We start from the raw sequence: 63,336 nt of genomic DNA on the forward strand, positions 1-63,336 counted from the left end.
AACATGGTGAAACTCCATCTCTACTAAAAATACAAAAATTAGCTGGGGGTGATGGCACCTGCCTGTAATCCCAGCTACCTGGGAGGCTGAGACAGGAAAATCTCTTGAACCTGGGAGACAGAGATTGCAATGAGCCAAGATTGTGCCACTGCACTCCAGCCTGGAGGACAAAGTGAGACTGTCTTAAAAAAAAAAAAAAATGTTTTTTGTAGACACTGAATCTCACTATATATGTTCCCCAGGATGAACTTGAACTCCTGGGCTCAAGTGATCCTCCCATCTCAGCCTCCCAAAGTGCTGGGATTACAGGTGTGAGCCACCGTGCCCGACCCATAGATGCTTGTTAAGAGAAAATCCCAGCACTTTGGGAGGCCAAGGAGGGTGGATCACCTGAGGTCAGGAGTTCGAGACCAGCCTGGCCAATATGGTGAAACCCCATCTCTACAAAAAATACAAAAATTAGCTGGGTTTTTGGCTGGTGCTTGCAATCCTTGAGAAGCTGAGGCAGGAGAATCACTTGCCTGTAGTCTCAGCTACTTGGGAGGCTGAGGTGGGAGGATTTGCTTGAGCCCAGGAGTTCAAGGCTGCAGTCAGCTATGATAGCGCCACTGTACTTCAGCCTGAGCAACAGAGGGAGATCTGATCCCTTAAAAAAAAAAAAAGACATTTCTCAAGAGGGCCTTCTACTTTCCTTCCTTCCCTTTGAAAAACCTAGGAGGGAGTTACAGATGTTATTGTTCACCAGCTGTATCCTAAGGAATTCAGATTCATCCTAAAGGAAAATGCCTTTTCCCCTTTCCTCACCTCATTTTAGATACTCTCTGGAGGATTTTCCTTAGATTCTCGCTGAAACCTGACTCTCTCCTGACAATGCAAACATTCCTGGGCTCTCTATGGGGAAGCTGCGGCCCTGTGCCTGACCCCAAGGCACTGGGAGAGAAAGCCTTTCCTGACCCCAAGGTGTTACAGGAAAGGGGCCCCAATCCAAACCCCAAGAGAGGGCTCTTGAATCTCAGGCAAGTCCGTAGAGTGAAAGCAAGTTTTTAGGAAAGTAAAGGAATAAAAGTATGGCTACTCCATAGACAGAGCAGCCCCGAGGCCTGCTGGTTGCCCATTTTTATGGTTATTTCTTGATGATATGCTAAACAAGGGGAGGATTGTTCATGCCTCACCTTTTTAGAGCGTCTGGGGTAACTTCCTGATGTCGCCATGGCATCTGTAATCTGTCATGGTGTTACCGGTAGAAGGTGTCCAGGTTCTTGGCATCTCAAACAAAGAATTGGACAAAACACACCAACAAAGCAAAAGCAAGGAAGGCAGAAGCAGGGTTTTTTTTTTTTTTTTTTTTTTTCCGAGACGGAGTCTTCCTGTGTCATCCAGGCTGGAGTGCAATGGCGCCATCTTGGCTCACCGCAACCTCCGCCTCCCAGGTTGAAGTGATTCTCCTTTTTAGTAGAGTCGGGGTTTCTCCATGTTGGTTAGGCTGGTCTCGAACTCCCGACCTCAGGTGAACTCCCGACCTCAGGTGATCCGCCCTCCTCGGCCTCCCAAAGTGCTGGGATTACAGCTGTGAGTCACCGCGCCCCGGCCAGAGGCAGGGCTTTATTGAGAATGAAAGTACACTCCACAGTGTGGGAGTGGGCCGGAGCATAGGGGCTCAAAGTCCCCATTACAGAATTTTTCGGAGTTTAAATACCCTCTACTTGGGGTACACCCTATGTAAATGGAGAGGATGAAGTAAGGTTACAAAGTCATTGACTTGGCTTCCGCCCTTCCTGTCATAGCTGAAGTGTGAATCGGCCTTATGTTCTTGGCCTCCAGACCCTATTTTCCTGCCTCGATGACACTGATGGAGTGTGGCAGTGAGGACTACCAGTGGTCACTATTGGGGCCATCTTGGTTTTGGTGGGTTTTGACCAGCTTCTTTTTGCAACCTGTTTTATCAGCAAGGTCTTTATGACCTGTAACTTGTGCTGACCTCCTATCTCATCCTGTGACTTAGAATGCCTTAATCGTCTGGGAACACAGCCCAGCAGGTCTTGGCCTTATTTTACCCAGCCCCTATTCAAGATGGAGTCGCTCTGGTTTAAATATCTCTGACAAAGGCATTCGGAGAGAAAGTCTGTCCATGTGAACACTGTCTCCTAAGCTTGCCGGGTGCTCCAATCACAGCCATGGGCAGGACGTGTGACAGCTGGTCTCCCCCTCCAAGACTCCCAGACTAGCAGGCAAATCTGACATTCCAGAAATCCTTAAATAGTTCACGAATGACACCTGAAACCTGCATTCTGCTGGGGGAGGTGAGGACGTGTCTTGGTCCTGTCTGGGAAGCAAGATTTTTAAAGCTCAGGCCTGAGCTGGAAGAAAAGACTGGAGGAAGAGGGGAGGGGGGCAGGATTCCAACTCCCCGGGGGGTGGGGGGGGAGTTCCAAGCTGGGGCAGCACCGGTTTCACTTTCCGAAGCGGAGGGAGGTCTTTGTCCATCTCCTGCTGACACCCTCCCCACCCGGGCCTGGCTGCTACCCGAGGGTAACATCTGCACCCAGCCACGCACCACACCGCCGTTCCCACTGCCCATGACTCACTCGGCACCCCCATGCGTTCTTTGTTCTTCCCCTCCTTCCCCCACCTCCCTGCAAGCTTCACGCTTTGCAGGCCTGGGTCTTAGTCATCTCTGGGAACGGCTCCAATTTTCTTACAATGATAAGCAAATGGATCATTCTTTAGCTCGGCTAGAATGTCCCCATCTTTATTCTCAGAGCAATTCCTTGCACATAGCCGCATGCCCTCATCATAGGGATATTGCCCTGGCTGCCACCTTGCCCTGCTTCTGGTTCCCTGTTTCATTTTCGAAGGTCTTTCTTCTTTGAGATAGGGTCTTGCTCTGTCCCCCAGGTGAAGGGCAGTGATGCGATCATAGTTTACTGTAGCCTCCAACTCCTGGGCTCAATCGATCCTCCAACCTTGGCCTCCTGAGTAGCTGGGACTGTTGGCACCCAGCTAATTTTTAAAAATTATTTTCAGAGACAGGGTCTTGGCTGGGCACGGTGGCTCATGCCTGTAATCTCTGTACTTTAGGAGGCCGAGGTGGGTGGATCACCTGAGGTCAGGAGTTCCAGACCAGCCTGGCCAAAATGGTGAAATCCCGTCTGTATTAAAAATACAAAAAAATTAGCCAGGCGTAGTGGTGCACGCTTGTAGTTTCAGCTACTCAGGAGACTGACACAGGAGAATCACTTGAACCCAGGAGGTGGAGGTTGCAGTGAGCCAAAATTATGCCATTGCACTCCAGCCTGGGCGACAAGAACAAAACTCCATCTCAAAAACAAAACAAACAAAAAAAACCTCAAAAAAGACAGGTTCTTGCTGTGTTGCCCAGGCTGGTCCCGAACTCCTGACCTCAAGTGATCCTCCTGCATTGGCCTCCCAAAGTGCTGAGATTACAGTTGTGAGCCACCACACCTGGCCTCGTTTTGAAGGTCTTGAATCAAATATTACCTTTTCCTTGAGGCCTCCCTAAACCTCCCTATTTAAAAGTGTAATCTTATCTGCACAAAAAAACACACAAATGGCCAGGCGCGGTGGTTCACGCCTGTAATCCCAGCACTTCGGGAGGCCGAGGTGGGCGGATCACGAGGTCAGGAGATCGAGACCATCCTGGCTAACAGGGTGAAACCCCGTCTTTACTAAAAATACAAAAAATTAGCCAGCCGTGGTGGCGGGCGCCTGTAGTCCCAGCTACTCAGGAGGCTGAGGCAAGAGAATGGCGTGAACTTGGGAGGCAGAGCTTGCAGTGAGCCAAGATCATGCCACTTTGTAGCCCAGCCCAGCCTGGGCTACAAAGAGAGACTCTGTCTCAACAAACAAACAAACAAACACAAATGTTCATAGGGGCATTATTTATAACAGCCAAGAAGTAGAGGCCTGGCACGGTGGCTCATGCCTGTAATCCCAGCATTTTGGGAGGCCGAGGCGGGTGGAGCATGAGGTCAGGAGTTAGAGACTAGTCTGGCCAACATGGTGAAACCCCGTCTCTACTAAAAGTACAAAAATTAGCCAGGCACGGTGGCTCGCGCCTGTAGTCCCAGCTACTCGGGAGGCTGAGGAAGGAGAATCACTTGATCCTGGGAGGTGGAGGCTGCAGTGAGCCAAGATTGCACCATTGTACTCCAGCCTGGGCAACAGAGCAAGACTCTGTCTCAAAAAAAAAAAAAAAGAAAGAAAGAAAACAGGCCAAGTGCCATGGCTCATGCCTGTAATCTCAGAACTTTGGGAGACTGAAGTGGGAGGATCACTTAAGCCCAGGAGTTTGAGACCAGCCTGGGCAACATAATAAGACCTCATCTCTACTGAAAAAAAAAAAAAAATCCTAACAGGGCTTAATGGCGTGTGCCTGTGGCCCCAGCTACCGAAGAGACTGAGGCAGGAGGGTAGCTTGAGTCCAGAAGTCGAGGCTGTAGTGAGTTACTGTAGCAGGACAAGCCACAGACAAAACCCCTCAGACACCAAGTTAAAGAAAAGGGCTTTATTCGGCCGGGAGCTTCAGCAAGATTGACGTCTCCAATAACAGAGCTCCCCGAGTGAGCAATTCCTGTCCCTTTTAAGGGCTCACAACTCTAAGGGGGTCCGCGTGAGAGGGTCGTGATCAATTGAGCAAGCAGTGGGTACATGACTGGGGGCTGAATGCACCGGTAATCAGAACAGAACAGAACAGGACAGGGATTTTCACAATGCTTTTCCATATAATGTCTGGAATATATAGATAACATAACCAGTTAGGTCAGGGGTCGATCTTTAACCAGGCCCAGGGTGCGGAGCTGGGCTATCTGCCTGTGGATTTCATTTCTGCCTTTTAGTTTTTACTTCTTCTTTCTTTGGAGGCAGAAATTGGGCATAAGACAATATGAGGGGTGATCTCCTACCTTACTATGATTGTGCCCCTGCACTCCAGCCTGGTCAACACAGCAAGACCCTGTCTCAAAAAGAAAAGGGATCTAACATCTTTTTAAATGTACTTATTTGTTATACCTTTAGACTCTTAACACTAGAATGTCAGGGATTTTTGCGTGTTGGTTCATTCACTGATCCGTTGTATTCTCAGACCTGGGACTTGTCAAGCACGCAGGCACTGAAAGAACATCTGTTAAGGAAATGCTGAGTGAGCCAAGCATGGAATTTGTAAGGCTCTTGCATCGGTTCGAACCCCGAGAGCAAGCCAACAAACAACATAAGCTGGTGTGGAGCAACACACTGTTTTAATGTGCACCTGGGTGCAGATGGCTGAGGCCTAAAATGGCGTCAGCCCCAAGTGAGGACGGGGCAGGGGTTTTATAGTCTCCTCTAAACAGCAAGTGTCCCAGTCTGACGTAACTGCTACGTGGTACCTGGATGGCCTGTCTCTTGATCTTCAGGGGTACGTGTCTTCCGGCCAGGGTACGTGTCTTCCGGCCAGGGTAGGTGTCTTCCAGCCAGGGTACGTGTCTTCCGGCCAGGGTAGGTGTCTTCCGGCCAGGGTAGGTGTCTTCCGGCCAGGGTACGTGTCTTCTGGCCATCTCTCTTCCTGCTTCTGCTATCTTGCTGGCGCACGCTGCTGGGGCAAGTAGCGTTGTACCTTGGGACTGGGCCTGAGAAGGGAGTGGTTATTCATCCCCCCAAGTTTACCCCCCAAGTTTTCAGGCCTCAGGGAGAAATTATTCTGTCAATATTGTTTCTTCCCGCTTACCCTGGCTCTCTTCTCCCAATCCTGCCGTGGTCCCCACTCTGCAGATGAGTAGACACTGTGTCCCACCTTGTCCTGTGGGTTCCTGAGAATTGACTCTATCAGTGCTTGTGGCTGCTGTAGTTTTATTTATTTTCGAGACAGAGTCTCACTCTGTCACCCAGGCTGGAGTGCAGTGGCACTATCTCGGCTTACCGCAATCTCTGCCTCCCGGGTTCAAGCGATTCTTCTGCCTCAACCTCCTGAGTAGCTGGGATTATATAGGCGTGCACCACCACGCCCAGCTATTGTATTTTTAGTAGAGACAGGGTTTCACCATGTTGGCCAGGCTGGTATCAAACTCCTGACCTCAGGAGATCCCTCACCTCGGCTAACCAAAGTGCTGGGATTACAGGTGCAAGCCACTGCGCCAGCTTGTAGTTTAATTTTTAATTTTTTTGTTTTTGTTTTTGTTTGAGACAGAGTCTTGCTCTATCATCCAGTCTGGAGTGCAGTGGCACAATCTCGGCTCACTGCAACCCCTACCTCTCAGGTTCAAGCTATTCCCCTGCCTCAGCCTCCTGAGTAGCTGGGATTACAGGCATGCACCATCATGCCTGGTTAATTTTTAGTGGAGATGGGGTATTTTTAGTAGAGATGGGGTTTCGCCATTTTGGCCAAGCTGGTCTTGAACTCCTGACCTTAAGTGACCTGCCTGCCTCGGACTCCCAAACTGCTGGGATTACAGGCGTGAACCACCGCACCAGGCCAATTAACTTCTCCTAATCTATAACTAAGGTCTGAGTCCTGAAGACCTTCCTCTGGAGCCTCAGTAAATTTACTTAATCTAGATGGGTCCAAGTGCTGGGGTGGTTACCCTTATCTTGTCTCCTGCTAAATCTTAGAGTTTGGGGAGTTTCTTCAGACTCCCAATAAAACTTGTTTAATCCTAAACAGGTCCATTAAGAATTCCTTCATTATCTTGTCATGCTTCAAGGCCCAGGAAAGCCCTGGGCAAAACTCTTGGTGTGCTTTTGTTACGTTCCAGCCTTTGTCTAAGGGCACTGGCTCTATCATCTTTAAATATTTAACTTAACCACGTAGTCAGTGCTGAAACAGTTGTTACAGAGGCCTGTGTTAGTGAGACCTGGCCTGCCACAGCATCTCTCTGTCTCTCTTTCCCTCCCTCTTTCTTTTACTTGCATAACTGCAGTATCTCTCTGTCTCTCTGTGTGTCTCCCTTTCCCCCTCTCTCTCTTTTTCTTGCATAACTGCAGTATCTCTCTCTCTCTCTCTGTCGCACTCTCTCTGTCTCTCTCTCTCTTTCATTTTTCTTTTATTTATTTATTTTTTTTTTTTTTTTTGAGACGGAGTTTTGCTCTTGTCGCCCAGGCTGGAGTGCAATGGTGTGATCTTGGCTCACTACAATCTCCATCTCCCGGGTTCAAGCAATTCTCCTGCCTCAGCCTCCCAAATAGCTGGCATTACAGTCACACACCACCATACCTGGCTAATTTTTTTTTTTTTTTGAGATGGAGTCTCGCTCTGTCGCCCAGGCTGGAGTGCAGTGGCACAATCTTGGCTCACTGCAACCTCCGCCTCCCAGGTTCAAGTGATTCTCCTGCCTCAGCCTGCCGAGTAGCTGGGATTACAGGCATGCACCACCATGCCTGGCTAATTTTTGTATTTTTAGTAGGGACAGGGTTTCACCATGTTGGTCAGGCTGGTCTCAAACTCCTGACCTCGTGAACTGCCCGCCTTGGCCTCCCAAAGTGCTGGGATTACAGGTGTGAGCCACTGCGCCTGGACTAATTTTTGTATTTTTAGTAGACATGGGGTTTCGTCATGTTGGCCAGGCTGGTCTTGAACGCCTGACTTCAGATGATCCACCCTCCTCGGACTCCCAAAGTGCTGGGATTACAGGCGTGAACCACCGGGTCCAGTCTTCTCTCTCTCTTTTTCTTGCATAACTTCAATATCTCTCTGTGGACAACAGAAACCAGATGGCCCCAGTCCTAGGTTAGGAAGAGATTCACCGAGCCCAGGGGCTGGGGTGGGAAATTTGGAAAATGTTAAGGCCACTTTCAACCCTTTCCCAGTGTGCCTTAACTTGGGAAGCCCCTGGGCTATAGGCTTCTGGCTCCCCAGTGGCAAAGGCACTGAGGTCAGGTGGGGAAAGGGACCAGGATTAAGCAAAATGTCTGTACTTAGGTGGGAGATGCTGTCTGTGAAAAGTGCCTGAGGGACTGGAGCACTTGAGACGTCCTCGCTGCGTGTTTCTTCTGCCCTCGTGTGTCTCCATTGGGAACTGCAGTAACCCAAGTCTAGATTTTCATTGTTTTTTGAGATGGAGTCTCTGTCGCCCAGGCTGGAGTGCAATGGCGTGATCTTGGCTCATTGCAACCTCCACCCCCTGGGTTCAAGCGATTCGCCTGCCTCAGCCTCCCGAGTAGCTGGGATTACAGGCGCCCGCCACCATGCCCGGCGAACTTTTGTATTTTTAGTAGAGATGGGGTTTTGCCATGTTGGCCAGGCTGGTCCCAAACTGCTGATCTCAGGTGATCTGCCCGCCTCGGCCTCCCAAAGTGCTGGGATTACATATGTGAGCCACCGCACCCGGCCTTAAGTTTATTATTATTATTTTTTTAGACAGCGTCTTGCTCTGTCACCCGGGCTGGAGTACAGTGGTGCAATTATGGCTCATTGCAGCCTGGACCTCCTGGCCTCTGCTGATCCTCTTTCCTCAGCCTCCCAGGTAGTTGAGACTACAGGTGTGCACCACCAGGCCTGGCTACTTTTTTTTTCTTTTTTGATAGAGATGGGGTCTCACTATGTTGCCTAGGCTGGCAACAAGTAATCCTGGGCTCAAGCAATCTACCCACCTCTGCTGGGCACGGTGGCTCGTACCTGTAGAGCCAGCACTTTAGGAAACCTTTATTTCTTAACACAGAGCAAGTTGGAGATCTTTTTGTTTGGCTGACAGAATCTTAAGAGATTTATTGGTGCCTGCGGCATTTCTCATTTCACAGGGGAGGGTGGGGTCTAAATAAATGCTTCAGCTCAAGCTGGATACAGAGGGAAGGATTTTCCCAAATTTCTAGCAGCCCCCAGGTTGTAATAACTTCCCAAGTCTCTGGCAGTTCCAGCCTTCTGCCAATCAGCACTGTAATCACCTGCGTGCCTATGGCAGGAGAGTGTAGGGAACTTGGAAGGAGAGAGAGCTGTAGTTTCACTTTCCCATGGTTTCTGGTTACTCCAAAAAGGCCCTGACCAGAATCATGGACTCTCCATGGCAAATTCTCATCTTATTTTATTTTATTTTTATTTATTGATTTTTTTTTTTTTTTGAGATGGACTTTTGCTCTTGTTGCCTGGGCTGGAGTGCAATGGCATGATCTCGGCTCATCGCAACCTCCGCCTCCTGGATTCAAGCAGTTTTCCTGCCTCAGCCTCCTGAGTAGCTGGGACTATAAGCATGCACCACCATGCCCCACTAATTTTGTATTTTTAGTAGAGATGGGGTTTCCCCATGTTGGTCATGGCTGGTCTCGAACTCCCAACCTCAGGTGATCCACCTGCCTCGGCCTCCCAGACTGCTGGGATTACAGGTGTGAGCCACTGCACCTGGTCTATTTTATTTTTTATGTATTTTATTTTTTGAGATGGAGTCTCGCTCTGTTGCCCAGGCTGGAGTGCAGTGACGTGATCTTGGCTCACCACAACCTCTGCCTCCTAGGTTCAAGCGATTCTCCTGCCTCAGCCTCCCGAGTAGCTGGGACTACAGGTGTGCGCCACCATGTCTGGCTAATTTTTTTGTATTTTTAGTAGAGACGGGGTTTCACCGTCTTGGCCAGGCTGGTCTTGAACTCCTGACCTCGTGATCCAGCCGCCTCAGCCTCCCAAAGTGCTGGAATTACAGGCATGAGCCATCATGCCCAGGCTTACTTTTTTTTTTAGTTTAATTTTTTTTTGAGACAAGGGTCTTGCTATGTTGCCCAGCCTGGAGCACAGTGTTTATTCACAAGCACAATCATTGCACACTACAGCCTTGAACTTGGGCTCAAGCAATCCTCCCACCTTCTAATTATCTTAAATTCTGGTTTTTTTTGTTTTTGAAATGGAGTCTCTGTAGCCCAGGCTGGAGTGCAGTGGTGGGATCTTGGCTCCCTGCAACCTCTGCCTCCCGGGTTCAAGCGATTCTCCTGCCTCAGCCTCCCAAGTAAGTGGGATTATAGGTGCATGCCACCTTGCCTGGCTAATTTTTGTATTTTTAGTAGAGACCGGGTTTCGCCATGTTGGCCAGGCTGGTCTGAAACTCCTGTCTCAGGTAATCCGCCTGCCTCTGCCTCCCAAAGTGCTGGGATTACAGGTGTTAGCCACCGTGCCACCTGGCCATTCTTTTTTTGTTTTTGCCAGAGTCCTGCTCTGTCACCCAAGCTGGAGTGCGGTGGCACCATCTCAGCTCACTGCAACCTTCGACTCCCGGGTTCAAGTGATTCTCTTGCCTCAGCCTCCCAAGTAACTGGGATTACAGATGCCCACCACCACACCCAGTTAATTTTTGTATTTTAATAGAGATGCAGTTTTACCATGTTGGCCAGTCTGGTCTCGAACTCCTGACCTCAAATGATCCACCTGCCTTGGCCTCCCAAAGTTCTGGGATTGCAGGCATGAGCCACCATCCCTGGCCAAATTCTGTGTTTCATTCACCAGAATAGTCACCAGAAAGTAGATTTTCTTCGTCTTTCCAACCTATGTACTTACAGAAATCTGCAGCAGGGCCACATCTGGAGGTCTGTTTGTTCACCTGAGAAATTCAAATTTAATTCTCTTGGAAGAAAAGTAACACAAATAAATCAGAGGTTTGATTATTCAAAGCCATTCTGCTGAATGTCATGTCAGCTCGAGGCCGGGCACTGTGGCTCACGACTGCTTTTGCTTTTGCTTTGTTGGTGTGTTTTGTCCAATTCTTTGTTTGAGATGCCAAGAACCTGGACACCTTCTACCGGTAACACCATGACAGATTACAGATGCCATGGTGACATCAGGAAGTTACCCCAGACGCTCTAAAAAGGTGAGGCATGAATAATTCTCCCCTTGTTTAGCATATCATCAAGAAATAACCATAAAAATGGGCAACCAGCAGGCCTCGGGGCTGCTCTGTCTGTGGAGTAGCCATACTTTTATTCCTTTACTTTCCTAAAAACTTGCTTTCACTTTATGGACTTGCCTGAGATTCAAGAGCCTTCTCTTGGGGTTTGGATTGGGACCCCTTTCCTATAACACCTTGGGGTCAGGAAAGGCTTTCTCTCCCAGTGCCTTGGGGTCAGGCACGGGGCCGCAGCTTCCCCATAGAGAGCCCAGGAATGTTTGCATTGTCAGGGATAAGAGATGGTCTTGCTCCCGGTTTGAAGGCTCACCAGCATCTTGGGGATGGTGTTGGTGGCCAGACAGAAATCAGCCAGGGACAGGTTGGCCAGGAAGAAGTACATGGGGGTGTGGAGGTGGGAGTCTACGCTGATGGCCAGGATGATGAGCAGGTTCCCCACGACCGTGACCAGGTACATGCAGAGGAACAGAGAAAAGAGAAGCGTCTCCTGCTCCGGCTTTTCTGAGAGTCCCAGAAGGATGAATTGAGATGCACTGGTTTGGTTTCTTGGTACCATGGGTGTGAGTCCTCTGGAAGTACGGAAAGGGGAGGTTATAGGAATGCCAGGGAGATGGTTTTGGAAGGTTAGATGAGCTCTAACCTTTAATTTTAACCTTTAACTTTAGAGACCCTGTCTCTGAAATATAAATATTATATATGCTATAATAGAGACTGGATGTCTAAAAAATAATATGTATATTATTTTTCAGAGACAAGATCTTGCTCTGTCACCCAGGATGGAGTGCAGTGGTGCAAAATCATAGCTCATTGCAACCTTGAAATCCTGGGCTCAAGCCATCCTCCTGCCACTGCCTCTCTAGTAGCGGGGTCTACAGTCACACATCACCATGCCTGGCTTATCTTCTTTTTTTGGGGATGGAGACAGGGTTTTGCTATGTTGTCCAGGCTGGCCTTGAACTCCTGGGCTCAAGTGATCTTCCCATCTAGGACTTCCAAAGCACTGCAATTGCAGGTGTGAGCCACCGCACTTGGCCTGACAACAGCTTATATATAGGTTGCACCTTGAACCATGGATGAAATGTTTACAGCAACTCATCTTCTTCTTTTTTTATTAATTAAAAAAGTTTAGGCTGGACGTGGTGGCTCACGGCTATAATTCCAGCACTTTGGGAGGCCAAGGTGGGTGGATCACTTGAGGTCAGGAGTTTGAGACCAGCCTGGCCAACATGGCGAAACCCCATCTCTACTGAAAATACAAAAATTAGCTGGGCGTGGTGGCGGGTGCCTGTAATTCCAGCTACTTGGGAGGCAGAGACAGGAGGATCACTTGAACTCGGGAGGTGGAGGTTGCAGTGAGTTGAGATCGCGCCATTGCACTCTGGCTTGGGCAACAAGAGCGAAACTCTGTCTCAAAAAAAAAAAAAAGTGAGAACATGTGGTATTTGACTTTCTGTTTTTATTTCACTTAGGAGAATGGCCTGCAGTTCCATCCACATTGCTGCAAAAGACATGATTTCATTCTTTTTTTTTTTTTTTGAGACGGAGTCTCGCTCTGTCGCCCAGGCTGGAGTGCAGTGGCAGGATCTTGGCTCACTGCAAGCACTGCCTCCCGGGTTCACGCCATTCGCCTGCCTCAACCTCCCGAGTAGCTGGGACTACAGGCGCCTGCCACCACACCCGGCTAATTTTTTGTATTTTTAGTAGAGATGGGGTTTCACCATGTTAGCCAGGATGGTCTTGATCTCCCGACCTCGTGATCTGCCTGCCTCAGCCTCCCAAAGTGCTGGGATTACAGGCGTGAGCTACCACACCTGGCCCAAAAAGCTCTTTTTGAAAGCATAACCACAACACCATTATTATTATTATTATTATTATTATTATTATTATTATTATTATTATTTTGAGATGAAGTCTTGTTCTGTTGCCCAGGCTGGAGTGTAGTATTTGTGATCTCGGCTCACTGCAACCTCTGCCTCCCAGGTTCAAGTGATTCTCCTGCCTCAGCCTCCCAAGTAGCTGGGATTACAAGTGCCCGCCACCATTCCCAACTAAATTTTGTATTTTTAGTAGAGATAGGGTTTCACCATGTTGCTAGGCTAGTCTTAAATTCCTGACCTCAAGCAATCCACCTGCTTTGGCCTCCTAAAGTGCTGGGATTACAGGTATGAACCACCATGCCTGGCAATTATTTTGATTCAAAACATTAATAATAATTATATAACATTTTCAAATATCCAATTATTATTCAATTACCCAAATTGTCTCATACATTTTTAGTTTTTTACATCAGAATCCAAATAATGTCCATTGATTGCAATTGGTTGATTACTGTCTTAAGTCCTTTCTAATCTATAGGTTTTTCGGTTTTTTATCTTTTTTCTTTTTTTTTGAATAGGATCTTATTCTGTCACCCAAGTTGGAGTACAGGGGTCTGATCACAGCTCACTGTAGCCTCCAATTCCTGGGCTTAACTAATCCTCCTGCCTCAGCCTCCTAAGTAGCTGGGACTGCAGGTATGTGCCATCACTCCCAGCTAATTTTTTAAAAAGTTTGTAATGTTTTGTAGAGATGGGGTTTCACTATGTTCCCTAGGCTGGTCTGAAACATCTGGCCTCAAGGGATTCTCCTGCCTCAGCCTCCCAAATTTTTAGAAATTTGGTTTTATGAGACCATGCCCAGATTATTGGGTAATGTGTCCGTCCATTCAATAAACACTCATGAAATAAAAACTTTTCTTGATAAAAATCCGAAAGTGCTGGGATTACAGATGTGAGCACCACACCCAGCCAAAAGTTTTTATTTTACTTTCACTTATTTCTTCTTTTATGTTCTTCCTTTATTTATGTAGACCTGAGTTTTTGACCTATATTTTTTTCTTCTTTTCTTTTTTTTGGTTTGTTTTTTGTTTTTGTGTTTTTTCTCTTTCTTTTTGAGATGAAGCCTTGCTCTGTTGCCCAGGCTGGAGTGCAGTAGTACGATCTCAGCTCTCTGCAACCTCTGCTTCTGGGTTCTAGTGATTCTCCTGCCTCAGCCTCCCGAGTAGCTGGGATTACAAGAGCCCGCCACCAGGCCTGGTTAATTTTTGTATATTTAGTAGAGACAGTGTTTCACCATGTTGGCAGGCTGGTCTCAAATTCCTAACCTCAAGTGATCCACCTGCCTCGACCTCCCAAAGTGTTGGGATTACAGGCATGAGCCACTGCACCCGGCCTCTTCTCTATAAATAACTTCTTTTAACATTTCTTGCAAGGAAGGTCTACTGGCAACAAATTCCCTAAATTTTTGTTTGTCTGAGAAAGTTTTTATTTGTACTTCATGTTTGAAGGATAATTTCTCAAGGTACAGAATTCTAGGTTGGTAGGTACCTTTTCTCTTCATGCTTTAAATATTTCATTCCACTCTCTTCTTGTTTGCATTGTTTCTGAAGAGAAGTTGAATGTAATTCATATATTTGCTCCTGTATGGTTAAGGTGTTTTATTTCCCTGCTTCTTTTGAGATTATTTTATCTTTGATTCTTTTGTAGTTTGAAAATCATATGCTTAGGTCTCTAAGCTTCTTGGATCTGTGGTTTGGCGTCTGACATTAATTTGGGGAAATTATTAGTCATTACTATTTCATTCTGTTCCTTTCTCTCTTTCTTTTCCTTCCAGTATTGCCATCATGACCATCATATTTTCATGCTGCTGATAAAGATACCCAAGACTGGGAGGAAAAAGAGGTTTAATTGGACTTACAATTCCATATAACTAGGGAGGCCTCAGAATCATGGTGGGAGGCAAAAGGCACTTCCTACATGGCGACAGCAAGAGAAAATGAGGAAGATGCAAAAGCAGAAGTCCCTGATAAAACCATCAGATCTTGTGAGACTTACTCACTACCATGACAACAGTATGGGGGAAACTGCCCCCATCATTCAAATTCTCTCCCACTGAGTTCCTCCCACAACACATGGGAATTATGGGAGTAAATTCAAGATGAGATTTGGGTGGGGACACAAAGCCAAACCGTATCACCTATTGACATGTTTTACAGTGGTCCAACTGTTCTTGGATATTCTGTTCTATTTTTCTCAATCTTCTTTGTCTTTGTTTTTCAGTTTGCGAAGTTTATGTTGATATATCCTCAAGTTCAGAGATCCTTTCCTTAGTCATGTCCAGCAATATAGTTTGGATGTGTGTCCCCTCCAAATATTAAGTGCTTTTTTTTTTTTTTTGAGATGGAGTTTCACTCTTGTTGCTCAGGTTGGAGTGCAATGGTGTGATCTCAGCTTACTGCAACCTCCATCTCCTGGGTTCAAACTATTCTCCTGCCTCAACCTCCAGAGTAGCTGGGATTACAGGTGCCTGCCACCAAGCCCAGCTAATTTTTGTATTTTTAGTAGAGATAGGGTTTCGCCATGTTGACCAGACTGGTCTTGAACTCCTGACCTCAGGTGATCTGCCTGCCTCAGCCTCCCAAAGTGCTGGGACTACAGGTGTGAGCCACTGCATCTGGCCCCAAATATTATGTTGAGATGTTAATCCAAGTGTTGGAGGTGGGCCTGGTGGGAGGTGTTTGGATCATGCAGGTGAAACTCTCATAAACGGCTTAGTGCTGTCCTCAGGCTAGTAAGTGAATCCTCACTCTGAGTTCCTGTGTGATCTGGTTGTTTAAAAGAGTGTGGCACCTCCCCCATCCTTCTCTTGCTCACGCTCTCACCATGTGGCGTTCTGGCTTCCCTTCCCCTTCTGCCATGATTGCAAGGTTCCTGAGGCCCGCACCAGAAGCAGATAATGGAGCCATGCTGGTATAGTTTGCAGAACTGTGAGCCAATAAAACCTCTTTTCTTTATAGATTAACCAGGATTGCAAAAGAGACTAACACATTTAATCTTCTAATAGGCCCATCAAAGGCATTCTCTATTTCTGTTACAGTATTTTTATCTTTAGCATTTCCTTTTGGTTCTTTCTTGGAATTTCCATCTCTGCTTACATTGCCCATCTGTTCTTGCATGCTATTTTATCCATTAGAGCCCTTAGCATATTAATTATAGTTGTTTTAAATTCCCTGCCTGATAATTCCAACATTTCTGCTATGTCTGGTTCAGATGCTTGCTCTTTCTCTTCAAACTGTGTTTTTGCTTTGTAATATGTCCTGTAACTTTTTCTTGATAACCAAGCCTGATTTACTTGGTGAAAGAAACTGTTGTAAATAAGCCTTTAGTAATGTATTACAGGGTGTGTGTGTGTGTGTGTGTGTGTGTGTGTATGTGTGAGGGTGAAAAGCATTATATAGTCCTACGATTAGATCTCAATCTTTTAGTGAGTCTGTGCCTCTGGACTGTGAATTTCTCAAGTATTTATTTAGTTATTTATTTACTTATTTTTTTTTGAGATGGAATTTCACTCTTTTTGCCCAGGCTGGAGTGCAATGGCATGATCTCAGCTCACCACAACCTCTGCCTTCCAGGTTCAAGCAATTCTCCTGCCTTAGCCTCCCGAGTAGCTGGGATTACAGGCATGTGCCACCACACTCGGCTAATTTTGTATTTTTAGTAGAGACAGGGTTTCTCCATGTTGGTCAGGCTGGTCTTGAACTCCCGACCTCAGGTGATTTGCCCACTTCAGCCTCCCAAAGTGCTGGGATTGCAGGTGTGAGCCACCATGCCCAGCCTACAAGTATTTATTAATTACTTTCTCCTCCCGTTAGTTGGGATGGTACAGCTGGAGTGTGCTGAAGTTAGGTATTTCCCTTCCTCCTGGTCATTTAGACACTGATAAAACTCCAACATGTTAGGCTCTGATTAACTAATTTCTCCAGAGGGCAGACCTTGTTAAGAACAGAATGCTCTGGCATATTTCAAAATGGTTCCTTTTTCTCCCCTTGCTGGAAGGATGAAGGGATGTTTCTCCAGTATTTACTTGAGAACCTGGCTGAGTTCCTAGAGGAGGTAAAGCTCATAAAAGCATGGAAGCCCTACTATAATTGATCTCCTCCCTGGATCCCTGGAATTCTTGTTTTTTTTTTTTTTTTTGACAGACTCTTGCTCTGTCGCACAGGCTGGAGTGCAGTGGTACAATCTTGGCTCACTGCAACCTCTGCCTCCTGGGTTGTAACAAGTCTCATGCCTCAGCCTCCTGAATAGCTAGGATTATAGGTGTTTGCCACCACGCCTAGCTAATTTTTTGTATTGTTAGTAGAGTCGGGGTTTCACCATGTTGGCCAGGCTGGTCTTGAACTCCTGGCCTCAAGTGATCTGCCTGCTTCATTCTCCCAAAGTGCTGGGATTTCAGACATGAACCACTGTGCCCAGCCTTCCCTGGAATTTTTAACTCTCAAATTTATCCACACCTAGTGTTAGAAACAAATGCTTGTTCCTTGGTGCTGAAAAGAAGAACTAGCGCTCAGACAAATAATTTTCTCAGCAAGGCAATTTTACTTTCTGCAGAAAGGATGCTTCTCAGAAGTCTGATTGCCACGAGAGCACTCTGAGCAAAGAAAAGCAGAGGTTTTTATCCCTGATGCATTTGGTCCTTACTGCTCTGTCCTATCTCCATTGGCTGGAGCTGGACCACAATCTAGACTGATCCTGATTGGCTAAAAACTTAAAACTTTCCTAAAGAAGTAAACACGTGATGGAGAACAAAGAAAGGAAGGGGGTTGTTTACTGGAAACTAGGAGAATAATAACATTTCCAAATAAAGAAGGGGCGTAGGCTGTAAGCCAGGAAATGCCTGGGCATGTTCAGACATGTCTGAGCAGGTTATAGGCCAGAACAAATAACTTGGTTAAAGTACAAGGACACAGAATGTATTTATTCTCTTACAATATTTAACAGCTACATAGGGCTTAACAAAGAGTTATTAGCAAAAAGCAAGGAAGCTTGAAGGTGTTGGGGTGATCAGACCCAACACCAGGTCATGGGGGCGATGAAGTCCGGTGGATTAAAAAGAATGAGAAAAGACAGTTTGAGAGAGAAAGTGGGTCCAGGGGCCCAACACAAGTGTACAGGCTGTGAAGTCCCTGAGCTCTGGAAGCCCAGACTATTTATTGGTGATCAAACAAAGAAACAGGTGGTGAGAATGTGGGGTTGAAAGGAAATGTTGCATTAAGCACATAATTTACAGCTGTGATGGTTTAGCATGTGCTCTGCTACTTGAGATAATGGAGAGCAGGTTCTTTTAACTCAAGTTACAATTGATCCTGGGAGAGCAAGGAGCCAGCAAGTCTAGACACATTCTAGAGGCCATGAGCCCTGGTTTCTATCCGAGCCATGAGGGGTTTTGTGCCCTGGGCTTAGATTATGGTGCATCAGGGTAGCCTTCCACCCTTTAGCACAGAGCTTGGTGTTCCAAAGGCCACAAGGGGTTTTAGACCCTGGACCCTGAACATATTCCAAGACTCTTTTACATTATGTCAGACATGCGAGCCCTGCCTCAGCTTCTCCCAACACTCAGCTTTTCTCCCAACAGAAGGAAGTTAGTTTTTAAAAGAAACTATTATTTCTAACACTTATTGTTAGAAATATCAAAATTTTTAGAAATAGATAATCAGTACCATGAAGAAAAGTCAGCACAGAGACAAAAGATCTCTCAGCAAGGCCATCTTTACTTTCTGCAGAAAGAGTGCTCAACTGCAGATGGAACAATGGTGAGAGCACGCTTGAACAAAGGAAAAGCAGACATGTTGATCCCTTACACATTTGGGTTGTCCTTACTGCTGTGTCCTGCATCCATTGGCTGGAGTGCGACCTCACAATCTTAAACTGATACCTGATTTGCTAATAGCTGAAAACTTTGCTAATAGGTAAGTGCGAGGAAGAACAAAGAAGTTGCTTACAAAAGGTTTAAGGAAGCAATAACATTTCCAAATAAGGAAGGGGCATAGGCTGTGAGGTGGAACATGTCTGTCAGCATGTCCAACAGTTACATAGGATACGGCTTAACAAAGAGTTACTAGCACAAAGCAAGCAGGCTTGAAGAAAGTTAGTGTTTAAAAGAAACTATTATTTCTAACACTTATGATTTATTCTTTAACAAGAATGGGAACTTTGAAGAGGAAACTTTTTACTTTCTACACTTATTATTTATTCTTTAACAAAAAGGGAAACTTTGAAGAGGAGCTTTTTACTTTTCACACTACGTTGTTCAGGCTGATCTCAAACTCCTGGGCTAAAGCGATTCTCCTGCTTTGGCCTCCCAAAGGGCTGGGATTACAGGTGTGAACCACTGTGCCTGGCCCAATTTAGGTTTATTAAGCCAGAGCTTTAGAGTGCATCTGAAAAAAACACAAGCCACAGACACATCTGCTTTTCTGAAGAGGCTTTCAGAATGCTTAGTATTTACATACTTCCTTAAATGGCACGGGGAGGGAGACTAGTTAGTGCCCAGTAAATCTACATTTTATGTAAGATAAGGTGAATGTTTGAAGAGAAAAAAGGAAGAATCAGTTATGCAGATGTCTGTGGGTAGGTGGAGGAGTGACTACTCTGTATCTGGTCTTTGTTCTTGATCTTGAAAGATAAGCTTGTAATCAGCATTATCACTGTTGGAATCAAACAGACTAGTTTTAGAAGCTAGACTTGGGCCAGGCGCGGTGGCTCACGCCTGTAATCTCAGCACTTTAGGAGGCCAAGGTGGGTGGATCACCTGAGGTCAAAAATTCAAGACCAGCCTGATCAATATGGTGAAACCCCATCTCTACTAAAAATACAAAAACTTAGCTGAGCATGGTGGTGGGTGCCTGTAATCCCAGCCTGAGAGACCGGGAAAAACAGAACAGAATATCAGCCTCAGCCTCCCAAAGTGCTATGATTACAGGTGTGAGCCACTATGCCTTGCAGAATTTACTTTTGAATGAGGTATGGGGGCTGTGCTTCCTAAATGCCTGAGGCTTTTTACTTTTACATGGGGATTTGGCTAGTGCGTAATGCTACAAACAGCTATTCATGTTGGAAGAGGGTGTTACATGACAACCTCCAGGCTGAACCTTCCCTTTTGTGTAGTGAGTTTGAGGTCCTGAGATTTTTTAGCTTTACTTTACAATTGGTAAGAAATCTCACTGAGGCCGGGCATAGTGGGTCATGCCTGTAATCCCAGCACTTTGGGAGACGGAGGTGGGTGGATCACCTGAGGTCAGGAGTTCAAGACCAGCCTGGCCAACATGGTGAAACGCCGTCTCTACTAAAAATACAAAAAATTAGCTAGCATGGTTGTGGGCACCTGTAATCCCAGCTTCTCTGGAGGCTTAGACAGAAGAGTTACTTTAACTCGGGAGGCGGAGGTTGCAATTAGCCGAGGTCGCACCTTTGCACTCCAGCCTTGGCAACAAGAGCGAAACCCCGTCTCAAAAAAAAAAAAAAAAAAAGAAAGAAAGAAATCTCATTGAGCCACATGGACTTCAAAAGTGTAATATAACCAGTCCAGGTGAGGTGGCTTATGCCTGTAATCCCAGCACTTTGAGAGGCCAAGGAGGGCAGATCACCTGAGGTCAGGAGTTTGAGACCAGCCTGACTAACATGGAGAAACCCCGTCTCTACCAAAAATACAAAATTAGCTGGGTGTGGTGGCGCATGCCTGTTATCCCAGCTACTCAGGAGGCTGAGGCAGGAGAATCGCTTGAACCTAGGAGGCAGAGGTTGCAGTGAGCCAAGATTGCACCATTGCACTCAAGCCTGGGCAACAAGAGTGAAACTCTGTCTGAAAAAATAAAAAGGCGTAATATAACCATTAATATTGATGCTACTGGCTGGGCGCAGTGGCTCACGCCTGTAATCCCAGCACTTTGGGAGGCCAAGGCGGGTGGATCACCTAAGGTCAGGAGTTTGAGACCAGCCTGGCCAACATGATGAAATCCCGTCTCTACTGAAAATACAAAAAACTAGCTGGGCGTGGTGGTGGGCACCTGTAATCCCAGCTACTCTGGAGGCTGAAGCAGGAGACTCTCTTGAACCCAGGAGGCAGAGGTTGCACTGAGCTGAGATCATGCCATTGCACTCCAGCCTGGGCAACAAGAGTGAAACTCCATCTCAAAAAAAAAAAAAGTAATATAACCATTAATATTGATGCTACTGTCAACTATTGACTCTCCAAACAAACCCAGCAAGTGCTTGTAAGCCAAAAATAACCACCCCCATCCATCTGAATGGACCCCTCCTCTTGGCCGAAGGCATTCTAAAGTTAACCTGAAAAACTGCTTCAGGGCTGTGTGTGGTGGCTCATGCCTGTAAACCCAGCACTATGGTAGATGGGCGAATCACTAGAGGCCAGGAGTTCAAGACCAGACTCTCCAACATAGTGAAATCCTGTCTCTACTAAAAATACAAAAAAGTTAGCTGTGTGTGGTGGCATACACAGGTAATCCTAGCTACCTAGGAGGCTGAGGCACGTGAATTGCTTGAACCCAGGAGGCAGAGGTTCAGAGGTTGCAGTGAGCCAAGATTGTGCCATTGCACTCCAGCCTGGGCAACAAGAGTGAAACTCCATCTCAAAGAAAAAAAAATGTTAAAAGAAGTAATTTATAGAGAAAAAATATAATATAGGTCAGAAACTCAGATCTACATAAATAAAGGAAAAGCATTAAAGAAGTTATAGGTAAAAGAGAAACAAGAGCTTTTGGCTGGGTGTCGTGGCTGACACCTGTAATTCCAGCACTTCAGAATTTTTATCATGAAAGGTTTTTATTTCATGAGTGTTTATTGAGTGAGCACATTACCCAATAATCTGGGCATGGCCTCATAAAACCAAATTTCTAAAAATTTAGGAGGCTGAGGCAGGAGAATCCCTTGAGGCCAAGAGTTTGAGACCAGCCTAGGAAACATAGCAAGACCCCATCTCTATAAAACATTAAAAATTTTAAAAAAATTAGCCAGGATTGATGGCACACACCTGTAGTCTCAGTTACTCAGGAGGCTGAAGCAGGAGGATTACATAAGCCCAGGAATTGGAGGCTGTAGTGGGTTATGACTAGACCACTGCACTCCAACCTGGGTGACAGAATGAGATCCTATTCAAAAATAAGAACAGAAAACAGAAAAACCTATAGATGAAAAGGACTTAAAACAATAATCAACCAATCGTAATCTAAGGACATTATATTAATTCTGATGTAAAAAACTAAAAATGTATGAAGCAATTTGGGTAATTTGAATAATAATTGGGTATTTGAAAATGTTATATAATTATTATTAATATTTTGAATCAAAATAATTGCTAGGCACAGTGGCTCACATCTGTAATCTCAGCACTTTGGGAGGCTGAGGTGGGTGGATCGCTTGAGGTCAGAAGTCCAAGACTAGCCTGGCCAACACGGTGAAATCCTGTCTCCACTAAAAATACAACTTGGGAGCCTCCCTACTCGGGGGGCTGAGGCAGTAGAATCGCTTGAACCTGGGAGGCAGAGGTTGTGGTGAGCCAAGATTGCACCACTCCACTCCAGCCTGGATCACAGAGCGAGACTCCATCTCAAACTAATAATAATAATGGTATCGTGGTTATGCTTTCAAAAAGAGCTTTTTGTTTTTAAAGACATACCAAAATCATTATATATATGGAATTTGCTCTGAAATTATCACTGGGAAGAGAGAGGTCAAAATAGGAAGGACACAGATTCAACAGAGGCTTGACTTGATAGTTGTGGAAGCTGAGTGATTGGGCACACAGGATTTCATTATCTGAAGCTGAGGCATACCAAAAAAAAATGCCAGTTTTGTTGATCAAAAATGGTAGAATATTGACAATTGCATAAGGCTCAACCTAGTACTATGCTCTTTACTTTTTCTGTATTTGGGTATTTACATAGCTAAAGGCTTTGAAAAACTGAGCCTTCATGTATCCATCAGTTTCATGAGTGTTTACTGAGTAGACACAACCCAATAATCTGGGCATGATCTTATAAAACCAAATTCCTGAAAATTCCCAGTCATGCCACCATGGTCCCAATACTCAGAATCTGGCTGCAGACTTAGCCAACCATTCTCTCCGTGTACACCCATTAGGGTAGATTCTAGTTTCTCCTTTTGCAGAACTGAACGAAAGCCATGATGTCTTTACAGAGGGCTGCCCTGTTGAGGTTAAGTGATGAAAGCAGACAGCCCTGGGTCTTGGTGACAGATCACTGGGTAGATGTAGGAAAATGTTTGGAGTGTTTCTTAGTTCTTCTTCTTTTTTTTTTTTTTGAGATGGAGTTTCGCTCTTGTTGCCCAGGCTGGAGTACAATGGTGCAATCTCAGCTCACCAAAACCCCTGCCTCCTGGCTTCAAGCAATTCTCCTGCTTCAGCCTCCCAAGTAGCTGGGACTATGGGTGTGCGCCACCACACCCAGCTAATTTTTGTATTTTTAGTAGAGACAGGGTTTCACTATGTTGGCCAGGATGGTCTCGATCTCTTGACCTCGTGATCTGCCCACCTCAGCCTCCCAAAGTGCTGGGATTACAGGCATGAGCCACCGCACCCGGCCATTTCTTAGTTCTTTAAGTGATGAGGAACACTGGCTTCCAATAAGAATGGAACCTTCTGATATAAGAAGCCCTGGGCATTGGAAAGACTGAGTTTAGAAGACAAGGAGAGTTTGTTCCTGGAAGAGAGAGTGCAGAGAAAGTTAGGAATCATGCAACTTACCCCTAATTTGCCTCATGAAGACATAAAATGGTTCTTACTGCCATGTCCCAGCCCCCATAGGAAACAGAACTATTCAGGGACTAGAGACGAAATTGGACAATTTGTGTAACAAGGAGCTTGGGGAATTGACTTCTTATTGGCCCAGAAATTGTAAATATCCCCTCGGTTCCTACAACTTATCCCCCACCCTAGCTTTTCTTCTTTAGATGAGGAGGACAACTTCCCAGTGCTTCTATGTAGCATCTGCTGGCCCAAACGTCTAACTTCATCATCTAGTACCTGCTGGGAGGACACTGAGCCAGTTTAACTTATGCCTGGGTGATGGTGTCAAGAAGAGGAAAGATAGCCCAGTGAGTGAGCTGAGAGAGAGAGAGAGACTGAACGAATGTTGGTAAAATTAATGAAGGCCAAGCTAAATGATCTCAGATACACTGGAAGATTCTTTTTTATTATTTATTGATTTACTGATTTATCTATTTTAGAGACAGAACCTTGCTCTGTCATCCAGGCTGGAGTGCAGTGGCACAATCACGGCTCACTGCAGCTTCTACCTCCTGGGCTTAAGCAATCTTCCTGCCTCAGCCTCTAGAGTAGTTGGGACTATAGGCATGTGCCACCACACCCGGCTGATTTTTTGAACATTTTTCCCCCCAAGATGGAGTTTTGCTCTTGTTGCCCAGGCTGGAGTGCAATGGCGCGATCTCGGACTCCCAGGTTCAAGCAATTCTCCTACCTCAGCCTCCTGAGTAGCTAGGATTACAGGCATGCACCACCATGTCTTGCAAATTTTGTATTTTTAGTAGAGACGGGGTTTTGCCGTGTTGGTCAGGCTGGTCTCGAACTCCTGACCTCAGGTGATCACCCACCTCAGCCTCCCAAAGTACTGGGATTCACTGTGCTTGGCCGACACTGGAAGATTCTGTCTGGTCAGTCAGCATGCACTTCTCAGCCCAGGATCCAATGGCTCTTCTTATCAAACTAGCTCAGCCTGGTTTAGTTGTGATGCTACCAGTTCTTTACCTAAAAATCATGATTATTTGTAGCACTGTTTTTCTTCGTAACTAGACTTTTTTTTTTTTTTTTTTTTGAGATGGAGTCTCACTCTGTCACCCAGGCTGGAGTGCAGTGGCACGCTCTCGGCTCACTGCAACCTTCGCCTCCGGGGTTCAAGCAATTCTTCTGCCTTAGCCTCCCAAGTAGCTGGAATTACAGACGCCCGCCACCACACCCACCTAATTTTTGTATTTTTAGTAGAGCTGGGGTTTCACCATAATGGCCACGCTGGTCTCCAACTCTTGACCTCAGGTGATCCACCCGCCTCAGCCTCCCAAAGTTCTGGTATTACAAGTGTGAGCCACTGCGCCCAGCCTGGACTTTCTTTTCCAAGCCCACTTGAGTGCCTGAAGGAACAGATGGCTTCCCCCTCAGTACTCCTGTAGGCGGAAGTTTGTGTTATTCCCCATGTTGGGTCTTGGAAGCCCTTGGAGATTCGCAAATATTCCAGGCTGAGAGACCTTGGACACAGAGTGCAGAGGTCCAGATGGGATAGGACTGGTGCTTCCTTGGAGAGAGGCTCATTAAGAAGCTTAAGGGATGACTCTTCGGGTTTCTGATACTTAAATTTTTCCCAAGAGCTGTGGAAGAATGAGGAGTGACATAGTAATTCAGTGAAAGCTTAGGTGTCAGGGCAGGAGGATGTCTAAGATCAGTTCCTTGATTCCATTAGTAATTTAATCACAGAGCATTCACTCGCTTCTCTTGAGATAGAAAAATACTCTGACTCAGCCGGGCGCGGTGGTTCACACCTGTAATCCCAGCACTTTGGAAGGCCAAGGCGGGCAGATCACCTGTGGTCAGGAGTTCGAGACCAGCCTGGCCAGCATGGTGAAACCCCATCTCTAGTAAACATAGAAAAAAATTAGCCAGGTGTGGTGGCGGGTGCCTGTAATCCCAGGTACTCAGGAGGCTGAGGCTGGAGAATCACTTATATCCGGGAGGCGGAGGTTGCAATGAGCTGAGATTGTGCCATTGCACTCCTGCCTGAGCAACAAGAGTGAAACTCTGTCTCAAAAAAAAAAAAAAATACTCTGACTCTTTTTAAAATGTTTTAATTGTATATATTTATGAGGTATATAGTAATGTTTCCATATATGTAATGTACAGTGATCAGATCTGGGTAATTAGCACATCTATTATCTCAAACATTTATCATTTCTCTGTGTTGGGAACATTCAATATCCTCCTTCTAGCTGTTTAGCTATATAGCACATTATTGTTAACTGTATTCATCCTACAGGGATATAGAACACTAGAACTTATTCTTCCAATCTGCCTGTAGTTCTGTATGCTGTGACAAATCTCTTCCTATCTGCCCCCTCCCTCTGCCCTTCCCAGACTCTAGTATCCTCTGTTCTTTTTACTTCTATGAAATCATTTTTTTTCTTTTAGCTTTCACATATGAGTGAGAACATGCAGTGTTTAACTTTCTGTTCCTGGCTTATTTCATTTATAATATGCTCCAGTTCTTTCCCTGTTGCTGTAAATGACAAGATCTCCTTCATTTTTATGGCTGAATAGTTTTCCATTGTGTATTTATACCACATTTTTTTTTTTTTTGAGACAGAGTTTCACTCTTGTCACCCCGGCTGGAGTGCAATGGTGCAATCTCAGCTCACTGCAACCTCCGCCTCCTGGGTTCAAGCGATTCTCCTGCCTCAGCCTTCCAAGTAGCCGGGATTACAGGGGCCCACCACTACGCCCAGCTAGTTTTTTGTATTTTTAGTAGAGATGGGGTTTCGCCATGTCGGCCAGGCTGGTCTCGAACGCCTGACCTCAGGTGATCCGCCTGCCTCAGCCTCCCAAAGTGCTGGGATTACAGGTGTGAGCCACTGTGCCCTGCCTAAAGCCAACACATTTTCCAAAAATGCCTGGCTGCCTCAACAGTTTTCGGAGTGCTCTTACAATCCTCAGGGGTGGTGTGTGTGTGGGGTGTGATTCTCTATTAATGCAAGCTCCTCATAATCTGATAAATGCCACCAGGAGTTCATCTCCCTCACTAAACTGTGAATTCATGAATCCATGCGTGCTTCATGGATTACAGAGATTAAGAGTACATGCTCTAGATTTAGAATGCTTGGGCTAATCCTGCCACCTGCTCTCAGTGAAACCCCATTTGATTTTGTTAATCTTCTGTGCTTCCATTTCCTCCTGCATGAAACAGCACTAACATCATTTTGTTGTCATGAGTAGCAAATTAGCAGAGACCTCAGATCAGTGCCTGACAATACAGGATAATCATCACTGATTCATGCATATATGGAACAATTATGTTTATGCCTTCTGTATCCCAGATAAGATGCTGGTCACAAAAATGAACAAAGACAAACAATTCCTGATTTCAAATGTCTTGAGGACAGGGTCTGTGTATTTTCATGTATTTGTCCCCACAACTCAGCCCGGATCCTGTCACTGTATATTGCAATTACCAATAATTTTTTACAGAATGAATGAACGAATGCGTAAGTGAATAAAAGTGACCTGTGCAAGGTGTTCATTAGAAATCACAAAAATAAAAAATAAAAATATAAAAGTGACACGATCAGAACCGTAATGCAGGAAGATTCATTTAGTGACTTCAGGATTGTTCCTTTTTTTGAGATGGAGTTTTGCTCTTGTTGCCCAGGTGGGAGTGCAATGGCGCAATCTGGGCTCACTACAACCTCTGCCTCCCGGGTTCAAGCAATTCTCCTGCCTCAGCCTCCCGAGTAGCTGGGAGTACAGGCATGCGCCACCACGCCCAGCTAATTTTGTATTTTTAGTAGAGACAGGGTTTCTCCATGTTGGTCAGGCTGGACTTGAACTCCCAGCCTCAGGTGATCCACTTGCCTCAGCCTCCCAAAGTGCTAGGATGACAGGCGTGAGCCACCGCACCTGGCTGACTTCAGGATTGTTTCAAAGGAAGATAACTGGATGCATGAGGCTAGCTAAAGATTAGTGAACTTGGCAACTCAGAAGTAATAAGAGCCTTTCATTTAGGGTGTCTGGAAGAAGAGATGACTGGAAATTACTACAAAAATAAAAAGTTCAGGCTGGGCGAGGTGGCTCACGCCTGTAATCCCAGCACTTTGGGAGGCCAAGGTGGGCAGATCACGAGGTCAGAAGATTGAGACCATCCTGGCTAACATGGTGAAACCCCGTCTCTACTAAAAAGTACAAAAAATTAGCTGGGCGTGGTGGCGGGCACCTGTAGTCCCAGCTACTCGGGAGGCTGAGGCAGGAGAATGGGGTGAACCTGGGAGGCAGGGCTTGCAGTGAGCCAAGATCATGCCACTGCACTCCAGCCTGGGTGACAGAGCAAGACTCTGTCTCAAAAAAAAAAAACAAATAAATAAAATAAAAAATAGAAAGTTCAGGCTGGGAGCAATGGCTTACACCCGTAATCCCGGCACTTTGGGAGGCCAAGTGTCAGGCGTTTGAGACCGGCCTGGCAAACAAGGTTAAACCCCATTTCTTTTTTTTTCTTTTTTTTTTTTTTGTATTTGCACCACAGGTGCTATTGTTTATTTTAATTCCAATTAATCAAGAATTGCCACACATGCTAAGGATAAAGGTGTTGGATGTGAACTAAGGAGCATGTTGCTATTTTATTTTAGTGTCCAGATACTCAGCTGGGTTAAACCCCATTTCTACTAAAAATACAAAAGTGAGCTGGGCATGGTGGCATGCTCCTGTAATCCCAGCTACTCGGGAGGGTGAGGCAGAATTGCTTGAGCCTGGGAAGCAGAGATTATAGTGAGCCAAGATCATGCCACTGCACTCCAGCCTAGGCAACAGAGCAAGACCCCGTCTCAAAAGGAAAAAAAACACAAAGGAAGGAAGTTCGACTTGTAGAGGATGTAACACTCATTGATGGACTGGCTTTGGTGGTGGAGGTAGAAAGGGAGGAAGACTGAAAATTTCAAACACAGGTATCTGGAAGGATGGTGATTCCATTCATGGACATAGTGGCTCTGGGAGAAAATAGACTTTATTTTTTTATATGTTGAGTTTGCCATGTCAGGAAGAAAGAAAAGAGGGAAAGAATGCTTTGTATAACCCTATTATTATTATTGTTGTTGTTGTTGTTATTGAGACGGAGTCTTGCTCTGTCACCAGGCTGGAGTACCGTGGCGTGATCTTGGCTCACTGCAACCTCTGCTCCAAGGGTCAAGCAATCTTCCCACCTCAGCCTCCTGAGTACTTGGGACTATAGGAGTCCACCATCAGGCCTGGCTATTTTTTTTTTTTTGGTAGAGGTGGGGTTTTGCCATGTTGCTCAGGCTGCTCTTGAACACCTGCATTCAAGCTATCTGCCCGCCTCAGCCTCCCAAAGTGCTGGCATTACAGATGGGACCCATCGTGCCCGGCCCTAACATTTTTTAATTAATAAAAATGAAGAAGAGTTGCTATAAATACTTCATCCATGGTTTAAGGTGCAACCTATATATAAGCTGTTGTCAGGCCAAGTGCGGTAGCTCACACCTGCAATCACAGTGCTTTGGAAAGCCTAGATGGGAGGATCACTTGAGCTCAGGAGTTCAAGACTAGCCTGGACAACATAGCAAGACCCTGTCTCCACTAAACACAAAAAAAGATAAATAAGCCAGGCTTGGTGCTGTGTGCCTGTAGACCCCGCTCCTAGAGAGGCTGTGGCAGGAGGATGGCTTTAGCCTAGGAGTTCAAGGTTGCAATGAGCTATGATTTCACCACTGCACTCCCTCCTGGGTGACACAGCAAGACCCTGTCTCTAAAAAATAATATCTTTAGCCTGGTGCGGTGGCTCACGCCTGTAATCCCAGCACTTTGGGAGGCCAAGGTGGGTGGATCACAGGGTCAGGAGTTCGAGACCAGCCTAGCCAATATGGTGAAACCCTGTTTCTACTAAAAGTACAAAAAATTAGCCAGGCGTGATGGTGGGCACCTGTAGTCCCAGCTACTCAGGAGGCTGAGGCAGGAGAATCACTTGAACCCGGGAGGCAGAGGTTGCAGTGAGCAGAGATTGCACCACTGCACTCCAACCTGGGTGACAAAGCAAGACTCTGTCTCAAAAAATATACATATATGTATATATATGTATATATACATAATATGTAATAATATATATAATATTTCTATTTTAGAGACAGGGTCTCTAAAGTTACAACACCATACATGTGTGGAATATATTTACATATATTCTCTCTCTCTCTCTCTCTATATATATATATATATATATACACACACACACATATATATTCTATATATATACACACACACAACACCATACACGTGTGGAATATATTTACATATATTCTCTCTCTGTCTCTCTCTATATATATACATACACACACATATATATATTCTATACACACACACACATATATATATGTATATGTGGTGTCATAATTAGCCCAGATGAGAACTGGGATGTGAGCTCATCTAACCTTCCAAAACCATCTCCCCGGCATTCCTATAACCTCCCCTTTCCATACTTCCAGAGGACTCACACCCATGGAACCAAGAAACCAAACCAGTGCATCTCAATTCATCCTCCTGGGACTCTCAGAAAAGCCGGAGCAGGAGACGCTTCTCTTTTCTCTGTTCCTCTGCATGTGCCTGGTCACGGTCGTGGGGAACCTGCTCATCATCCTGGCCATCAGCGTAGACTCCCACCTCCACACCCCCATGTACTTCTTCCTGGCCAACCTGTCCCTGGTTGATTTCTGTCTGGCCACCAACACCATCCCCAAGATGCTGGTGAGCCTTCAAACTGGGAGCAAGACCATCTCTTATCCCTGCTGCCTGATCCAGATGTACTTCTTCCATTTCTTCGGCATCGTGGACAGCGTCTTAATCGCCGTGATGGCTTATGACCGGTTCGTGGCCATCTGCCACCCGTTGCACTACGCCAAGATCATGAGCCCACGCCTCTGTGGCCTGCTGGTCGGCGTCCCCTGGGCGTTTTCCTGCTTCATCTCACTCACTCACATCCTCCTGATGGCCCGTCTCGTTTTCTGTGGCAGCCACGAGGTGCCTCACTACTTCTGCGACCTCACTCCCATCCTCCGACTTTCGTGCACGGACGTCTCTGTGAACAAGATCTTCATCCTCATTGTGGCAGGGATAGTGATAGCCACGCCCTTTGTCTGCATCCTGGCCTCCTATGCTCGAATCCTTGTGGCCATCATGAAGGTCCCCTCTGCAGGCGGCAGGAAGAAAGCTTTCTCCACCTGCAGCTCCCACCTGTCTGTGGTTGCTCTCTTCTATGGGACCACCATTGGTGTCTATCTGTGTCCCTCCTCTGTCCACACCACTGTGAAGGAGAAAGCTTCTGCGGTGATGTACACAGCAGTCACCCCCATGCTGAACCCCTTCATCTACAGCTTGAGGAACAGAGACCTGAAAGGGGCTCTCAGGAAGCTGGTCAACAGAAAGATCGCTTCATCTTCCTGACCACCAGGACTTGGGAACTTCTGGGGGGTAGAATATATACATCTGGGGGTCTTGGGCTAACATCTGGAATTGCATGAGTTGAAGAATAGGCACTTTGCATTTTATTATTATTATTGTTTAGAAATGGGGTCTCACTATGTTGCCTGTGCTGGAGTGCAGTGGCATGATCATAGCTCACTGCAGCTTCAAACTTCTCTCTGTTTGTGCGTTGTTTTACTAGAGATGGGGGTCTCACTAATTTGGCCAGGCTTGTCTGGAACTCCTGGGCTCAAGCAATACCGGAGCCTTCTAACGTCCTAGGATTACAGGTGTGAGCTACCATGCTGAGCCTCACTTTGAATTTTTTGTTCGTTTTTGGTTTTTTGAGACAGAGTCTCGCTCTGTTGCCCAGGCTGGAGTGCAGTGGCATGATCACGGCTTGTTGCAGCCTTGACCTCCCTGGCTCAAGCGGTCCTCCCACCTCAGCCTTCCAAGTAGCTAGGATCATAGGCACGTACCACCATGCTCAGCTAATTTTTGTATTTTTTGTACAGACAGGGTTTTGCCGTACTACCCAGCCTGCAGAAGTTTCACGGGAAATCTCAGGTTGGTCTGGTAACTGTTTTTCTTTTTGTTTTCTTTTTTGTTTTTGAGACAGAGTCTCATTCTGTCACCCAGGCTGGAGTGCAATGGCATGATCTCTGCTCACTGCAACCTCCGCCTCTGGGTTCAAGCGATTCTCCTGCCTCACCCTCCAGAGTAGCTGGGACTACAGGTACCCATCACCATACCCAGCTAATTTTTGTATTTTTAGTGGAGACAGGGTTTTACCATGTGGGCCAGGCTGGTCTCAAACTCCTGACCTCAAATGATCTACCCACCTGGGCCTCCCAAAGTGCTGGGATTACAGGCGTGAGCCACCAAGCCTGGCTGGAAATGCCATTTGAGGACACAGCGAAAGGGGGTCTATCTGCCACGGAAGAACGACTTCACCAAAAACCAATCCCAACAGCACATCGATCTTGGGCTTCTGACCTTCAAAACCATGAGACAATCCACTTTGCTTATTTAGCCACCCAGTCTGCAGTGTTTTGTTATAACCAGCCCCAGCCGAATAACACAGTGACCACTGGGGAGGAGTCTTAGGAAGATGTCAACACGTGAAGGAGTGAAATGCCGCCCCTGTGGTTCTGTGGCTGGACCAACTCTATCTCTGAACTCTGTTAGGAAAGATAATCATTTTGGGGCTCTGTTGCCCAGGCAGGAGTGCAGCAGCATGATTATAGCTCACTGCAGTTTTGACCTCCTGGGCTCAAGCAATCCTTCCACCTCAGCCTCCCAAGTAGTTGGAACCAGAGGCATGCAGCACCATGCCCGGCTAATTTATTTTTATTTTAATTTTTTTTTAGTAGAGATGGGGTCTCACTATGTTGTCCAGGCTGCTCTCAAACTCCTGGGCTCAAGCCATCCTCCCACCTCAACCTCTCAAAATGCTGGGATTACAGGTGTGAGCCACTACACCTGGCTGATTTATTTATTTATTTTTTGATACAGAGTCTCACTCTGTTGCCCAGGCTGGAGTGTAGTGGCATGATCTCAGCTCACTGCAACCTCCACCTCCTGGGCTCATGCAATCCTCCGCCTCAGCCTCCCCAGTATCTGGGACTACAGGTGCGCACCAACACGCCCAGCTAGTTTTTTTGTATTTTTAGTAAAGACGGGGTTTCACCATGTTGGCCAGGCTGGTCTTGAACTTCTGACCTCAGGTGATCCACCTGCCTTGGCCTCCCAAAATGTTGCGATTACAGACGTCAGCCACCACACCTGGCCCAATCATTGTTCTTACCCCTTGTCTTTATATGAGTCACTATTAAAGTAGAAGTGTCCCAGGTGCTGTGGCTTACACCCGTAATCCCAGCACTTTGGGAGGCCAAGGCAGGCAGATCACCTGAGGTCAGGAGTTCAAGACCAGCCTGGCCAACATGGCAAAACCCCATCTCTACTAACAATACAAAAATTAGTCAGGCATGGTGGTGCGTGCCTGTAATCCCAGCTACTCGGGAGGCTGAGGCAGGAGAATCACGCGAACCCGGGAGGTGGAGGTTGCAGTGAGCCGAGATGGCACCACTGCACTTCAGCCTGGGGGATGCAGCGAGACTGTCTCAAAATAAATAAGTAAACAAACAAACAAACAAACAAATAAGTAAATAAATAAATAAAGTTGAAGTGTCTCAAGTTGATATAATTTGGATGTTTGTCTTCTCCAGATCTTATGTTGCAATGTGATCCCCAGTGTTGGAGGTGAGGTCTAGGCAGAGGTGTTTGGTTATGGGGGCAGATTCATCATGAAGACTTTAGTGCCCTCCCCATAGTAATGAGGAAGTTCTTGTTCTACTACTTCACAAAGACCCTGGCACTCCTCCCCTCTCTCTCTTCCTCTCTCACCATTTGACACACCAGCTCCCCTTCCCCTTCCACTGTCATTGGAAGCTTCCTGAGGTCTGCACCAGAAGTAGATGATGGCACCACCCTTCTTGTACAGTCTGCCAAACTGTGAGTGAAATAAGCCTCTTTTCTTTATAAATTACCCAGACTCTAGGCCGGGCTCAGTGGCTCACGCCCGTAATCCCAGCACTTTGGGAGGCTGAGGCAGGCAGATCACTTGAGGTCAGGAGCTCGAAAGCAGTCTGGCCAACATGGTGAAACCCTGTCTCTACCAAAAATACAAAAATTAGCCGGGCGTGGTGGCACACTCCTGTAATCCCAGCTTCTGGAGACGCTGAGGCAGGAGAATCGCTTGAACCCAGGAGGCAGAGGTTGCAGTGAGCTGAGACTGCGCCACTGCACTCCAGCCTGGGCAACAAGAGTGACACTCTGTCTCAAAATAAATAAATAAATAAATAACCCAGACTCAGGTATTCCTTGTAGCAACACAAACACTGATATAGAAGTCTTCCTAAATATGTAAACAAATACAATAACGCTAACTTAAAAAAATTTTTTTTTGAGAAGGTGTTTCACTGTGTCACCCAGGCTGGAGTGCAATGGTGCCATCTCAGCTCATTGCAACCTCCACCTCCCCGGTTCAAGTGATTCTCCTGCCTCAGCCTCCCGAGTAGCTGGGATTACAGGTGTGTGCCACCACGCCCGGCTACTTTTTTGTACTTTTAGTAGAGACTGCATTTCACCATGTTGCCCAGGCTGGTCTTGAACTCCTGATCTCAGGTGATCCACCCGCCTCGGCCTCCCAAAGTACTGGGCTTACAGGTGTGAGCCACTGCACCTGGCCAATAATGCTAACTTTATAGAGGAGCAAATAGAGCTTGGAGCAGTGAAATAAAGTGTCAACAATCATACGGTTATTTACAAAGCACAGGTGGAATTCAAAGCCAGTTGGTCTGATTCCAAATTCTCACCCTTAACCATGATGATCTTCTCTTGTATTCGAATACCTTAATCAGGTTTTCCGGATCATTCATTATGAATTTCTCTTTTGTATATTTCACAGCTTAAAGTCCAAAGTAGCTGGCATATTAGTGGAATGATGACACTCTAGAAATGGGTTTCTGAGAGGTGAGACCCACAGGGAGAAAAGGCCGGGTGCAGTGGCTCATGCCTGTAATCCTGGCACTTTGGAAGCTGAGGCAGGTGGATTGCACGAGCCCGGGAGTTTGAGACTACTCTGTGCAACATAGTGAAACCCCTTCTCTACAAAAAATAAAAAATTAGCCAGACATGGTGGTGTGAACCTGTAGTCTCAGCTACTCCAGAGGCTGAGGTGAGAGGATGCATCACCTGAGCCTGGGGTGGTTGAGGCTGCAGTGAGCCATGATCACACCACTGCACTCCAGCCTGGGCAACAGAGTGAGATTCTGCTAAAAAACAAACAAACAAACAAACAAACAAACAAACAAATTGCCTAGTAGGAAACTCTCACCCTTATTTATTTTATTTTATTTTTTGTTGGTTTATTTATTTATGTATTTATTTATTTTGAGACGAAGTTTTGCTCTTGTCGTCCAGGCTGGAGTGCAGTGGCAAGATCTCAGCTCACTGCAACCTCCGCCTCGCGGGTTCAAGCAATTCTCCTGCCTCAGCCTCCAGAGTAGCTGGGACTACAGGCATGCGCCACCACGCCCAGCTAATTTTTATACTTTTTAGTAGAGACGGGGTTTCACCATGTTGGCCAGGCAGGTCTTGAACTCCTGACCTCAGGTGATCCACCCGCCTTGGCCTCCCAAAGTGCTGGGATTTCAGGCATGAGCCACAGCGCCCAGCCCCTTCTTCCTTCTGTACTGGATTCAACACCTCTTTCTCTACATACCTTTAAAGGTGCCCTCATTTTAACAAACAATATCAGAAAGACTAATACAACATTTCAGCTTAAAAATAAAATTAATTCATCAGGATATGTGTGTGTGTTTTTAAAAATTTTATATTCCTGCATAAGAATATGTGGTATTACTTTCTCTTACATTCAAATGGTCTCCTTCATTCTGAGAATGCCACCAGATGATGAAAAGTATGACACCTTTTTTTTTTTTTAGATGGAGTCTTGCTGTGTCACCCAGGCTGGAGTGCAGTGGTATGATCTTAGCTCATTGCAACCTCCGTCTCCCGGGTTCAAATGATTCTTCTGCCTCAGCCTCCCAAGTAGCTGAGACAAAGTCCAGCTGATTTTTGACATTTCTAATAGTGGTGTGTACCTATGGTCCCATCTACTTGGAAGGCTGAGGCAGGAGGAGCACTTGAGCCCAGGAGGTTGAGGCTGAAGTGAGCTATATGATCATACTCCTGCCCTCCAGCCTGGGTGAGAGTAAGACCCTTCTCAAAAAAAAAAAAAAAAAAAACAGGAAACAACAATCAGGACACAAAATTCGTTCATGAAGTTTCAACTTTAACAATGTCAAAAAGAATAAAATTTGTTTAATAAATTGTATAGGGCTATAAACAACATGCATATTAAAAGGACAGATTTGTAGGGCAAAAATGTACAAGACTGTCAATCAAATACTAACAGCATCAATAAAATTCCTGTCTCCATGGTTACATTACTTCTTCCTTTTCTTTGTGTTTTCTCCACTTCTGTCTTTTTTTTTTTCTTTCTTTTTTCTTTTTTTATTTGAGACTGAGTCTCACTCTGTTGCCCAGGCTGGAGTGCAATGGTGCAATCATAGCTCACTGCAGTCTCCAACTCCTGGGCTCAAGAGATCTCCCATTTCAGCCTCCCGAGTAATTGGGACTACAGGTACACACCACCATGCCAAGCTAATTTTTTGAATTTTTTTGTAACAGGGTCTGACTTTGTTGTCCAGCTGGTTTCAAACTCCTGGCCTCAAGCAATTCTCTTGTCTCAGCCTCCCAAAGTGTTGGAATTACAAGGATGAACCACTGCTCCTGGCCTCCACCTCTGCCTATCTTATAAGAAAACATGTGGTTACATTTAGAGCCTGCCCAGGTAATCTAGGGTAAGCTGCTTCTCTGCAAAGACCCTTTTCCCAAATAAGTCACATTCACCCTTTTGTCATATGATTCAAGGCCAGGTGCGGTGGCTCACATCTGTAATCCCAGCACTTTGGGAGGCTGAGGCAGGTGTATCACTTGAGTCCGGAAGTTCAAGACCAGCCTGGCCAACATGGCAAAAACCCATCTCTTTTTATTAGAGTTTGTATTTTTATTAAAAATACAAAAATTAGCAGACTGTGGTGGCCGGCACCTGTAATCCCAACTTCTCAGGAGGCAGAGGAAGGAGGATCTCTTGAACCCAGGAAGCGGAGGTTGCAGTGAGCCAAGATCACACCACTGCACTCCAGCCTGGGCGACAGGGCAAGACTCCATCTCACATAAATAAATAAATAAATAAATAAATAAATGCTCAGATTCACAAGCGAGAGGATTAGAATGTGGATATAGTCTTCCGAGGGCCATGAGCCAACTCATGACAGACATGTCTTCTGGTTGACTCCATGAAAGTTATCTATTATCAATGGACCCAGGGAAGGGTTCTCCGTTTTCTGTCTCTGGGAATCAGGTCTAGATATGTCTCCTGCACTGACTGCAACTCTACCTGTTGCAGTCAAAGGAAAACCAGTGCTAGGGGGAGGGCACCTCGTGAAGGACTGAATGAAGCCCTCTCCTATTCCTGCACATTCCCTAATTCTGAGATCCTTGTAACGAAAGAGAACTGTCTTTATTGTCTGAGCATATTAGAGTTAGGGTTGCTATTTATTTATTTATTTATTTGTTTGTTTGTTTGTTTGTTTATTTATTGAGTCTTGCTCTGTCTCCCAGGCTGGAGTGCAGCGGTGCAATCTCGGCTAACTGCAACCTCCGCCTCCTGGGCTCAAGCAATTCTCCTGCCTCAGCCTCCTGAGTAGCTGGGATTACAGGCTCCAGCCACCACACCTGGCTAATTTTTGTGTTTTCAGTAGAGATGGGGTTTCACCATGTTGGCCAGGCCAGTTTTGAACTCCTGACCTCAAGTGATCCACCCACCTTGGCCTCCCAAAGTGCTGGGATTATAGGCATGAGCCACCGTGCCTGGCCAGGGCTCCTATTTTTTTTTTTTTCGAGACGGAGTCTCGCTCTGTCACCCAGGCTGGAGTGCAGTGGCCTGATCTTGGCTCACTGCAAGCTCTGCCTCCTGGGTTCACACCATTCTCCTGCCTCAGCCTCCCGAGTAGCTGGGAATACAGGTGCCCGCCACCACGCCCGGCTAATTTTTTGTATTTTTTAGTAGAGACGAGGTTTCACCGTGTTAGCCAGGATGGTCTCGATCTCCTGAGCTCGTGATCCACCTGCCTCAGCCTCCCAAAGTGCTAGGATTACAGGTGTGAGCCACTGTGCCTGGCCCAGGGCTCCTATTTTTTAAATTGGAACCTAAGGTGTCCTCACTTATGAAGTTCAAATATCTCACAATAATCTCAAATCACTAAGATAATCTAATTATGCTAATTTTTTGATGATAAAACTGAGCATAATAGATGCTAATGTTGTCTAGGGAGAATATAGTTTACCAGTGACTGGTCCCACTAGTTACTAAATTGGATGAAAACTTAGCTCCCTTGACCCACTATAGGTCTACACTGCAATTGACAAGACCCTAAATATGCAATAAGGTGGAAGCTTGTCTCCAGATATAACAACAACCTCGCTTAAATCCTTTTCCCGGCGGGGCACAGTGACTTCACCTCTAATCTCAGATCTTTGGGAGGCCATGGCAGGAGGATCACTTGAACCTAGGTTTTGAGACCTACCTGGGCAACATAGCCAGAGTCCATCTGTACACCACACCCCACACTGGGTGTGGTGGTGTATGCCTGGAGTCCTAGCTTCCTAGGAGGCTGAGGTAGGAGGGTCCCTGGAGTTTGAGCCCTGGAGTCCTGGAGTTTGAGGCTGCAGGGAGCTATGATCGTGTCATTGCATTCCAGCCTAGGTGACAAAGCAAGACCCTGTCTGTGAAAAAACAAAAAAACAAAAAAACAAAAAAACAAAACTACCCAGCTACTTGGGAGCCTGAGGCAGGAGAATCGCTTGAATCCGGAAGGCGGAGGTTGCAGTGAGCCGAGATCATGCTATTGCACTCCAGCCTAGGGGACAGAGCAAGACTCCGTCTCAGAAAAAAAAAAAAAACTAAACTAAACAAAAAACCAAAAACACATTTTTCTGACCTATCCCCCTGACCTATCTACCTTCCACAACTTTTCTTCTTCTGAGACTAATCTATTAAAAAAAAATCACTCAGCCAGGTGCGGTGGCTCACGCCTGTAATCCCAGTAATCCCAGAACTTTGGGAGGCCAAGGTGAATGGATCACAACGTCAGGAGATCGAGACCACCCTGGCCAGCATGGTGAAACCTCATCTCTACTAAAAATACAAAAATTAGCCGGGTGTGGTGTTGTGTGCCTGTAGTCCCAGCTACTCAGTAGGCAGAGGCGGGAGAATCGCTTGAACCCGGGAGGTGGAGATTATAGCGAGCCGAGATCACACCACTTCACTTCAGCCTGGCCGACAGAGTGAGACTCCATCTCTAAATAAATAAATAAATAACTTGGGCTCAGCCTCTGAGTCTATGGCCTGAGCAAAGAAATTGAGTCTAGAGAATTAAAATAACATGTCCATCATCGCAGATCCAGACAAAAAAAGCAAAGTCAGATTTCAAGCCTGAGTGGAAATGTAGTTGGCCTTTATGCCATCTAGACATTTTGGAAGAACTTGGTGATGAAAGAGTCAGGCAGGCTGGGCGCGGTGTCTCACGCCTGTAATCCCAGCACTTTGGGAGGCCAAGGCGGGTGGATCACTTGACATCAGGAGTTCGAGCCCAGCCTGGCCAACATGGTGAAACTCCATCTCTACTAAAAATACAAAAATTAGCTGGGTGTGGTGGCAGGTGCCTGTAATCTCTGCTACTCAGGAGGCTGAGGCAGGAGAATGGCTTGAACCCGGAGGTGGAAGTTGCAGTGAGCCGCCAAGTTCGTGCCATTGCACTCCAGCCTGGGAGACAGAGCAAGACTCCATCTCAGAGAAAAAAAAAAAAAAAAAGAGGCATTCTAGCTCACCAGGAATCCTGTCACTTTGACTTACTCTAGAAACCTGAATCCAAAGCAAATGGCACACCACAGAAGAGAAGGTATCCTCCCTATGAACTTCCTCAAGGTTCCCTTCATGTCCTTATTTCTCAGACTATAGATAAAGGGGTTCACCATTTGAGGGACCACAGAATACATCACTGAAGCCACTGCAGTCTTCCTAGGTGAGTCAGTAACTGCAGAACTAATGTACACCTCCAAACCTGCCCCATAGAACACGAGCACAACGGAGAGGTGAGACCCACAGGTGGAAAAGGCTTTGTGCTTTCCACTTGCTGATGGCATTCTCAAAACAGAGGAGGCGATCTGAGTGTAAGAGAAAATGATTCCAGACAGAGGAACACCACCAAATATGCAAGCTGCAAACTATATCAGGATGCTATTGATGAGGGTGTCCAAACAGGCGAGTTGGATGACCTGAGCCAGTTCACAGAAGAAGAGCGGGATTTCCAGGTCTGTGCAGAAGGACAGCCTCAACACCATCAGGCTGAGAAGAAGGGCATTCACAATGCTAGTCAACAGAGAGAGAAGAATCAGCAGGCCACAGAGGCGGGGGTTCATGATGACCGTGTATCTAAGGGGGTGACAAATGGCCACATAGCGGTCATAGGCCATTGCTGCAAGGAGACAATTTTCCAAGCCAGCAAAAACCAAGACAAAGCAGATCTGGGTGAGGCAGCCTGTGTACGTGTTGCTCGATTCTGAGCTTGGATGTTCACCAGCATCTTTGGGATCGTGGTTGTGCTTAAACAAATGTCCGAAAAAGAGAGATTGGAGAGGAAGAAGTACATGGGGGTGTGGAGGTGGGAGTCAGAGATGACAGCAAGGAGGATGAGCAGGTTCCCCAGGATGGTGACCAGGTATATGGACAGGAACAGGCTGAAGAGGACAGGCTGCAGTTCTGGATCCTGTATCAGTCCCAGGAGAAGGAATTCTGAAACAGCTGTTTGGTTTCTCGCTTCCATGCTGTTGATGATGAATCTGATGGAAAAGATAACAAAATCTGTAAGTAGCAGCTGCATCGGCATCACTCGAGAACATGACAGAAATGCAAAATCTTGCTCCCCTCCCCAGACTTCTTGCTGATAAACTCTGGGGATGAGAACCGACAGTCTATTCTTTCACAAGCCTTGTAGATGTTTTTGATAGATGCTGAATTTTGAGAGCCAGTTCAAAATGTTTACTTAGGAGTGGAGTTTTCTTAATCAAAAAATGTGAAAATCTTTTTTTTTTTTTTTTTGAGACAGGGTCTCACTCTGTCCATCAGGCTGGAGTGCAGTGGTGTAATCTTAGCTTATTGTAAGCTCCACCTCCATGTTCAAGTGATTCTCCGGCCTCAGCCTCCCAAGTAGCTGTGGTTACAGGTGCACACCACTATTCCTGGCTAATTTGTGTGTGTGTGTGTGTGTGTGTCTTTTTAGTAGAGATTGGTAGGGGGGGTCTCACCATGTTGGTCAGGCTGATCTCGAACTCCTGACCTCAAGTGATCCACCTGTCTCAGCCTCCCAAAGTGCTGGGATTACAGGCATGAGCCACCATGCCTGGCCCAGGAGTGGAGTTTTCATAATCAAAAAATGTGGAAATCTTTTTTTGGGGGGGAAGATAGGGTCTCACTCTGTCGCCCAGGCTGGAGTGCAGTGGTGTGATCTTAGCTCACTGCAATCTCCACCTCCCAGGTTCAAGTGATTCTCCTGCCTCAGCCTCTCAAGTAGCTGGGGTTACAGGTGCACACCACCATGCTTGGCTAATTAAAAAAAATTTTTTTTTGTATGTTTAGTGGGGATGGGGTCTCACCATGTAGGTCAGGCTGGTCTCAAACTCCTGACTTCAAGTGATCCGCCTGCCTCAGCCTCCCAAAGTGCTGGGATTACAGGTGTGAGCCACCACTCTTGGCTAAAGAATGTGGAAATCTTTTATCTTTATTCTTTCTGCTGTTCCCTTACCCATGGCAGACGCTTCTAGTCTAGTCTAGTGCTCTTTCCTGCTAAGACCACATGTGCCTTTAGGATTCTTATCAGCAAGGAGCTCCAAACAGCGCTAGAGATAGAAAGTCAGAGTTAGCATGCTAAATATTACCTATTTGTCATCTTTCACATGTGATTTTCTAAAACAATCATCCGATTTTCAATGTTACCCAATACAAATGAATATAGAAACATACTGCAACATGCTAACATTTTGTCAGTTTGTGTCATTCTGAAACTTTAAAAAATGATAAAACTTAACATTTAAAAAATTTTAAAATTCTTGGCCGGGCACGGTGGCTCACGCCTGTAATCCCAGCACTTCAAGAGGCCGAGGCGGGCGGATCACAGGGTCAGGTGATCGAGACCATCCTGGCTAACACGGTGAAACCCCATCTCTACTAAAAATACAAAAAATTAGCTGGGCGTGGTGGCTGGCACCTGTAGTCCCAGCTACTCGGGAGGCTGAGGCAGGAGAATGGCGTGAACCCGGGAGGCGGAGCTTGCAGTGAGCCAAGATCGCGCCACTGCACTCCAGCCTGGGTGACAGAGCGAGACTCTGTCTCAAAAAACAGACAAACAAACAAACAAACAAACAAATTTTTAAATTCTCTAGTGTGTACTGTGAACCTAAGTGAATATTCAAATCCTTCTCCTTGCTTACTTTCTTCCTACATTTCTTTTCTCTCTCCTCCTATTCCCTCCATTTTCTTTTCTTTTTTTCTTTTTCTTTTCCTTTTTTTTGAGACGGAGTCTTGCTCTGTCACCCAGGTTAGAATACAGTGGCGCGATCTCGGCTCCCTGCAACCTCCGCCTCCCGGGTTCAAGCTATTCTCCTGCCTCGGCCTCCAGAGTAGCTGGGATTACAGGCGCCCGCCACCACGCCTGGCTAATTTTTGAATTTGTAGTAGAGATGGGGTTTCACCATCTTAGCCAGACTAGTCTGGAACTCCTGACCGTGTGATCCAACTGCCTCGGCATCCCAAAGTGCTGGGATTACAGGCGTGAGCCACTGCGCCTGGCCTCTCCATTTTCTTTATTGAAACAAATTATTAGAAGACGCTAACTCAATTTCATTTATTCTTCTACGTGCTGAGAATAAAACAAGGTATAAAACATGATTATCCACATCAAAAAACTTATCCACCACTATCAAATAGACTTTAATCCCTCTGATGCAAGATTGGGTCAACATACAGAAATCAATAAATGTGATTCATCACATAAAAAGAACTAAAACCAAAAATCACATTATTATCTCAATAGATGCAAAAAAGGCTTTTAATAAAATTCAACGTTGCTTTATGTTAAAAACCCTCAACAGGCCGTGCACAGTGGTTCATGCCTGTAATCCCAGCACTTTGGGAGGCTGAGGTAGGCAGATCACGAGGTCAGGAGTTCGAGACCAGCCTAGCCAACATGGTGAAACCCCATGTCTACTAAAATTACAACTATTAGCCAGGCATGGTGGCATGCACCTGCAATCCCAGCTACTTGGGAGGCTGAGGCAGGAGAATCTCTTGAACCCAGGAAATGGAGGTTGCAGTGTGCCAAGATTGTGCCATTGCACTCCAGCATGGGTGACAGAGTGACACTCTGTCTTAAAAAAAAAAAAAAGTTTAGCTTGTTTTTTAAAAACTGATGTATGATTCACAAAAAAAAGAGGGAAGAGAGAGAGAAAGAAAAAGAAAAGGAGAAAGAAATGGAGGAAGAAAGGAAGAAAATTTTTGTATGATAAACAGTGTACAGTGTGAGAAAAATTCTAAACATTTTTGAACCTGCATAGATATATTCATTTTTATTATAGATTATTCATGTGTGAATTATTCAGAAAGTACAGAGAATAATGAAGGGCTGGCTACCCATCAGTCAACAACATAAAATTCACACAAGGCCAGGCGTGGTGGCTCAAGCCTATAATCTCAGCACTTTGGGAGGCTGAGGTGGGTGGATCACCTGAGATCAAGAGTTCGAGATCAGCCTGGCCAATATGGTGAAACCCCGTCTTCACTACAAATACAAAAAAATTAGCTGAGTGTGGTGGTGTGGTGCACGCCTGTAACCCCAGCTACTTGGGAGGCTGAGGCAGGAGAATCGTTTGCACCTGAGAGGCAGAGGTTGCAGTGAGCCGAGATCTTGCCACTGCACTCCAGCCTGGGTGACAGAGGGAGACTGTGTCTCAAAAAAAAAAAAAAAAAAAAAAATTCACACAATTCACCATCTTTGATTTAGGTCTTTTTATTGCAAAAAGTAATAAATATTTTTATTGCAATAAAGTGTGTATTTGAGGCTGGGCATGGTGGCTCATACCTGTAATCCCAGCATTTTGGGAGGCTGAGGCAGGTAGATCATCTGAGGTCAGGAGTTCAAGACCAGCTGACCAATATGGTGAAACCCTGTCTCTACTAGAAATACAAAATAATCAGCTGGGTGTGGTGATGTGCACCTGTAATCCTAGTTACTCAGGAAGCTGAGACAGGAGAATCACTTGAACCCGGGAGGCAGAGGTTGCAGTGAGCCGAGATCATGCCAGTGCACTCCAGCCTGGGTGACAGAGTGAGATTCCATCTCAAAAAAAAAAAAAAGTGCGTATTTGAAAACCCCCACTTCATGTTTTTTATCTTTTTTCCCTTCCCTAGGGGAACCAGTACACACAATTGATCTATATTATTCTCCTATACCTTTCATTATATTTGGTATTATTCTTCCAAATAATAACAATGGCATTGTGTTGCATTTTAAAAGCTTTATATAGCCAGGCGCTGTGGCTCACATCTATAATCCGGGTCCTTTGGGAGGCTGAGGCGGGCGTACAAGAGGCCAGGAGTGTAAGACCAGCCTGGGCAATGTAGTGAGAACCTGTGTCTACAAAAAAAATTTAAAAATTTGCAAAGTGTAATGGCATGCACCTGTGGTCCCAGCTACTCAGGAGGCTGAGGCCAAAGGATTAGGTTGATCCCAGGAATTCGAGACTGCAGTGAGCTATGATCGAGTCACCGCACTCCTGCTAGGCAACAGAGTGAGACCTTGTCTCTAAAAAAACCCCAAAAAACAAAACCACCTGCCCTCATTTCCAAAGCATTAATTAACTAAAGGACTTTGGGTTATCTGATTGGCTTCAACAAAAATGATGCTCAACAACTCACATGGATATTGCAGAGGATGATCTATCCTCAGGAAGCGCAGACAGACTCGAGTCCTGGTCAAAAAAGGATCATGTCTGGAAGGAGGTTCTGATGCAGCTTCCTAGCTGGGTAAGAGATGTTCAGTGAGGTGCTTACAGCCTGACTTGTTGCAGTGTCTATATCCCTGGGACCTCAATATCCAATGCTCCTCATTACACTGGCTATTTTACCATCGTCCTGATCCCAGGAGTGCACATCCTTAAAGACCAAGACTAGAGGAGTGAGGAATCCGGGATGGCTGAGTCCCTGTTCCCTGAGGCCACGTGTACACCATCCACATCTCTCCATTGTTTCTGCTCACCTCCACTTCACGAACCTTGCTCCCAGAACACATACTATTCGTCTAGTAAAAAAAAGGATTTTGATCTGAGGAATGTGGGTTCTCTTCATTGTCAGACCCAGAAAGACATTAAAATGAGACAGAAACCACACCCCTCCTTCCCTCCTTTGAACTATGCATTCATCTCATAAAACTGTTTGCTGTTGCCACAAGTAGCTATAAACTAACCTAATAATAGCATGGGAATTAAAAAGAAATTCTTTAGGCAGTTAGTGAGGGTACAGAAGTCCTGGGTAAGGTTTTTCTTTTTAATAAAAAGCAGCCCCCAAATAATTTCTTTTCAAACAAAAAGTAGCCTGAAAACTCAAGCTGCAAGCATAGGTAAGCAAGCTGGAAGCCTGCACAGGTGAATGCCAGCAGCTGTGCCAGAAGACAGGTATAACCAACATGAAGGTTTTCTTTTTTCTTCTTTCTTTCTTTCTTCTTATTATATATTTTTTTTTTGAGACAGTCTCACTCTATCGCCCAGGCTGGAATGCAGTGGCACCATCTCAGCTCACTGCAACCTCTGCCTCTAGGTTCAAGTGATTCTTGTGCCTCAGCCTCCAGAGTAGCTGGGATTACAGACGAGTGCCACCACACCAGGCTAATTTTTGTATTTTTAGTAGAGATGAGATTTGATGCCGGGTGTGGTGGCTCATGCATGTAATCCCAGCACTTTGGGAGGCCGAGGTGGGTGGATCACCTGAGGTCAGGAGTTCGAGACCAGCCTGGCCAACATGGTGAAACCTCGTCTCTACTAAAAATACAAAAATTAGCCAGGCGTGGTGATGGGCGCCTGTAGTCCCAGCTACTCGGGAGGCTGAGGCAGGAGAATCGCTTGAACCTGGGAGGTGGAGGTTGCAGTGAGCTGAGATCGTGTCCCTGCACTCCAGGCTGGGTGACAGAGCAAGACTCAGTCTCAAAAAAACAAAACAAAAAACAAACAAAAAAACCTTGACCTGTAAGCTATATGCAAGTTTGGGTCTTACCTGTAAGCTAGCTGGGCACAGTGGCTCACACCTGTAATCCCAGCACTTTGGGAGGCTGAGGCGGGCGGATCACGAGGTCAGGAGTTCAAGACCAGCCTGGCCAACATGGTGAAACCACATCTCTACTAAAAATGCAAAACTTAGCCGGGTGTGGTGGTGTGCACCTGTAATCCCAGCTACTTGGGAGGGGAGGCTGAGGCAGGAGAATCACTTGAACCCAGGAGGCGGAGGTTGCAGTGAACTGAGATTGTGCCACTGGACTTCAGCCTGGGTGACAGAGCCAGGCTGTCTAAAAAAAAAAAAGAAAGCCACAAGAAGAAGGAGTAAGTGAATTATTCTCTACATTCCCTACCTCTGATATATTTGCAAAGAAATGTAGCTCTCTCTATTATTTGAGTATATTATAATCAACATTTCTTTCACTGAAGCTGACTTCTTCACTGATCAAGATAGAATATCTCACCACTAGGCCGGGCACGGTGGCTCACACCTGTAATCCTAGCACTTTTCGGAGGCCGAGGTGGGCGGATCAGAAGGTCAGGAGTTTGAGACCAGCCTCGCCAATATGGCGAAACACCATCTCTACCAAAAATACAAAAAATAGCCAGGTGTGGTGGCAGCCGTCTGTAGTCCCAGCTACTGAGAGGCTGAGGCAGGAGAATAGCTTGAATCTGGGAGGCAGAGATTGCAGTGAGCTGAGATTGTACCATTGCACTCCAGCCTGGGTGACAAGAGTGAGACTGTCTCAAAAAAAAAAAAAAAAAAGAAAGAAAGAATATCTCACCATTGAAATAATCTAATGATAGCAATTTTATTGATGATAAAACTGAGGGTAGTAAGTAGTCATTGATGTTGACCTGCACAGACACAGTTTAGTAGTGACTGGGCTCTAAAATTACAGAATTCTGGTATGAACAATCAGCTCCCATTTTGTGCAATAGGTTTCACTCTGGCATGCATTTCATATGGCCCTAAATATTCAATCAGGCAATATCAATTCTGTGTTGTGAACACAGCCTTCTTTGGATTCTTGCCCTGACCTATGAGACAACTCCTGCTTTTCTTCTTCTGAGAATGTTACCCAAACAAATCACTGTAACACTTGCCACAGGTTAACTTTTTAAACATCACATCCAAAGAAACTGAGCTTTGAGAATAGAATTCATTTTTGACACGTGACAGAGCTCCAAAAGAGGCAAGATTTCAATTCAAAAAAAAAAACAAAAAACACATCCATGATGCAGACTAGTCACTTTAAGAAAATCTTGAAAGGCCAGGTGTGGTGGCTCACGCCTGTAATCCCAGCACTTTGGAAGGCAGAGGAGGGTGGATCACCTGAGGTTGGGAGTTCGAGACCAGCCTGACCAACATCAGGAAACCCCGTCTCTACTACAAATACAAAATTAGCCGGGCGTGGTGGTGCATGCCTGTAATCTCAACTACTCGGGAGGCTGAGGCAGGAGAATCGCTTGAACCCGGGAGTCAGAGGTTGCGGTGAGCAAGATCACGCCGTTGCACTCCAGCCTGGGCAACAAGAGCAAAACTCCATCTCAAAAAAAAAAAAAAATTAGCCAGGCGTGGCAGCGTATGCCTGTAGTCGCAGTTACTCTGGAGACTGAAGTGGAAAGAATTACTTGAACCTTGGAGGTCGAAGCTGCAGTGAGCCATGATCAGCCTCAGCAACAGAGTGAGGCCCTGTCTCAAAAAAATATGTTGCTCAGACCAGAAAAGGCGATTGTTAAATATAACAGTACAAGGAAACAAATCTAATTGCTGAAGAAAATATGAAAAATACCTGACTATAGGTTTTCAAGATTATGAATACAGGCAACATATTGAACTCAATGATACTAGTTAAATTTTATTGAGTACTTACTAGGTTACAGGTATTGTACTAAGTGGTTTTAGTGCTTATGGGGGTGAGCTTTGCAACAAGAGTTACATTTCATATGGTCAGTTGAAGGCTCTTAATCATTTTCCCCACACTAAGAATTAGATTAATATAGGCCGGGCGCGGTGGCTCAAGCCTGTAATCCCAGCACTTTGGGAGGCCGAGGCAGGCGGATCACGAGGTCAGGAGATCGAGACCATCCTGGCTAACACGGTGAAACCCCGTCTCTACTAAAAATACAAAAAATTAGCCGGGTGTGTTGGCGGGCGCCTGTAGTCCCAGCTACTCGGGAGGCTGAGGCAGGAGAATGGCGTGAACCCGGGAGGCGGAGCTTGCAGTGAGCCAAGATCGCGCCACTGCACTCCAGCCTGGGGCACAGAGCAAGACTCCGTCTCAAAAAAAAAAAAAAAAAAAAAAAAAAAAAAAAAAAAAGAATTAGATTAATAAAGGGTCATATAATCAAATTTTGAGGGCCGGGCCCTCAGGAGTCTTGAACTCCTGACCTCAAATGACCCACCCACCTTGGCCACCCAAAGTGCTGGGATTACAGGCGTGAGCCACTGCACGTGGCCTAATTATAGCAATGTTTTAAATGATGAAACAAAGTGTAGTGGATACTGAGGTTGCCTTGCACAGATACAGTTTTCCAGTGACAGATCCTGCGAACTACTGAACTGAGGTATGAAAGATCATCTCACCTCTAACAACAGCTTAATGATTTACATGGCCATAACCATGCTATGAGGCAGAAAGGAATCCCTGCTGTAACAACAGACTTGTTCGGGTAATTTCCCTGCCCTATCCAACTTCTTGCACTATTATTCTTCTGAAAACCTTCCAACAAAATTACCATAACCCTTGCCTCAGGCCCAACATCAATGGACTCTAATCAAAGACATTGAGCTTAGGCCAAGCGAGGTGGCTCATGCCTGTAATCTCAGCACATTGGGAGGCCGAGGTGGGTGGACCCCTAGAGCCCAGGAGTTCGAGATCACCCTGGCCAACATGGCGAAACCCCGTCTCTACTAAAAATACAAAAAAATTAGCTAGGTATGGTGGTGCTTGCCTATAATCCTTGCTACTCAGGAGACTGAAGCATGAGAATTGCTGGAACCTAGGAGGTGGAGGCTGCAGTGAGCCGAGACTGCACCACTGCACTCCAGACTGGGTGACAGAAGAAGACTCCGTTAAAAAAAAAAAAAAAAAAAAAGAACAACTGAGCTTGGAGAATGGAACTAATTTTTTTTATTATGATTTATTTATTTATTTATTTTTGAGACGGAGTCTTGCTCTGTCGCCCAGGCTGGAGCGCAGTGGCGCGATCTCGGCTCACTGCAACCTCCGCCTCCCAGGTTCAAGTGATTCTCCTGCCTCAGCCTCCTGAGTAGCTGGGACTACAAGCAAGCGCCACCACACCTGGCTAATTTTTGTATTTTTAGTAGAGACAATGTTTCACCATTTTGGGCAGGCTGGTCTCGAACTCCTAACCTCGTGGTCCACCTGCCTCGGCCTCCCAAAGTGCTGGGATTACAGGCATCAGCCACCGCACCTAACCGCAGTAGCCATTATTTTATTCTGATTTTATGAGATCAGCTCTTTTGGATTCTACACATGGTTGAGATCATGCAGTATTTGTCTTTCTGTACCTGGCTTATTTCACTTAGCATAATGTTCTCCAGGTTCCTCCATGTTGTGGCGAATGACAGAATTTCCTCTTTTTTAAAGGGTGTATAGTACTCTATTATATACCACATTTTCTTTTTCTTTTCCAGACGAAGTCTTGCTCTGTTGCCCAGGCTAGAGTGCAATGGTGCAATCTCGGCTCACTGCAACCTCCGCCTCCTGGGTTCAAGTGATTCTCTTGCCTCAGCCTCCTGAGTAGCTGGGATTACAGGCATACGTCATCACGTCTGGCTAATTTTTGTATTTTTAGTGGAGACAGGGTTTCACCATGTTGGCCAGGCTGTTCTTGAACCCCTGACCTCAAGTAATCTACCTACCTCAGGCTCCCAAAGTGCTGGGATTACAGGCATGAGCCACCGTGCCCGCCATACCACATTTTCTTTATCCACTTATATGTTGATGGACATTCAGGTTGGTTACATATCCTGGCTATTGTGACTAATATTACAATGAACATGAGAGTGCAGATATCTCTTCAGCATATTGATTTCAATTCCTTTGAAATTCAACAGCACAAACATAAATCAATATAACTATAGATAGTCAACCTAAATAACAGAGAGAGGCTCTCTAAAAGAAAATGATGTTTATTGCCAAAGAAAGCCTTGCAATAGCAATACGCGTGCCATCATAAACTATGTATGCATTCAAGGAGGTAAAGGAAGACAAAGTTCTTTAATGGAAAAATGAGGAAGGTTACATAATTGTTTTGAAATAATTATCCTTCACAGTAATAGCTAATAACAAGGGTGATGCCAGTCTGAAGTTGGACAGGCAGTTGCTGGGCAGATGTACTTGCAGAAATATTTTTTGTGTAAGGTTGCAACAGCCTTTTGTGCAAGGTTGTGGTTTTTGTAGTCTTGTGATAGTTCTTGTTATTGGGCATGCAAGTGAGATAAATCTCTCCATGGCCTTCCCTAGCTTTACTTGTCAGGGTGTGTGTGTGTGTGTGTGTGTGTTTGTTTGTTTTTCATGAGACAAAGTTTTGCTCTGTCACCCAGGCTGGAATGCAGTGGTGCGATCTCGGCTCACTGCAACCTCCGCCTCCCAGGTTCAAGTGATTCTCAAGTCTCAGCCTCCTGAGTAGCTGGGATTACAGATATGCGCCACAACGCCTGGCTAATTTTTGTGTTTTTCATAGAGATGGGGTTTCACCATGGTGGCCAGGCTGGTCTCAAACTCCTGACCTTGCGATCCGCCCACCTCAGCCTATCAAAGTGCAGTCTTTTTTGATAGCCACTGCACCCAGTCTTTTTTTTTTTAATAAGTGACTCCATTTTGATTCTGACAACTTTAACAATATATATACACAAGGACAGTCAGCCTTCCATATCTGCCAGTACCACATTCATGGACTCAACCAACTGTGGGTCAAAAATATTAAAAATATTAAATAAAATATTTAAAAATATTAAATAAGAATATTCCAAAAATACAATATTAAGGAATACAACTATTTACATAGGATTAACATTATACTAGGTAATATAAGTAATCTAGAAATGATTTAAAGTATAGGAGACCTGGGCACAGTGGCTTACACTGCATAATCCCTCCCTCTATTTCACTCCCTCCCTCCCTCGTTCCCTCCTCTTTCTTTTTCTCTTTCTCTTTCTTTCCTTTCTCTTTCTTTCGTTCTCCTTTTTCTTTCTTTCTTCCTTTCCTTTCTTTCTCTTTCTTTCTCTCTCTCCCTCCCTCCTTCCCTCCCTCTCTCCTTCCTCTTTTCTCCTTCCTTCCTTCCCTCCTTTCCCCCTCTCTCTTTCTTTCTCTCTCTTTCCTTCCTTCCTTCCTTCCTTCCATCCTTCCTCCCTTCCTTCCCTCCTTCTTTCTTTCCTTCTTTCTTCTTTGCAGGGTCTCTCTCTGTCATCCATTGCCTGGGCTCAAGCAATCCTCCTCTCTCAGCCTCCCAAATAGCTGGGATGACAGGCATGAACCCCCATGCCCAGCCTGTTCTTTACTTCCTTCCTAGGTACCCTATCAGTGTCTTTCTCACCCACCAATTTCCCTTTCTCATTACAGTTTGTGAAAATAAAAATTAAGCCCTCTTTATTTAGCAGCATAAGCCCCTCCCACTATTTTTATTTGCCTTCATCTGTCTTTCATTTGTATCACAGATAATGTTAATAAAGAAAATTTTAACAGTAAGCCATGCATCAGACCCTCTTTCCATTATTTCTTTCTTTTCTTTTTTTTGAGATGGAGTTTCACTCTGCTACCCAGGCTGGAGTGCAGTGATGTGATCTCAGCTCACTGCAACCTCCGCCTCCCAGGTTTGAGAGATCCTCCTGCCTCAGCCTCCCAAGTAGCTGGAACTACAGGCGTGTGCCAACACACCTGGCTAATTTTTACACTTTAAGCAGAGACAAGGTTTCACCATGTTGGCCAGGTGGGTCTTGAACTCCTGACTTCAAGTGATCCACCCTCCTCGGCCTCCTAAAGTGCTGGGATTACAGGCTTGAGCCACTGCACCCACCCTTCCTATTATTACTGGTGCAGCCCCTGGTTCAGGCAACCCCTGAGCCTTGGCACTGATTCCTGGAGGAGTCCTGTGTGAGTCAGCGCCAAAACTTTCCTGTTCCTTCTGGCTTATCCACATTCTTGAGAAATTGATCCTGGGGCCCCCAAAGCAGGAAGTAAAGAATTGATGTATGCCGGCAATGCCAAAACATCAGCCTACTGTTCGCATAAACCCATAAGTTAAGGAAATTCTGTAATGATGACTCAGGAGTTGGGGAAAACATATTATAGAATCACAGCATGTGAACAGTTGAATGGTGCGGTGAGCCCATCTCAGCCCTTTGCTTCACAAATTGAGTTCCTGGCCAGACACAGCGACTCACACCTATAATCCCAGCACTTTGGGAGGCTGAGGCAGAAGGGTCGCTTGAGGCCAGGAGTTTGAGACCAGCCTGAACAAAGTAGCAAGACTCCATCTATACTAAACATTTTTTAAAAATTAAATTAAATTAAAAATTAGCCAGGCACGGTGGTATGTGTCTGTAGTCCCAGCAACTTGGGAGGCTGAGTTGGGAGGATCACTTGAACCCGGGAGTTGGAGGCTGCAGTGAGCTTTCATAGGGTCACAACACGCCAGCCTTGAACAGAGCAAGACTCTGCCTCTTAAAACAAATACACAAACAAGCTGGGTGTGGTGGCTCAGGCCTGTAACCCCAGCACTTTGGGAGGCCGAGGAGGGCGGTTCACGAGGTCAGGAGATCGAGACCATCCTGGCTAACATGGTGAAACCCTGTCTCTACTAAAAATACAAAAAGTTAGCCAGGCGTGGTGGTGGGCTCTTGTAGTCCCAGCTACTCAGGAGGCCGAGGCAGGAGAATGGCGTGAACCCGGGAGGCGGAGCTTGCAGTGAGCCGAGATTGCGCCACTGCACTCCAGCCTGGGTGACAGAGCGAGACTCCGTCTCAAACAAACAAACAAACAAAAAACCAAATACACAAACAAAAACAAAATCCAGGCCCCTAACCAGGAGTTGGCTTTTACTGGAGAAAGACAAATGATTATAAAAGCTTCAACCATTGGTGCATAAAACTTGGACTCAAACAGTTGTCAATTCCATCATGAATGCCTCAATTGTGACATGGATCTGTGACATGAGAAGGTCCCTGAACCTCTCTGAGCAGACTCAAGTTTCTCACTTCTCCAGTGGGAACTGGTGTAAAAATGTACAGGGGTGTTGCAGGGATGAAAGATGAATAGATGTTAGGATAGGTGTATCCTAGCACAGTGCTCAGAGGTCCTGCAATAATCTTTTATTTATTTATTAGTTTTTTTATTATCTCTTTTTTTGAGATGGAGTCTCGCTCTGTGGCTCAGGCTGGAGTGCAGTGGCACAATCTCGGCTCACTGCAACCTCTGCCTTCCTGGTTCAAGCGATTCTCCTGCCTCAGCCTCCTGAGTAGCTGGGAGTACAGGTATGCACCACCACGCCCAGCTAATTTTTGTATTTTTGTTAGAGACAGGATTTCTCCATGTTGACCAGGCTGGTCTCAAACTCCTGACCCCAGGTGATCTGCCCACCTTGGTCTCCCAAAGTTCTGGGATTACAGGCATGAGCCACCACGCCTGACCAGCAATGACTTTTCCTATCATTTTTGTTTCTAGCTGTGGACAATGCTTGATGCCTCAGGGACATGGGGTATGAGATGGGGTGCAAAAGGAAGAAGCAGGGAAGATATCCCAAGAGTAATATCAGGCCGGGTGCGGTGGCTCACACCTGTAATCCCAGCACTTTGGGAGGCCGAGGCAGGCAGATGACCTGAGGTCAGGAGTTTGAGACCAGCCTGGCCAACATGGTGAAACCCCGTCTCTACCAAAAAAATTAAAAAATTAGCCAGGTGTGGTGATGTGTGCCTGTAATCCCAGCTACTTGGGAGACTGAGGCAAGAGGATTGCTTGAAACTGGGAGGTATAGGTTGCAGTGAGCTGAGATCGCGCCACTGCACTCCAGCTTGGGTGATCGAGTGAGACTCCATCTCAACAAACAAACAAACAAACAAAAGAATAATGTTTCAGGGCTGAGCAAAGAAGGCATGTGCTCAAAATCCCACTGAGAGTTCTCCTAGTGTAATGAGGTACAGAAAAGAAAGAACTGGGCTGGACACTGTGGCTCAAGCCTATAATCCCGGCACTTTGGAAGGCCGAGGCGGGAGGATCACTTGAGCCCAGGAGTTTGAGACCAACCTGGGTTGTGCCTCTGTACTCTAGCCTGGGTGACAGAGCAAGATGCTGTCTCAGAAAAAAAGAAAAAGCCAGGCGCAGTGGCTCACGCCTGTAATCCTAGCACTTTGGGAGGCAGAGGTAGGAGGATCACTTGACCCCAGGAGTTAGAGACCAGCCTGGGCAACATGGTGAAACCCCATCTCTACAAAAAATATAAAAACTAGCCAGGCATGGTGGCATGCACCTATAGTCCTAGCTACTCAGGAGGCTGAGGTAGGAGGATCACCTGAGCTCGGGAGGTCGAGGTTGTGGTGAGCCGTGATTGAGCCACTGCACTCCAGTCTGGGTGACAGAGTGAGATCCTGTCTCAAAATAAAATAAAATAAGAAAGAAAGAAAAAAGCTAAACAAACATCAGTATGGGGATAGATACACAAATTATGACACTATTATTACACGTAATAACAGTGTTAAACTAAGCATAGCGAATGCCCGCCAATTTCAGAGAGTGGTGGTCCCCGGGAAGGGAAGGAGAGAAGTAAAAACAAATCAAGAAGACTTCATGTATAAGTGTTATACTTTATTGTTATTATTATTATTATTATATTTAGTATTTTAAATCTAGTTTTAAAATTAAAAAGAAATTTTTTGCAGAGATGAGCTCTTGCTATGTTGCCCAGGCTATGTTGCTATGTTGCCCATGCCTGTAAGCCCAAGGTGCTAGGATTATAGGCATGAACCACCACATCTGGCCTGTTTTGGGGTTTTAAAAGAGAAACCGAAAGACTGGAAATGTAGGTGAGTGGGTCTCAACTTCCTCTTCTGGAGTTTCTCACGGTCAAGAGATGGGGACAAGAGTCAAGTTATTTAAGGGTGAAATCTGGCACCAGACATGGTGAAGACTGAAAAGCCAGACTCATCTCATCAAAGCCCTATCTGCAGCCAAAAGAATGAGGAAAACCATGGGGCCAGGCGTGGTGGCTCACGCCTGTAATCCCAGAACTTTGGGAGCCAGGGGCGGGTGGATCACGAGGTCAAGAGATCAAGACCATCCTGGCCAACTCGGTGAAATCCCATCTCTACTAAAAATACAAAAGTTAGCCAGTCATGGTGGTGGGCGCCTGTAATCCCAGATACTCAGAAGGCTGAGGCAGGAGAATCGCTGGAACCCAGGAGGCAGAGGTTGCAGTGAGCTGAGATCGAGCCACTGCACTCCAGCCTGTTCTCAAAAAAAAAAAAAAAAAAAAAAGAATGTGGAAAACCAGGAATGTAATTCCTATGAGATGGAGTCTTGCTCTGTCACCAGGCTGGAGTGCAGTGGTGCCATCTCAGCTCACTGCAACCTCTGCCTCCTGGGTTCAAGCAATTCTCCTGCCTCAGCCTCCTGAGTAGCTGGGATTACAGGCACATGCCACCATGCCCGGCTAAGTTTTTGTATTTTCAGTAGAGATGGGGTTTCACCATGTTGGCTAAGCTGGTCTGGAACTCCTGACCTCAGGTGATTGACCCGCCTTGGTTCCCAAAGTGCTGGGACTACCTGCGTGAGCCACCGCACTTGGCCAGATTCCTTTTTGAAGGGACTAATTCATACTTAGGTGGGAAAGGAGTCCCTGGGATTTAGAAGACAGAATGAGAGCTGAAAATAATGAAATCTGGTTATAAATTATAAGAAAACAGGGGAAGTAAATATATGAAGAAAAGGGTCACCGATTAGTTTGGAATCTCACTTATAACAATTCTGCTGAATTGTCTCTTACCTTATGGTTGTCCTCCAGATAGGATGGGAGAAAAAATAAAACAAAAAACTTGTTCAGTTTCTCACAGCATTTATTGGGAGCACTTCAGATTACCTTGAAGACATCAGTGAGGAATTCTCCACTTTTTTTCTTGGAGAATTGAAAGATGAAATGGAAGATCTATCCCCAAGAAGGGCAGATGAACCAAGTAAGGCAATGCGCTCTTGGGCAACAGGGATCATCTCCGGAGCAAGACTCAGGTATGATGTTTCCTGACATGAGTGGGGCTGTTGAGTGGAGTGGTCACCGGTAGATTATTCGCAGTCTCTGTGGCCCCTAGGAGCTCAATTTTCAAAGCTGTTTATTAGCTAAATGTGTACAGTGCTGTCATTTCTTCCCCTAAGGCAGCTCAAATCCTTAATGAGCACAGATCAGACGTGAGCACAAAGGGGGAATTCCTGGATGGCTGACTTCCTGACCCCAAGGGACAAGCTGTATGTCATTCTTTTCCTACCGCATTTCCTCTTACCCCGAGAGTATCTCATTGTTGGATCCTAGGATCTGACCTCAAGGGAGCTGGTGGAATCCTCCTTAGACAGAATCCCAGCTTTCTCTGAGTCAGAAATTGCTTTTTTTTTTTCAAACCGAGTCTCGCTCTGTGCCCTGGCTGGAGTGCAGTGGTGTGATCTCAGCTCACTGCAACCTCCACCTCTCAGGTTCAAGCGATTTTCCTGCCTCAGCCTCCCCAGTAGAGTAGCTGGGATTACAGGCACACACAACACCTGGTGAATTTTTATATTTTTAGTAGAGACGAGGTTTCACCATGTTGGCCAGGCTGGTCTCAAACTCCTGACTTCAAGTGATCCACCCACCTCGGCCTCCCAAAGTGCTGGAACTATAGGCATGAGCCACCGCACCTGGCGTCAGGTATTTCTTTATAGCAACACAATAATGGCCTAGTACAGTAAGTTTTGGGGAAAGAAATGGTGACATAATGTTGACAAAATGCAGATAAAGCCCAAACCCAGTCTTAAACAAATGAAGAACAAAACCTGAAGTTGATAGAGTATGAAATGGTGCAGTGATGGTGACAAAAAATGGGGCCTGTATGGGTTTCTCTTTAAATATTGACCCTAAACTTGGGAAGGCAAGGGGAAAAATGTCTGCATTCATAATGAAAGGAATGATACTTCCATCGTTTGGTGTTTTATGTAGTTTACGAAGGAATGATTCTATTAGGACTGGAAATTACATTGACAGGCAAAAGCTATTATATATGAAAAATGAGAAAGAATTAGACAATGGCTTCCAATGTAAATATTAAGCAGAACAGGTCTTTAAGAAGACAGGTCTTTCAAAACAAAAAGGCCGGGCGTGGTGGCTCATGCCTGTAATCCCAGCACTTTGGGAGGCCAAAGAGGCAGATCACTGGAGGTCAGGAGTTTGAGACCAGCCTGGCCAACATGGTGAAACCCTGTTTCTACTAAAAGTACAAAAATTAGCCAGGTGTGGTGGCGGGTGCCTGTAATCCCAGCTACTTGGGAGGCTGAAGCAGGAGAATCACTTGAACCCCAGGAGGCAGAGGTTACAGTGAGCAGAGATTATGCCATTGCACTCAAGCCTGGGTGTCAGAGTGAGACTCCATCTCAAAAAAAAAAAAAAAAAAAAAAAGACAGGCCGTTAAGATCCTAGGTAAGTAGGAAATGATAGGTAAAAAGTGAAAGATAGGGAAAGCTGAAGGTATATGAGGAAACTCACAGCAAATGTTCTCTGCTTTCCCCTTAAGTTTTTTGTTTTGGTTTGTTTTGTTTTTGTTTTTGTTTTGACAGAGTCTTGCTCTGTCGCTGAGGCTGGAGTGCAGTGGGGTGATCTCAGCTCACTGCAACATCCGCCTCCTAGGTTCAAGCGATTCTCCTGCCTCAGCCTCCTGAGTAGGTGGATTACAGGTGTCCACCACCATGCCCGGCTACTTTTTGTATTTTTAGTAGACACGGGGTTTCACCATATTGGTCAGGCTGGTCTTGAACTCCTGACCTCATGACCCACCTGCCTCTGCCTTGGACTCCGAAAGTGTTGGGATTACAGGCATGAGTCACCGTGCCTTTTTTTTACAGACAGGGTCTTGCTCTGTCACCCAGGCAAGGGTACAGTGGTGCCATCATAGCTCACTGCAGCCTTGAATTCCTGGACTCAAGGAATCCTCCTGCCTCAGCCGCCCAACTAACTGGTACTACAGATATGCACCACCACATCCAGCTATTTTTGTGTGTGTGCAAAAACGGGGTCTCACTATATTGCCCAGGCTGGTCTCAAACACTTGATCCTTCCACCTCAGACTCCTAAGTAGCTGGGATAGCCACCGTTTCGCCACCATGCCCAGCCTAAAATCAAGACATATGAACAAGAGAATTCACAAGTTTTCTGTTTCTCTGTTGCACCGAAGGCAGTTCCATCATGACCCATCCAGTATCTTCTCCTTCTGGATTCAAGGTGTTTTTGATCTTGGGTCTTGATTTTGCGTGGCATGTACAACCTCAAAGCAATATGGTGAACGTTTTTTACCTGCTTTATCCCTAATGTATATCCACATTATCAAACTGCATTGCTCACCACTTATCAAACATCCCATCCTGCCCTGACACATCCCTGGCTTCTCATCTGAATTGGCATCAACACAGAGACCTAATGCGTTCAAGTCGTTGGCACCTGACTCCTGTTCTTTAACCATCCAGCTATACCATGATTCAGGATAATTTCTTTTATTTTTGAGACAGAGTTTTGCCCCATCACCCAGGTTGGAGTGCAGTGGTGCAATCTCAGCTCACTGCAACCTCTACCTCCTGGGTTCAAGCAATTCTCCTGCCTCGGCCTCCCTGAGTAGCTGGGATTACAGGTGCGTGCCACCACGCCTGGCTAATTTTTATATTTTTAGTAGAGACAGGGTTTCAGCATGTTAGCCAGGCTGAACTCGAACTCCTGACCTCAAGTGATCCGTCTGCCTCCCTAAATGCTGGGATTACAGGCATTAGCCACTGCACCCGGCCCCAACTTCTTCACCCTTTTGGCCTTACTGCATCTCCTCTCCTAATGCATAGAGACCTCCAAGCCATCTATTCTTCAACCATGTTGCTATTTATTTATTTTTATTTATTTTGAGATGGAATCTTGCTCTGTAGCCCAGGCTGGAGTGCAATGGCGTGATCTCAGCTCACTGCAACCTCCACCTCCCGGGTTCAAGCAATTCTCATGCCTCGGCCTCCCTGAATAGCTGGGATTACAGGTGCCTGCCACCATGCCCAGCTAATTTTTGTATTCTATTTATTTATTTTGAGATGGAATTTTGCTCTTGTTGCCCAGGCTGGAGTGCAATGGCAAGATCTCAGCTCACTGCAACCTCTGCCTCCCAGGTTCAAGCGATTCTCCTGCTTCAGCCTCCTGAGTAGCTGCGATTACAGGCATGCGCCACCATGCCCAGCGAATTTTGTATTTTTAGTAGAGACGGGGTTTCTCCTTGTTGGTCAGGCTGGTCTTGAATTCCCGACCTCAGGCGATCTGCCCACCTTGGCCTCCCAATGTTATGGGATTACAGCCGTGAGCCACCGCGCCTGGCCAACCTCATTTCTTTAACTAGGTGACTGAGATCCAATCATATATTTTCCAAAACCTCAAATTTCTTATTCTCTGTCCTATCATAATACTTGCCCTGGAAAATTCTAACCATCTGTCTCTCCTGCCTACATAATTCTGCCCCCACGCGGTGATACGGGAAGCGCTAAAAAATTTGAGGTCACCTACCCTAAAGGGGTCTTCAACACTTCAGGAAATTTCCAATGGGCAAAGATCTTTTCACGATTTCTCCAGGATTTTGAATTCACATCGTCTCAACTTCCCTCTTTTTTTTTTTTTTTTTTTTTTGAGACAGAGTCTCGCTCTGTCCCCAGGCTAGAGTGCAGTGGCACCATCTCGGCTCACTGCAACCTCCAACTCCCTGGTTCAAGCTGTTCTCCTGCCTCAGCCTCCCGAGTAGCTGGGATTACAGGCACGTGCCACCATGCCCAGCTAATTTTTGTATTTTTTTAGTACAGACGAGGTTTCATCATATTGGCCAGGACGGTCTTGATTTCCTGACCTCGTGATCCGCCCGCCTTGGCCTCCCAAAGTGCTGGGATTACAGGCCTGAGCCACTGCGCCCGGCCACAACTTCCCACTTCAATAACAAATGATTTTACAACTTACTGCAGAGAGAAATAGTAACGACCATGAGAAAGATTTCTCACCTTCTTTATTTTTTCTCTTATCCTAGATTCGAGACATTTCTCACCTTCTTGACACTAGTGCAAAAGTAGTCCAGTAACATCACCAGTTCTTTCTTCTTTCACTCTGCAAGCAATGAGATGTGTGCCTTCTTATCTAAAGCCAATATCTCCTACTTTTTTTTTTTTCCTATGAGATGGAGTCTCTGTCACCCAGTCTGGAGTGCAGTGGCAAGATCTCCGCTCACTGCAACCACTACCTCTTGGGTCCAAGAGATTCTCCTGCCTCAGCCTCTTGAGTAGCTGGGACTACAGGCACGCACCACCACGCCCGGCTAATTTTTGTATTTTTGTAGAGACGGAGTTTCACCATTTTGGCCGGGCTGGTCTCGAACTCCTGAGCTCGTGATCCACCCGCCTCGGCCAAAGTGCTGGGATTAAAGGCGTGAGCCCCCGCGCTTGGACATCGCCTACTTTTCTATTGCAAGGGTTTCTCATCATTGGCACTGAGTGACATTCAGGACCTGCTATTTCTGTTAGAGGGAGTAGGGCATTCTATACTCTAACCACTAGATGTCAGTAGTATCCCGGGTAGTGGTAAAACCAAAAGTGTCTCCATAGGTGTCACAATTGTCCCTGTTAAGAATCAAAACGGGCCAGGCGCAGAGGCTCATGCCTATAATCCCAACACTTTGGGAGGCCGAGGCGGGTGGATCACTTGAGGTCAGGAGTTCGAGACCAGCCTGATCAACATGGTGACCTTCTGTCTCTACTAAAAATACAAAATTAGCCAGGCATGGTGGCTAATTACAGCCTTCATGCCTGTAATACCAGTTACTCGGGAGGCTGAGGCAGGAGAATTGCTTGAACCCAGGAGGCGGAGGTTGCAGTGAGCCGAGATCGCACCATTGCACTCCAGCCTGGGCGACAAGAGCGAAACTCGGTCTCAAAAAAAAAAAAAAAGGGGGGGACCCAGAGTGGTGGCTCACGCTTGCAATCCCAGCACTTTGGGAGGATGAGGCAGGTGGATTGTTTGAGCCCGAGAGTTCAAGACCAGCCTGGGCAACATAGTGAAACCCTGTCTCTATGAAAAATACAAAAATTAGCTGGGCTCGGTGGCATGCACCTGTAGTCCCAGCTACTTGGGGGGCTGAGGCAGAAGGATCACTTGAGCCCGGGAGATCGAGGCTGCGGTGAGCCGTGCACTCCAGCCTGGGTGACAGAGCAAGACCTTGTCTGACGAAAAAGAAGGAAAGAAAAAAAGAAAGAAAGAAAGAAAGAAAGAAAGAAAGAAAGAAAGAAAGGAAAGAAAGGGAGAGAGAGAAAGAAAGGGAGAGAGAAATAAAGAAAGAAAGAGAAAGAAAGAAAGAAAAAACGGCATGATACCTGCATAAAAACAGAAACATAGACTAAAGGAACAAAACAGAGAGCCTGGGAATAAATCCAAACATATATGATGAACTAATTTTCAACAAGGGCACCAAGAGGACTGAATGGGAAAAGGATAGCCTCTTCCGTAAATGCTGCTGGGAAAACTGGATTTCCACATGCAAAAGAATGAAATTTGACCCTTATCTTACACCATACACAAAAGTCAACTCAAAATGGATAAAAGACCTAAATGTAAGACCTGAACCCGTAAAACTCCTAGAAGATAACATTGGGGGAAACCTCCTCAATACTGGTCTTGGCAAATATATATATAGATATAGATAGATATAGATATAGATAGACATTACACCAAAAGATCAGACTACAAAAGCAAAAATTAGTAAATAAATGGGACTACATCAAACTAAAAAGCTTCTGCATAGCAAAGGAAACAATCAACAGAATGAATCGGCGATCCACGGACTGGGAAAAAATATTTGCAAACCACATATCTGATAAGGGGTGAATATCCAAAATTTATAAAGAACTCATAAATCAATAGCAGAAAAACAAATAACCTGATTTTAAAATGGGCAAAGGGTCTGAACAGACATTTTTCCAAAGAAGGCATAAAAAAGGCCAACAGGTATATGAAAAGGTGCTCTACATCACTAATCATCAGGGAAATGCAAATGAAAACGACTATGAGATATCACCTCACATCCTTAAGGAGAACAATTATCAAAAAGATAGGAGAGGCCGGGCGCGGTGGCTCATGCTTGTAATCCCAGCACTTTGGGAAGCCGTGGCGGGCAGATCACCTGAGGTCGGGAGTTCGAGGCCAGCCTGACCAACATGAAGAAAGCCCGTCTCTACTAAAAAGACAAAATTAGTTGGGCGTGGTGGTGCATGCCTGTAAGCCCAGCTACTCGGGAGGCTGAGGCAGGAGAATCGCTTGATCCCGGGAGGCGGAGGTTGCGGTGAGCTGAGATCCCACCATTGCACTCCAGCCTGGGCAACAAGAGTGAAACTCCATCCAAAAAAAAAAAAAAAAAAAAAGAGAGAGAGAGAGAGATGAATGTTGGCAAGGGCATGGAGGAAAGCGAACCCTAGTACATTGTTGGTGGGAATGTAGATTGGTACAACCTTTGTGGAAAACAGTATTCAGGCTCTTAAAGAAATCTACAACAGAACTACCATATGACCCAGCAATTCCTCTTTTGAATATATGCCTAAAAGAGATGAAATAATCACCTCATAATGATGTCTGCACTCTCATTTTCATTGTAGCATTATTTACAATATCCAAGGTACGGAAACAACCTGAATGTTCATTGACCCTCACATGAATACAAAATACAAAATAGCAGATATAATAGAATAATATTCTATTATATCTCTTTTATATTTACATATGATGTCAACATTAATATCATATAATATTGATATTATATGATATTTTGTATACTAAATATTAATATATTTATATTAATATAATATGTTGTATATAAATATATACCTATTACTTAATAGATATTCCCATTATATGTCATATATTATATATCATGTAACATATTATATGTAATATATGTATATCATATACTATATGAAATACATATATAATTATATATGTATTATTATATGTATATATGCTATATATTATGGTGTATATATTATGTATTATGAAATATATATTACATTATGTAATATGGAATATAGATTATATGTTATATATGAATATTTTATATCCTATATATATTCCATACATACATTTTATATGTGTATATATATATATATGCACCATGGTCCATCCCCTCAATAAT

General features: G+C 45.6%; 2 protein-coding genes across 2 annotated transcripts; one reads left to right on the forward strand and one right to left on the reverse strand.

Annotated features, from left to right (window-relative positions):
* The first annotated feature begins 23,658 nt into the window (after positions 1-23,658).
* On the forward strand, positions 23,659-32,350 carry LOC116479674 (olfactory receptor 1M1). Its single transcript, XM_058426098.1, has 2 exons — positions 23,659-23,755; positions 29,921-32,350. Exons 1-2 carry the CDS (start codon positions 23,727-23,729, stop codon positions 30,873-30,875), a joined length of 984 nt encoding a protein of 327 aa, XP_058282081.1. The 5' UTR covers positions 23,659-23,726; the 3' UTR covers positions 30,876-32,350.
* A 7,084-nt stretch (positions 32,351-39,434) lies between these two features.
* LOC116478856 (olfactory receptor 7G2) lies at positions 39,435-40,408 on the reverse strand. Its single transcript, XM_032170391.2, is given in 2 exon segments — positions 39,435-40,135; positions 40,138-40,408. Coding segments are annotated over 2 exon segments (972 nt in total).
* Between the last annotated feature and the right edge of the window lie 22,928 nt (positions 40,409-63,336).

Source organism: Hylobates moloch, unplaced genomic scaffold, assembly GCF_009828535.3.
Source record: "Hylobates moloch isolate HMO894 unplaced genomic scaffold, HMol_V3 SCAFFOLD_12, whole genome shotgun sequence".
Classification (NCBI taxonomy): domain Eukaryota; kingdom Metazoa; phylum Chordata; class Mammalia; order Primates; family Hylobatidae; genus Hylobates; species Hylobates moloch.

Bases quoted from the DNA above. Each gene is read 5' to 3' on its own strand.
- LOC116479674 (XM_058426098.1), top strand. From the start codon at position 23,727: ATGGTGTCAAGAAGAGGAAAGATAGCCCA. The intron at 23,756-29,920 runs GTGAGTGAGCTG...CCATACTTCCAG, and splicing joins AGAAGAGGAAAGATAGCCCA to AGGACTCACACCCATGGAAC.